Raw genomic sequence first — 72,089 nt, 5'->3', positions numbered from 1 at the left:
CCTTCAGGTTCTGGAGATGTTCCACGCACATAAGAATGCAGGGCATCCGGGGGCATCCAGAACACAAGATTTAGTAGCCAGATGCGCCTGGTGGCCTTCTCTGGCGGCGGATTGCAAGGAATATGTGAAGGAGTGTGTGACATGTGCCAAGAGTAAACCCTCCCGGCTGGCACCTGTCGGTACCTTGCAGTCATTGCCCACCCCGACTGAACCGTGGACCCACCTGTCCATGGATTTTGTAGGCGAACTTCCCAGGTCTGAGGGAATGGCGGTCATTTGGGTCGTGGTCGACCGGTTTAGCAAAATGGCCCATTTTGTACCTTTGAAAGGACTCCCCTCCGCTCCAGAACTGGCCGAGTTGTTCATTACGCATGTTTTTCGTTTGCACGGTATTCCCGAAAACATAGTCTCAGACAGGGGAGTTCAATTCGTCTCACGTTTTTGGAAAGCTTTTTGCCAGCTCATGGACATAAAACTGTCTTTCTCGTCTGGATATCACCCTCAGACCAACGGCCAGACTGAGAGAATAAATCAATCGTTAGAGCAGTTCTTAAGGTGTTATGTAGCTGAAGCACAGGACGATTGGGTCAGATTTCTGCCGTTTGCAGAATTTGCCCAAAATAATTTAAAAAACTCGTCCTCCGGTTTTTCGCCTTTTCAAGTAGTGACGGGAAGATCACCCAAATTTTCCCCATTGCCTATAGCCTCCACTCCGTTTCCAGCCCTGGAGGTCTGGCAAAGGTCATTCAAGGACCTGTGGGGGACAGTAAGAAATAACCTGGAGAAGGCCTTCTTGAGTCAGAAGGGTCAAGCCGACAAGAGACGGTCGGTGGAGTGGAGATTCCAACCAGGAGACCCGGTTTGGGTGTCCACACGTCACTTGGCCCTAAAACAACCGTCTAATAAGCTTGGTCCCAGGTTTGTGGGTCCATTTCCGATAACCAAAAAGATCAACAATGTTACTTATACTGTCGAACTTCCCACTAGCATGCGGGGGGTAAGGTCTTTTCATGTTTCCCTGCTTAAACCAGCAGTCCATGTGGGTCCCACTCCTCCTCCTCCTGTGGTGGTAGACGACCAACCTGAGTACGAGGTAGAAAAGATATTGGATTCACGCATGGTACAGAATTCGGTACAGTACCTCGTACATTGGAAAGGGTACGGCATTGAGGAGAGACAGTGGGTACCGGGTTCACGCATGCATGCAGACGAGTTAAGGAGGGAGTTTCATGCCTTACATCCCGAGAAACCTGGTAGGAGTTGTCCGGAGTCCACTCCTCGGGGGGGGGGGTACTGTAAGGAAACGCGGAAATGCCGCCGTCTCTCAAGGTGAGGCGGCTGTTTCCGCGTCCAGCATGGCGTCACAACGCGGAAAAAACGCTGCATGCCGCATAGGCAGTGCGGCGGAATCCGCATTGGGAACGGCGGAATCCGCATCAGAGGCGGCCCCCGCACTAGATACATTGCATGACAGTACTGGTGTGGCTGGGACTGATAGTCCACCAAGATTCAGACTTACACGCGCGCGAGCAGAGAGGCAGAGTTTAAATAGCAGTTAGAAGGGTGTCGGCTGACCAGCTGGGTCAGCTGACAAATTCCACTGCTCTCATTGGACCAGCAATTAGGGAGGTCCTGGAAAGGTCCTAGAGTATATATACTGCTGGTTGTTCACTTGCTCTTTGTCTGGCGTGCGATCACATATGTGGGAGCACCCAGATCCGTAGTCAGATCCTTAAGTGTGCCGGGACCAGCTGGAGCTGTAATCCTACACTTAGCTAGATTATTGATAGCTAAAGTACTAGTTTGATTGTGATTATCTGTTATGACTTTTGCCTGCCTCGACTATCCTCCTGAACTCTGATTTTGTACCCCGATATTTCTGATACTCTGTTGCCGAACCTCGGCTCGTTCCTAGACTCTCTTTCTGCCTCCTGATTTTGTACCCCGATATATCTGATACCCCGTTGCCGAACCCTGCCTGTACTTTGACTCCGCCTTTGCCTGCTGTATTTGTACTTTATCTGTCCGTGTGTGTACGACCTGGCTTGTCCGACCTCGAGAACCGACCTCACGATTGGAGGCGGTTCCCAGTCCTGTTAGTGACACTTCTTCCTGAGTGTCACTCTCGGACTTTCCTTCCTACTGTCTGTCTGACTCCTCCCGTCTTGGAGAGCTCAGGTCTGCGGAAGGAATCCGTGCAGTTCTCTTTGCTGCACTGAGGCCTAGGCCTCCTAGTGTTACTGTTACACCAAAACACTACACTCTACTCAGGCGAACAGAGGTTAGTTTGTATATCGGATTATCGGTGAGACTGCAGATCACTTATAATCTGGTATATATCTGTATTTCCGGTGATACTGCAGATCACTGGTAATCAGATACTCTCTGCGCCCACCGATCGTTACAGATAAACAGCTTGGGATCAGTCGCTGGCAATCAGTAGGCGGTATATTTTTTTGTCCAATGGTGTATCACAGTCACAAAGGGTGCCTGGGGGAAGGAATGTAGCACTAAGATTTCTTAGAAACTTGAGCAGTTTTTCCCATGTTAAAGTGGATCCAAGATAAACTTTTACTAATTGCATAATTGTGTTCCTTTAATATAGTTTATAGGGCATTCCTCAAGCCAAATACTTTTTTCTGTTTTGTTTTAATACTCTTATTCCCTATAAACTAAACAAGCCTCGCCCACAGCTTTTCAGAGAGTTTTGGCACTCAGTCCCAGGCAGCAAGGGCTTATGGGAGTTCAGTCTGGGCAGGAGGAGAAGGTTATTAGCCAGATATTTCAGAGGCAGAAGGGAGGAGGAGAAGTGAAATTTTCCACAGGCTGAGAGCTGGAGATGCTGTCAGCTTGCCTCAGTGTAGTCTGACAAACAGAACATGGCTGCCCTCATTGTATCACAGCAACAAATAAGCATAAACTTTTGAAGCTGTTTGCAGCTAGATATGTTGTGTAAACTATCTAAACTTTAGATAAGATATATAGACAAGTTACTTGTGGACCCGATGGGCATGGCCGCGGCGGCAGCCCCAGGACCGCCTAACGCCGATTGACGTAAAGTCCTGGGGCTCTGTTTTGCAGGAGATCTTGCGCAGGCTGCGCGCGCATCTACTGCTTGGTGGGCGGGAGACAGTTAGACGGCGACATGTATAGCGCTGCGATCTGCAGCAGAGCTGTACAGGGGACAGAAGCCTATCACAGCCGATCGCTGTGATAGGCACTAGTTACGCGACCCCCGGCTGAACTTCGCCTGACCGTCCCCCGCATCACCCAGTCCCATGCACGATTCCAGATCTTCTCAAGAGCCGCTCCAACACTATGGAACTCCCTACCTCCACCCATTAGGGCAGCCCTCCTTCAACACCTGCAAAAAGGCCCTCAAAACTCACCATTTCACTCTGGCCTACCACCCCTCACAATTACTCTAAACCCACAGCTGAACTCTGGTCCCCTACCTCTCGTCCCTACCTCTCCCTCTAGATTGTAAGCCTTTGGGCAGGGTCCTCCTCCTTTTGTGTCCTACCTGATCATGCACCTCCATTACTGTAAACCCATGCTATGCATTTGAGTGAACCTAACTTGCCTAATCTCCATGCTCCCATTCAAAGACTGACAAAGCATTACCTGGTACTCATACTGAGCTGCGTAATCTGGTTTTCTTGTATTCCTGTATTGTCATATTGCTGTATGTGACCCCTAAATATTGTCTGTAACCTAAATTAATGTCCAGCGCTGCGTAATATGTTGTCGCTTTATAAATACAATAAATAAAAATAATAAAAATAAGCAGATGGTGAAGGCAGGGAGGGTAATTTGCATAATAAAAAATTCATTAAAAAAGAGACAGCAAATATTTATAAAAAAACAAACCTGGGGGTGAGCAGAACCCACCAACAGAGAGCTCTGTTGGGGGGAAAAGGAGGGGGGGGAATCACTTGTGTGCTGTGTCGTGCGGCCCTGCAGCTTGGCCTTAAAGAAAACCTGAACTGAAAATTGAAAGTCAAAATAAGCATACACAAGTCATACTTACCTCCCATGTAGTCTACTCCTCAATCTCTTCTTCCTCCCCTGCGTCCTGTTTGTCCACTGTGATCAAGGGAATTCTCCATCCTCCATTTTGAAAATGGCCATTACCCCATAACAGCTTTCTGGTCAGCACACTGTTAAACTGTAACATCCTCCACTTGAGCCATAGGGAAACGTAGACATTACTGGGCACATCAGTTGTCCACTCAGCTATAACTGACAGCAACTGATATATTTCATTTCTGACAAAATGTTGTCAGAACTGGAAGGGATCATTGTCAGAAGAAAATGGTGAGCTTCTGAGAGGAACTGATGGCAAGGTAACTATTTAATGTTCATTTAAAGTTACCTCATGTGTTTATTGTAAATAATTTTACTCAGTTCAGGTTCCCTTTAAAGAGAAACTCCGACCAAGAATTGAACTTTATCCCAATCAGTAGCTGATGCCCCCTTTTACATGAGAAATCTATTCCTTTTCACAAACAGACCATCAGGGGGCGCTGTATGACTGATATTGTGGTGAAACCCCTCTCACAAGAAACAAGCAAAGTATGTACTCTCGGCAGTTTCCTGTCTGTGAACCTTGCTGCATTTTGGAAATAGCTGCTTACAGCTGTTTCCAACTGCCACAAAATCATGCAGCAGCTACATCACCTGCCAACAGTAAAAATGTCACCATGTAATAAATGTCAGAATGGAAATCAGGGATTTAAAAGATTTTACAATGGGCAAACACTGACTAAATCATTTATACATAATTATTGTAGAAATAAAGCACTTTTTTATTACATTATTTTCACTGGAGTTCCTCTTTAAAGCTGCAGTGGCCTATTTCACACAAAATGGCCTGGTCTTTAGGGGGGGGGGGGGGTAAAGCCTGTGGTCCTGAAGAGGTTAAAGGACGCCTGTACTGAGAGGGATATGGAGCCTGCCATATTTATTTCCATTTTTTTTACCAGTTGCTACCAACTTTCTAGTCAGTAGTGTCTGAATCACACCCCTGAAACAAGCATGCGACTAATCTAGTCTGACTCCAGTCAAACATCTGATCTTTATGCTTGTTCAAGGTCTATGACTAAAAGTATTAGAGGCAGAGGATCAACAGGACAGCCAGGGAATGTGCATTGTTTAAAAGGAAATAAATATTGTCGGCCACCAAATCCCCCTCACTTTAGGTGTGCTTTTCTGATTGACATAGTTGCATTCCGTATGAAACATTTTTTCTCCGAGTAAAAATGCTGCAATCGATGGATGGAAAGATATGTAAAGAAAGATTCATTCTCAAAATTATATTATTCATATTATCTGTGGAAGAGAATAGTACTTCAGATCATGAGCAATGAATAATAATCTGATATTTATGCGTGGAGATTGATCTGATGACATTACTGTAACATAAATGCCATTGCAGGCTCACTATACAACGCTTTACCTTGACACACGATTTACATTGCTAGTATTTTACATCAGTGTTGTTATATGCGCTGGCCTGAGCATCGCAGGAGAAGAGCCAGTCAAAATCATGAATTAGCTATATTACATGCATTCAGGATGCTTTCATAACCGCAACAGAAAAATCTACTTTTCAGTAAAAATGCCCAATGTGTCCGACATGTCAATCAGTTCTCCCTCCAGCAAAGGCTGCATTTTGGTGGATGCACAGTAACAGATGTCATTGTGTATTTAACGCAATCTTCGCCATGTGCAACCGCAACCCTGTTGCAATACCTTATTTCAGGGCCAGTTCTAGCTGCTATGGGGCTTCTGGTAAAAGTAACTTGGGGCCCTACATACATCCCCCCCCCCCCCCCCCCCCCACACACACACACACACACACAGCAAATCCACCCCCAGGGCCCCAAAACTGGCTGCCAGGCCCCATCCTACCTTACTTGTCACACAATATCATCAGGTGTCCATCTCATTGCCTCAAAAGCATTTTTGGGTCCCTATTATTTCCCTCCACAGCGGAGTCTTACCTAATCATGGCAGGACACAGGAGGCAGCACCACACTCTATGCTATAGACTTTGGCTGCGTATTAACCCTGGAAAATGAGCCTGGTACCCATAGGTCACCATAGCTCGTGGGGGGGGGGGGGGTAGGGAGGAGACACCTTGGGGGCCTCTAGAAGCTCTGGGGCTCCGGGGCAATTGCCCCCTTTGCCTCTATGAAAGTGCTGGCCCTGTCTTATTTATAAATTTGGCCACACCCTATTAGAGATTTTTTTTAAAAATAGACATTCAAATCTAACAAAAATCTATATAAAGTTAGTTCACTGTCAATTTATTTGTGGGTTGCAAAAGTATTCGGCCCCCTTGAAGTTTTCCACATTTTGTCACATTACTGCCACAAACATGCATCAATTTTATTGGAATTCCATGTGAAAGACCAATACAAAGTGGTGTACATGTGAGAAGTGGATCGAAAATCATACATCATTCCAAACATTTTTTACAAATAAATAACTGCAAAGTGGGGTGTGCGTAATTATTCAGCCCCCTGAGTCAATACTTTGTAGAACCACCTTTTGCTGCAATTACAGCTGCCAGTCTTTTAGGTTATGTCTCTACCAGCTTTGCACATCTAGGGACTGAAATCCTTGCCCATTCTTCTTTGCAAAACAGCTCAAGCTCAGTCAGATTAGATGTACAGCGTTTGTGAACAGCAGTTTTCAGATCTTGCCACAGAATCTGTATTGGATTTAGATCTGGACTTTGACTGGGCCATTCTAATACATAGATATGTTTTGTTTTAAACCATTCCATTGTTGCCCTGGCTTTATGTTTAGGGTCATTGTCCTGCTGGCAGGTGAACCTCCGCCCCAGTCTCAAGTCTTTTGCAGTCTCCAAGAGGTTTACTTCCAAGTTTGTCCTGTATTTGGCTCCATCCATCTTCCCATCAACTCTGACCAGCTTCCCTGTCCCTGCTGAAGAGATGCACCCCCCGAGCATGATGCTGCCACCACCATATTTGACAGTGGGGATGGTGTGTTCAGAGTGATGTGCATTGTTAGTTTTCCGCCACACATAGCGTTTTGCATTTTGGCCAAAAAGTTCCATTTTGGTCTCATCTGACCAGAGCACCTTCTTCCACATGGTTGCTGTGTCCCCCACATGGCTTGTGGCAAACTGCAAACGGGACTTTTTATGCTTTCTGTTAACAATGCCTTTCTTCTTGCCACTGTTCCATAAAGGCCAACTTAGTACAGTGCATGACTAATAGTTGTCCTATGGACAGAGTCTCCCACCTGAGCTGTAGATCTCTGCAGCTCGTCCAGAGTCACCATGGGCCTCTTGACTGCATTTCTAATCAGTGCTCTCCTTGTTCGGCCTGTGAGTTTAGGTGGATGGCCTTGTCTTGGTAGGTTTACAGTTGTGTGCCATACTCCTTCCATTTCTGAATGATCGCTTGAACAGTGCTCCGTGGGATGTTCAAGGCTTTGGAAATCTTTTTGTAGCCTAAGCCTGCTTTAAATTTCTCAATAACTTGATCCCTGACCTGTCTGGTGTGTTCTTTGGACTTCATGGTGTTGTTGCTCCCAAGATTCTCTTAGACAACCTCTGAGGCCCTCACAGAGCAGCTGTATTTGTACTGACATTAGATTACACACAGGTGTACTCTATTTAGTCATTAGCACTCATCAGGCAATGTCTATGGGCAACTGACTGCACTCAGATCAAAGGGGGCCGAATAATTATGCACACACCACTTTGCAGTTATTTATTTGTAAAGAATGTTTGGAATCATGAATGATTTTCGTTCCACTTCTCACGTGTACACTGCTTTGTATTGGTCTGTCATGTGGAATTCCAATAACATTGATTCATGTTTGTAGCAGTAATGTGACAAAATGTGGAAAACTTCAAGGGGGCCGAATACTTTTGCAACCCACTGTAAAATGTAAATAAATGAAGGATGCATGTTCTTTTACATCTTTTACAATGTTTTACAGATTGACAAAAAACAAAAGCATGGGGGGGGGGGGGGGTGATCATTTGTTGCTTATTGCATTGAGAGATTCAAAGGTGTCGAGTGTTGTATGGTTGTCAACATTAAAGTGCACCAGAGACCAACGATACTTACCTTTTTAAAAATACCTGGGACTTCCTCTCATGGGCATGGATCACTCCCACGCCAACGTCCTCCACTGTCTGCACTCTGCAGCTCTGATATCAGTTCCTGTTACTTCAGCCAGTCACGGCCAGTCTGCGCAAGTAAAGTGAGCTCTCTATGTATCTCTCAAGCAGCCGCTTTGTATTTGACTTTAATTAATACAAATCCGGCATGCAGGGAGTTAGAATAACCCATTCCTCTACAAAAGCAGTACTGTGTATAGGCACATACAGGGGCGTAACTAGGCCCCACCGGGCCCCCCTGCAGATTTTCTGAGCGGGCCCCCCCCGGGGCCCGCTCGCGGCCGTTTTGTGGGTGCTGGAGGGGTGGCAGCATAAGGGGAAAGCCTTGCCCACAGTCGGCGGGGAGAGGGGTAGTTCCCCCCTCTCTCTCACCTCGGGGCTCTCCCCTCTGCGCTCCCCTCCAGCTCGTAAGTGTCTGTGGGGCTGTGGTGGGCAGCGAGCGGCGGGCAGATACATACCTGCTTCCGTGCGTTCCATCGGAGACTTCTCCCTCTAGCGGCTGACGTCACTTCCGGAAGTGACATCAGCCGCTAGAGGGAGAAGTCTCCGATGGAACGCACGGAAGCAGGTATGTATCTGCCCGCCGCTCGCTGCCCACCACAGCCCCACAGACACTTACGAGCTGGAGGGGAGCGCAGAGGGGAGAGCCCCGAGGTGAGGGAGAGGGGGGAACTACCCCTCTCCCCGCCAACTGTGGGCAAGGCTTTCCCCTTATGCTGCCACCCCTCCAGCACCCACAAAACGGCCCCAAGCGGGCCCCAGGGGGGGGGGCGGGCCCCCCCCCCCCCCCCCCCCGTGGGCGCAGGGGCTGCAGGGCCTATTCCTACGCCCCTGGGCACATAGAATTGTATGGGTTGTGAGCTGACATGCAAAATTATTCTGTAACGCAACTAAGCACTGTGAACTAGCCCTTAAAGAAGCAGGACTTTCCTCAGAACTCTGGAGCCCTTGTTCAGATCACTTTTTCTCCAAGTTTTCTCCTAGGAGATCATTTTTCCATTTATGTTTTCAAATAACTTTTCAGCAATCTGCAATTGAAAAGTATCAGTAGGTGAAAGTAGCCAATTTCTTGTTAGTATTTTGTATGCTTGATGGTGGCTTAAAAGGCATTTTGTTGATAAAGTGTGCACATATCACATAAAATGCCTTTTAAGCCACCAGAAAGCAACAAAATACTTTACTTTTTGGTATTTTCTCGATTACAGAGTGTAAAAGTTATTTTAAACAGAAGATGAAAATTATCTCCTATGAGGAAACCTAGGAGAAAAAGAGATTTTGATTGGGCCCCAAAAAATAGAGTATGGGCTTGATTCACTAAGACAAATAGCATGCCTTATCCAACTTAACACGCCTTATCAGAGATAACACGCCTTATCAAAGTTAACATGCCTTATCAGAGTAGCATAGGGAGCACTACAAACTCATGCCTGCTAATTGGCAATGACGAGAGCTCCACTACTCCTGCCCTGAGCCCCTGCGGGTTCGTAGTGCTCGCTATGCTACTCTGATAAGGCGTGTTAACTTTGATAAGGCGTATTGTCTCTGATAAGATGTGTTAACTCGGATGAGGCATGCTATTTGTCTTAGTGAATAAAGCCTTATATCTATATTTGTCAAATCATAATAATAACGAGGAGAAAAGGGAACATACAGTAGATTTCTGTAATATATTTATGTTATGAATTTGTGCTTACATTTTTTTTTATCCAGGATTAGATAAAATATTACAAGGACGTTACACTTTTTTGTAGTTCCATCTACTGGTTTGACTGCCAAGCTGTGTAGACAGAGTATTTTGCATATTAAGCTACAGTAAAACCTAATCACTTGTGAGAATTAAGTCAAGCTGTTCACTCTGTACTTTTCTTCTCTATAGAAAGCTGGCCATACACATATAGATTTCCACCCAATGTGCCAAATCAATTGATTCCTTTCTGAAAGGAATCGATTTAGAAAGAATCGATTACAGCTGTACCCAACACAATGATTCTAGCAGAAAAACTTTGTATGTATGTGCACCGTTAGGCCCCTTTCACTCTAAAGGTAGCCATACACAGGGCCGGTTCTAGACTTTCTGCTGCCTGAGGCAAACGTGCAAGGATGCCCCCCCCCCCCAATTGGAATAATCGCAACAGCACCCAACAATTTGCACCGCACATTATGGCTGCAGTAAGCCCTCCAGAAAACACCCTCAGTATAGGTAGGTGGCCAGGTATAGGTGCCCCCAGTATTGGTAGCTAGGTACAGTTGCCCCAGTATAGGTTAGCCAGGTACAGTTGCCCCCAGTGTAGGTTGGCCAGGCACTCTCTTCACTTCCTGTTTCTGCCTGGTGCTGCCCCCAGACTTCTGCCGCCTGAGGAAGTCGCCTCACTTGGCATTATGGGTGAACCGGGCCTGGCCATACATCTAGGGGATTTGCTTCAATTGATTAAGCGATCGACTTTATTGGGCAATCAGCTTCAGTGTGGTTTATCAAAAGCTTGACTAGTGGCCCACACACTACAAGCAATATCTTATACAATTCACCTTCACTAACCAATCTGACCAATGTTGTGCCTCCATGCGGTGAATGCAAAAAACAATTCAGTGTTGATCGAATTATATGTGAACAGTAGCGGATTTCTGCACAATCGATCAATATCTTCCATCTTGTTTGATCGACGAAGTTGGTTAACAGACAACTGAAGCGAAAGGGGTATGGAGGCTGCCATATATTTATTTCCTTTTAAGCAATACCAGTTGCCTGGCTGCCCTGCTGATCCTCTGCCATTAATACTTTTAACCATAGACCCTGAACAAGCATGCAGCAGATCAGGTGTTTCTGACATCATTGTCACATCTGACAAGGTTAGCTGCATGCTTGTTTCTGGTGTAATGTAGACACTACTGCAGCCAAATAGACCAGCAGGGATGCCAGGTAACTGGTATTGTGTAAAAGGAAATAAATATGGCAGCCTCCATATTCTTCTCACTCCAGTTGTCATTTAATTAAATAGGCCACTTTTTACATTGCATTACAATGGACATTACCATCGCAACACAATGCAATGATATTCCTATGGTGCGTTCACATGGAGTGTGGTACAGTGGGTACTGATGCATCAATGCACCACATGCTGTGCATTAACCCAGTTACATGTGCATTTACAGTGGCAGTGAAGCATACATTTTTTGTACTGCATGCTTTATTGTGCTTCACTGCATAGTCACACTGCGCGTTACAGCATTGTGCTGCAATCATAATGCAACACAACCAACGCTACCAACTGAACCGAGTGTGAAATGAGCCTCGGGCCTATGACCCACTAGTAGCACTTTTCTGACCGGTTGTGATTTGATAAGCTCTTGCTAATACAATGCTGTGTGTGTGATCCCACTTGAGGGATGGGATTTTCTAAAAATCCCCCATAGAATTACATTAGCAAGAGCTTTACATATTACAAGCCCTTAGAGGTGCACTGCTAATGGGTTCCAGGCCTTAGGGCTCAAACCCACTGGAAGCCTTTTCTAAGCGCTGGTGATTTGGAACAGCTCTTGCTAATGCAATGCTATGGGGGACTTTTATAAAATCACATCGCTCAAGTGGAATCATTCCCATAGCATTACATTAGCAAGAGTTTTCAAATCACAAAGCGCTCAGAAAAGCACTCCTAGTGGGTTCCAGGCCTCAGACAGCATACTAGCCAAACCAGCAGGTGAAGCTCTACACAACAGCACAATTGTATTTATTTATGTAACTTTATCCTCCTTTTTTGTTTAAAGTTTAGTTGTTAACCTAGTGAATAAAGGATTAACAAATGTACAAATGTAAATAATCATTGCATGTTCTATTCAGCAAGAACAAATTGCTCTATAAAATATATTGAATTATAAAATATAAGGACTTTTACAATTTGTTGAGACTTTGTACAGATCCTGGTAATCCATTATATACTCTGATGTCTATTTCACTTCAAAATGAAGAGCTTCCACCCTGCAGAATTTCATGACCAGATATATTATACTTTTGTTGATAAGAATTGCATTTATAAACTAATAAAAATGAATGGACACCCTGCCTGCTCAGCTTTATGGATCCAGAATTAGCAGATGGACTTTAAAGAGGGCTACAGGGATTAACGCATAGGCAAACGCAGGGGGGGGGGGGGGGGGGAGGGGGGGATTACAGCTGCCCAGAATCCCCCCTCAGACCAGGGCCCGTGCAGTGTCTGGGGACAGGCACAAGTTGAGACACCAGAATACCTGCAGGTATCCTGCAACTCACAGCACTGACCCCTTTCTTTCCCTGCTACAGTTGTCTTTGGATGTAGCAGCAGTGTGTGTACAGAGCATGGAGCAGCAGCGTGTGTACAGAGCTTGAAGCAGCAGAGTGTGTACACAGCATGGAGCAGCAGCGTGTGTACAGAGCATGGAGCAGCAGCGTATGTACAGAGCATGGAGAAACTCTGGGGAACTTAACAGAGTCAGATATGAGCACAGCCCTGTGCCCTGCTGCGTGAATGCTTCACTTTCCCCTTCATTACCAAATGTCAGCTGTCCTCATTATTATCTGTATCCAAATTGCTCCTGATCGATCCCGTTGTCAATCGGACATTTAGGAAATAATTGTCAGAGCCTGTCAGTTGGATGGGAATTTGCATTATGTGTACCCAGCATGATGTCCTACCATGTTATTATACTGTTTTGTGCGTGACTGAGTGAGACCTTTCAGGAATCCCCCCCTTGAAAATCCTGGGTTTGCCCTGCTGACAAGGTAGTCAAACCAGCTCACAGATATCAAGTTCTAGAACTTGGGGGTTCTTGGTTCAGGATTCATGTGCAAGTCCTGTCCACTGCTCTTTATTCATTTATTTTGTGTTAAGGGTGGGAATGGCCATTACTCATGTGATTTTGCTCACCTGTATTTTCTCCAGATTCTATTTGGTATCACCACATTTCTTCCATAACTGACAAAGGGCCATATGCAATTCACTTTTTTTTCAAGGTAATATTTTCACACCTTATCATAAAATACATTTAAAACCACCATCAAGCAAGAAAATACTCAAACTTATTTTGATAATACTTTTTCACCAACTTTTAGGTACTTTTTCAACTGTAAAATGCTTAAAAGTTATTTTAAATAAAATATAAATATGATCTCCTAGGAGATAACTCGGGAGAAAAAGTTAATTGCATTTGTGACCAAGTCACATTCGGGTTCATGCTCAGAAATGTGTAATCTGAGTGCTCTGTACATTTGTTGAAAATGTATCTGGGGACAAACATCTTAAATGTTCCTTCCTCCACCAGACTATATTGAAATATATGGAGATTATCATAAAATAGCCTGGCATGTCAAGTCCTTTGGTTTCCTCCCATACCTCAAACACATATTGTTACAGAGAACCCAGCAAGCTCATGGTGAACCAGAACTGGAGTGTGTAAGGGGCTACAATGGACCAAAAAGCCCTCTTACTAAAATGCTATGGAAAACAAAAAGTTTGCTTTCTTAAAACAGAAAATATATTTGCAATAATTAAGGTTGGAGTGAGCTCCGAGACGTCTCCCAGTGCATCACTGCTGAAATATGCAAATGATCCATTGTTGTCCCTGCAAGCTAGCCACACCTCCAGATCCACTGACATTCAATGATGTGTCAGCTTTTTAACATTACAGAGCCACAATAATCCAACATGCATACAGACTGTTTTGGATTGGTTTATCCTCATCATGCATGGCATGGATTATTGTGGCTCTAGGACTTGAAACACCCAGAGTTACAGATTGCCCAGCAAGCTCATGGTGAACCAGAACTTCTAGGAGTGTGTAAGGGGCTACAATGGACCAAAAGCCCTCTTACTAAAATGCTTTGGAAAACAAAAATATGCTTTCTTAAAACATAAAGTATCTCTGAGTTTATTCCAACCTGAATTATCGCAAATTCTTTCTGTTTTAAGAAAGCATACTTTTTTGTTTTTCAAACACATGTTGGTAGGTTACTTGGCTTTATTTAACATTTACCAAATGTATTTACCAAATGTAACATTTTAAACTAATATACTAACTAGTATAATCACATGATCAATAACATACTGTAAGCCAGTTAGAAGAATCAAAGGGGAGGGCAATAATGGATAATCAAGCCTACAGATCAATCACTGTTACCATGGTTCTACGGCAGTAAATTTTAATATTTGATAGTTATGGTAAAAAATACAAATAGATTTAAATGAAAAGGGTAATTACATTTGCTTATAAAATAGAGTTAAAAAAATGACTTTTGCTACCATTGTATGTATTGTATATATATATATATATATATATATATATATATATATATATATATATATATATATATATATATATATATATATATATATACATATATATATATATATATATATATATATATATATTTTTTTTTTTTTTAACAAAAGGTAGGTTTTAAGGAAAATAGACTTAAATAGGAGGCAAGTTAGATGTCCATTGTGTGGGCTGAAGGACTTGCTTGCAGGAACTGAAATGATAAAAATTGTGTAAGATTGCAGGGTGGCTCTACTGAGATTGCCCATTCATATTTTCCACGTTACAAAGTTTGAAGTTGCTGTCATCTCAGGTCAAACCGCTGCTTCACGTATGTTGTAAATATATCATGGAATATAGTGGCGTAATATCTGTGCTGTCTTCATAGGAAATAACGCGGCAACCAAGGACTCTCTAATGCAGTTGAGCAATTTCACCAGTGCTATTTGTAATGAAAAATTAAAAGCCAATGTAATGGGGAAACGGTAGAGTACAACTCAGCCTAAAATCTTGGCTCTGCCTGCACACTTGTCACTCCATGGCTTTTATCCACCGTAATAAGTGCTATAAAATGCCTGCTCACAAAGTAGACATCTCGTCTGCATTGTGGGGAGACCTGGAGACCTGAAAGGCATTTTGGCTGTCATTAACGAATCTCAGATAATGCCGATTAGGGAACCATCAGGAGAGAACTCTCTGATTCAAAGCCTTTATAGGTACTAACATACCTAGAATGAATATCGTTTGTCAACAGGGGATGCGTTTTACTGGTTTTATTTTACTTAGGTCAGTCGCTGTTCGCTGTAGCCTTCTATTCTCATATAAGTGTTAATAATGGAAGACGTGTCTTTCAGCAATATGGCTGGACATGATGAAATCATAAAAATAAAACAATTGTGCAGTGTAATATTTACTTTAGCATTGCTATATCTGTTATTTTTGTTTTCTATTTTTTTCCCGTCTTTGTTGCTTTTAGCTTTCTATTTCTGTAACCGGTACATTAACATCAGAAAGCTGAGGGATAATAAATTCTAATGAGGCCCAGTCTGTGAGCTCTGCTGCTAGAGAAAGAATGTAGATGATTCATTTGTATTCTGCAAAGCATCCAGACATCCATGAGCCTCCCTATGGTGTTAGCTTGTGGTGCTGATCATCTGTTCTTACATCAGGGGGTCTTCATTGCTCTGAACAGCATCTGAGCTGGAAGAAATCAGCTAAGCAGTTTCTTCCCAGCTCTTGTCCTCTTAGTGATAACTTTCAGTTCTTTTTTGTTATTTGCTGTAACTTATAGCTCTGCAAATAGGAAGAAGCGGTTTAAAATATTTAAACACGTTACATAGAATTTATAAAATCATATTTTAGCAAAAGAAAAAAAACCAAAAACAAATAGCTAGGATATTATCAAGACGTTAATAAATTAGAAAGCTGAATTTACAGGCAATGTTATGCATATATTGGGTGCATTTTCTCTAAAAATTGTGTTTTGCATTCCCAATTCTCACTCGCCAAAGAACTCTCAGCTAAATAAACCGCTCCTTCAACACTTGTTCAAAATTTCTGATAAATGTGATATACTAGAAGGGCTGGTGCACACCGAGCGGCTTTTTCAGCGTTTCTGCAGCCGCATGCGGCTGCGGATACGCTTGGTCAATGTATCTCAATGGGGTGGTTCACACCAGAGCGGGAGGCGTTTTGCAGAAACGCATACTCCCGGGGTGAGGCATTTTTTGGATTGCGGATGCGTTTCTGCCTCAATGTTAAGTATAGGAAAAATGCAAACCGCTCTGAAAAACGCCTGTTCAGAGCGGTTTTGCCGGCGTTTTTGTTACAGAAGCTGTTCAGTAACAGCTTTACTGAAACAATATATGAAATCTACTACACCAAAACCGCTACACAAAACCGCGAAACGCTACAGAAAAATAAGAAAAAGCGTTTCAAAATCTGCTAGGATTTTGCGGATCTGCTAGCGGTTTTTGGTGTGCACCAGGCCTAATTCACTACACACCAGCAGTTGCGGATGGGCAGCCTTGCTGTCAGAGGCATAAAGGGATGATTCGCATATTCAGGAGTGAGGCATCATGGGAAACGGCAATTGCTCACTTAAAGCTGAATTATCACAAATACCTTCTGTTTTAAAAAAAGGCAATATTACATTTAGCTTTGATTTTTAATAGAGGGTTTTTTTGGTCTTTTAAGCCCTTTATATTTTCCTGGTGGTTCTGGGTCACCGTGAGCGACCTGGGTATTCCTCAAAATTTGTAGCAATGCACTTTAGTGATGGGTGCATTTATTTAAAGAACCATGAGTTACTCAGCTGTTTATATTTATCAGTTTTTAACTCTTTACACTTACTTTACCACTATTGGATATGTAAATGAGTATATCTCCTTTGATGCCAAAAAACAGGAATGAAAATCCTTTCCAAAAATGTTACTTAGGCGTTCATTTACTAGAGCAATTTTTCTGATGCCCCGGCTAGCATGAAACAATATTATAGGGGTTTTTTTTTTGGGGGGGGGGGGGGGGGATTAATTTCCTATAAAATATTGGCAACTGCTGCAAAATCTGGTTTCCTGAACCACCATAAAGGAACTGCTTTACTATGACCAATCCATAATTCATAGGCATACTGTTTTATTATGGCAGCAAATACCTCTTTCTCAAAAATGAGAAAAGAGGAGGACTTAAAATGAAACAAACAAAAACACCCGCATTAACAATGGCCTTCCATGCCTGCAAGTTAGCCAATCTGGTAATCACGTAACACTTTTTACCAATAAAGACATTATTTCTCGGTGAGTTGCCCTTTTCCAAACATTATTATCATCATTTATTTATATGGCACCAGCATATTCTATGGAGCAATAGATTATGAGAGACAAAGAGGAGCAGCATGCATAATGAAACATGCATATTTAATTGCTTAGCGTGGTAGCAGCAATATACACTGAAGTCAAAGCACAGACTGGTTCAGAGCCATCTTCTGTTTGCTGTAAAAAAAAAAAAATCAACATATATTACCAGTTATCTCTTATTCGGTAAATTATATCTCCACGTGTATTTCAGAGCTCCGGAAGAAATATACTTTGAAAATTTGTGGCTGTGTTTTCTTGAATCTCGCTCTCATTATCTTGCGTAAAGCAAAGCTATATTTCTCTATAAAAACGAGGGCTAAAAAGATTTTTAGCAAACTGCCACGTCTGAATTATCTGCGCAAAAAGGCATTGGGGAAAGGGAGCGCAACTTGTGCCAAACAGATGGCACACCCTGCTGTGTTTTTGATTGAAAAAGAAAGGTAACATTTGCAGCCATGTCAAAGAGACAGTGATCAGCTAAACAAATTGGTCTCTGAAGTGCTTGGTTGCTGGAACAAGCCTTGCTTCAGGCTGTGACATAGAGGCTGTAATTCACACTAATGCTACGTTTGCCTCTGCAAGCAAAACCTTTCTTTTTACCAGACAGGAAGGAAAAAGGCTGAACCAGTGTCTGGTTTATGATGTGAGATGCTCTTGTTAATTCACGTGGCCATAGAGAAGTGTGGAAGTGGGGAGGTGGATGATGGTGACAGTCTTGCATTAGCAGTATTGGACTGGGAATAAGAAATACCCATATAAAGAGCTAAGTCCATTTTTAAGCACGTCACCATGTTGTTTGGGTCAGAGACGTGCAATCATACTCAGGTGTTGCCAGCACTGCTACTGTAGACAGGCTGTAGGGAATTTTATTGTGCTGGACTGATTGACGCCAAGGAACCCACAGGAGGTCATACAAATACAGAAATCCTCTCAGACACTGAAGACGTTCTAGGTGACCGCATTAAAGTTTATTGCTGATTTGCTGTGTTTAAAGAATAACTGTATTAAGCACATGTTATGTATCTAGACAATATTTTGAAGAAATAATAAAAATGCCAGTGACTTATATACCTTTAAAAATATTACAGTTTTAACATCCTGCCGCCTGTAGCCGTAAGCATCCTGTCATCTGTTTCCTGCAGTAACTACTTCCAGCTTTCACTAGAGGGTGCTCTTGGGAGACCAGTTGCACATTTAGCCAAGTTCAAAGCTTTTTTACCAAGTAACGCCCTAGCACCCTCTAGTGGTGGTTTAGAATAACTTCTGTACAAGACAAGGTGCAGAATTATGACTGATGATGGCAGAAGTAAGAGAGGTAGCATTAAAAGTGCAGATATGTTGCAAACCTCATGCTTAAAGCGAAAATTTTAAAATTTAAAACACATACACATAAGTACATTTCTTCCTGAGTAAAATGAGACATAAATTACTTTTCTCCTATGTTGCTGTCACTTACAGTAGGTAGTAGAAATCTAACATTACCGACAGATTTTGGACTAGCCCATCTTCTCTCAGGGTTTTCTTTATTTTTAAAAGCACTTAGTGAATGGCAGTTGCTCCGTCCAACTGCCAAAATAGTGTGTAGCGAGCAGGGAGGCTGGCCAGCATCTTTGTATAAAGATTTTTCAGGGAATGTCTTTATAAAGAATAAAGGCGATGCTGAGAATCCCCTATGGAGAGATGGGCTAGCCCAAAATCTGTCGGTAATGCCAGATTTTTACTACCTACTGTAAGTGACAGCAACATAGGAGAACAGTAATTTATGGGTCATTTTACTCTGGAAGAGAACTTCTTATTTGTATGTGTTTTAAGATTTAAATAAAGTTTACCCATCCCTCACAAATGCTATATTCGGTACTGCGTAATATGTTGGCGATTTATAAATATAATAAACAAAGAAATACTTATAATCTATTTATGTGTTGTTGGGCTACAATTCCATGAATAAATACGTCACAAAGAAAAAAACAAGTTCAGAAGTAATGCGTAATACAAAAAGATGATAGGTGTGATAGTGGTCATTATCATCGCCATATCTACTCTAACAAAGTAGCTATATAATACAAGTACATAGGGATATTAGAAGTCCATACCTCCCTTCTAAGGACAGCATTTTAGGCAAATACCTGACCTTTGTTTGTTGTTGTTTTTTTTATTAACCCCCCTGGCGGTATGAAAAATTCCGCCAGGGGGCAGCGCAGAAGTTTTTTTTTTTTTTTTTTTAAATCATGTAGCGAGCCCAGGGCTCGCTACATGATAGCCGCTGCTCAGCGGCATCCCCCCGCCCGTTTCGATCGCCTTCGGCGATCTCCGATCAGGAAATCTCGTTCAAAGAACGGGATTTCCTGGAGGGCTTCCCCCGTCGCCATGGGGCGGGATGACGTCACCGACGTCAGCGACGTCGGGGCGTCATTGGGAGTCCCGATTCACCCCTCGGCGCTGCCTGGCACTGATTGGCCAGGCAGCGCACGGGGTCTGGGGTGGGGCCCGTGCGCCGCAACGGATAGCGGCGATTGGGCGCAGGCCGGCGGCGATCAGTGTGCTGGCGCAGCTAGCAAAGTGCTAGCTGCGTCCAGCAAAAAAAAAATTATGTAAATCGGCCCAGCAGGGCCTGAGCGGCACCCTCCGGCGGCTTACCCCGTGTCACACACGGGGTTACCGCTAAGGAGGTTAAATATCTTTGCAACCATGGCAGTAATAGAGTATCATACCATTATAGCCATCAATTAAGGCAGAAATAATTAAATCTCCAATGATATTATTCATTGGCTAGCTTTAAAGAATCTAAGTCCCTGATTCCTCAGTGGGAGTGATATTTTCACACCTTGTCAATAAAAGCGGATCGCTCAAGTCCAGTCTTATCAGCTGAACGACAGACTGTACACATGCCCGGTTTGACGTCCAAACGACGTAGTTTGCGAAAATCCGCTGTGTGTATGTACCTTTAAAAAACTTTGTTGTTGTTATCTATGCAAAAGAGCTTGCCTGATAGCTTGTCTAATCAGTGAATAGAAGCCAGAAGAGCTGAGAAACAATGAGATAAGGATTTCAATGAGGTTTTACTGCAGGATAGTTCAAAGGGTCATTTGTTCTGTATCCTTTCCAGCTAAACAAAGCAGGTAGTAGTGACAGTCTAAGGCAATCTTAAAAATAAAAATATGAGACTCTTCTATACTACTAATGTTCTGTTTATCATACGTCTATTTTTACTTCAGGTTCCCTTTAACCACTTGAGGACCGCAGTGTTAAACCCACCTAAAGACCAGGCCATTTTTCATGAGATAGGCCACTGCAGCTTTAAGGCCTCGCTGCAGGGCTGTGCATGTCAGCACACAAGTGATTCCCCCCCCCCCCTTTTCTCCCCACCAACAGAGCTTTCTGTTGATGGGGTCTGATCGCTCCCCCAATGTTTATATATTTTTTTTATAAATATTTATTTATTTATTTTTCTATTAAATTTGTGTATTTTTTTTTACAATTTTTCCCCTTCCCCTCCCTCCCTCCCTCCCCCCATCAGCCAATTACAGCGATCGGCTGCAATAGGATTCAGCCTATCACAGTGGATCGCTTCTGTGTGCCCCAGGAAGACAGCCGTGTCACACTAAGTAAATAGATGTCGGTTTCTCTGTCTAACAGTCTCCTAGCAGCGATCGCCGCTGGGAGACTGAAGGCAGAGCTCTGCTCCGCCTCCCAAGCGGAGATGCGCATGCAGCAGCACGCGCAATCTCCAGCAAAACAGGCTCGCAGGACCTTACGCAGATCGGCGTCAGGCGGTCCTGGGGCTGCCGCCGCGACCACGCCCGTCAGCGTGACGTGGTCGGCTAGTGGTTAAATTACTAAATGTCTTGCATACCACTGATATGCTTACAGAAGTTTCTTTAACAAATACAATTTAACTTAAACATTGTTGGTTATATTTGGTACTTTTGTATGAGTGAATATAAATGTTATCTATTATTACCAGAATTTCAACTTTAAGGCTGCTTACACACCAAGACGTTACAGGCGCACGTTAGTGCGCCTGTAACGCTCCCCCAACGCACAGCAATGTAACACAAGTGGGCTGTTCACACAGCCCACGTTGCGTTACATGTAACGCTGCACGTTCTGTGCAAAGTGCAGCATGCTACGGCGTTGGAGCGGCTATAGCCGCGTTAGACTGTTTGCACATGCGCAGTGGGGGGCGGAGAGGAGGCGGGGAGAGCCAGCTACAGTAGCCGCGCACATGGCTACTTAATATTCACTGCACTGGCGGGCGCTGATTGGCCGGTGGGACCACGTGATGCGGAGTGTCTCGCTCCGCATCACGTGGTCCCGCTGGCCAATCAGCGCCACTCTGGGAGACATTATAGGACTCGAGCCGCCTAACGCGGCTCACTCTACCGTCGGCTCTTGCAGCACCATACGTTGTGTTAGGTGCACGTTATGCGACCTTAACGTGCCACCTAATGCAACGTCTTGGTGTGCAAGAAGCCTAAGAGAAACTGTAACCAAGAATTGAACTTCATCCTAATCAGTAGCTGATACCCCCTTTCCCGTGAGAAATCTTTTCCTTTTCTCAAACAGATCATCAGGGGGCGCTGTATGGCTGATATTGTGATGAAACCCCTTCCACAGTGTGATGTCAAGACCATGGTCCTGACAGTTTCCTGTCTGTAAACCTCATTGCCTTGTGGGAAATAACAGCTGTTTACAGCTGTTTCCAGTGCCAAAAAAAGTAAGCAGCATCTCCTTCCACTGAAATCATCTGCCAGCAGTAAAATGTCAGCATGTGATAAAAATGACAGAATGTAAATCAGGGGAAGGAAAGATTTTACTTGGGCAAACACTGACTAACTGATTTATACATAATTATTGTAAAAATGAAGCACTTTTTTATTACATTATTTTCACTAGAGTTCCTCTTTAAGGCCTGCTGTGAAATCTGATTACCCAGTGATAGGGACCAATTGCCAGTGATTCAGATGAACAAATAAAGACATTTTTACAAGAGCTGTGTGACCTGTGTGAGCTACATCTAAACTGTTGCAGGAGATTTTGAACTAGGATCTGGGGGAGGGTAAAGTCTCAATATGTAGACAAGATAAGGCAAAAAGACAGTGGGAGCCTAACATTACTGGGGTGGAGAGGGGGTGGGGGCAGTGTAAAGACTAGAGTAAAGAGGTTGGTAAAACTTCAAGTATCCCATTTCATGTAACCAAAATTGGAAAATGTGGTGGTAAAAATATAAAGTGCATAGTAGCCAAAGCTAAAAGCCTTGCAAATAAAATGGACAAGCTAGAGTTCATTCTGATTGACAAAGGCTATGACATTGTGGGAATAACAGAGACATGGATGGATGAAAGCCATGACTGGATAGCAAATTTAGAGGGATACAATGTGTTTAGGAAGGATAGAGCAGAGAAAAAAGGTGGAGAGGTTTCTCTTTGTTAAGAACTCTTTTACAAATGTCATGAACGATTAGATGGATGAAGATTGTGAAGATGTGGAGTCCGTTTGGGTAAATATTCATGGTGGAAATAACTGTTGCCAATTGCTTATGGGGTATGCTACAGGCCACCACATATTCATGAAGCTGCAGAACTGCAATTACTACAGCAGATTGAAAAAGCTGCAAGTAAAAATGTAGTCATAGTTATGGGTGACTTTAACTTTCCAGACATTGACTGGAGTATTGAGGCTACCCATTTTGGTAAAAGCGGCAGATTTCTGGCAACACTACAGGACAGTTACCTAACTCAAATGGTAACTGAACCAATTAGGGGGAATGCATTACTGGATTTGATCGTTACAAATAGACTATATAATGAATCAAGTGTGCGGGTTAAAGGACATTTGGGAAATAATGATCACAACTAGAGATGGCTCAAACCTCCGACTTTCGGCTCCTCGTGCACCTCGAACGTGAACCTCCGCAAAAAGTTTGGTTCGCGCGAACTTTCGCAAACCGCAATAGACTTCAATGTGGCTGCGAACTTTGGAAACATTTATGCTGGCCAGAAAAGTGATGGAAAAGATGTTTCAAGGGGTCTAACATCTGAGCTTTTGCATGGAGGAGTGGGATACACACCAAAAGTCCCGGGGAAAAATCTGGATTTGACGCACAGCAGCGTTTTAAGGGCAGAAATCACATTGCATGCTAAACTGGAGGCCTAAAGTGGTTTAAAACATCTTGCATGTGTATACATCAATCAGGGAGTGTAATTAGAGTACTGCTTCACACTAACAGACCAAACTCACTGTGTAACGCACCGCACACAGCTGTTTGTGTAGTGACAACCGTGCTGGACTGGTGCGCACCATGGCGAAAGTGCAAGCCATGGCGGTTTTCAAGCTCATATGGTCACCGGGCTGAGGTAGCTCAATGACAGAACAACAGTGACTGTCCAGCTGATCGAATTTGGTCTGTCCACAATGAAGCAATAACCTTATTATCTTGGGTGTAACTATTGTGTAACTATTTGTGATTAAAAAGCTGCAAACACCCGCCGACTTTAGCAGTTAGTAGCAAAGCCCCCTTACATGGTAGGAACATCTTTGAATTTTGGCTCCATGTCTAACCATTGGTCTATTAACAGACCAACGGGAGTCAGGAGGATCCCCATTGATCTGTTAATAGACCAATGGGAAGACTTGGAGCCAAAATTCAAAGATGCGTTCAGCCCTAGCTATACAGAGTATAGCTAGAGCTGTGTCCTCTGCAGTGCTGTGTGTCGGCGGGGGCGTGTCTTTGATCTTCATTCAAGATGAAGCTCGCAAGATAGAGGATATTGGCGTGGGACTTTTCTGAGGATAAATGGATGGCGTGGGAACTTTTTCTTAAAGGTACAGGTAAGTACTGTATTTATGTTAATTAAGATTAATAAAGGAATTTTCTTTACAGTTAAAAAAAAAAAACAGTTGAGATTTGGCAGTTAAAAATTACAGTTGGAAAACGGCAGTTGCAAAATGGCAGTTAGAAAATGATAGTTGGAAAATGAAGGTTGAAAATGGCAGATGCAAAATAGCAGTTTGAAAAAGGCTGTTGAAAAAGGCTGTTGAAAAATGACAGTTGAAAAACAACAGTTGAAAAGTAGCAGTTGGAAAATGGCAGTTGAAAAATGACAGTTGGAAAATGGCAGTTGGTAAATGACATTTGGAAAATGGCAGTTGAGAATAACGGCAGTTGGAAAATGACAGTTGAAAAATGGCAGTTGGAAAGTGGCAGTTGGAAAATGGCAGTTGAAAAATGTCAGTTGGAAAACAGCAGTTGGAAAACGGCAGTTGGAAAGTGACAGTTTAAAAATGACAGTTGTAAAATGGCGTTTGGAAAATGGCAGTTGAAAAATGACAGTTGGAAAACGGCAGTTGGAAAGTGACAGTTGAAAAATGGCAGTTGGAAAGTGGCAGTTTAAAAATGACAGTTGAAAAATGACAGTTGGAAAATGACCGTTGAAAGTGACAGTTGAAAATGACAGTTGAAAATTGGCAGTTGCAAAAAAATGGCAGTTGGAAAATGGCAGTTGGTAAATGTCATTTGGAAAAAAGCAGTTAAAAAAGGCAGTTGAAAAATGGCAGTTGGAAAATGGCAGTTGAGAATAACGGCAGTTGTAAAATGACAGTTGAAAAATGGCAGTTGGAAAGTGGCAGTTGGAAAATGACAGTTGAAAAATGACAGTTGGAAAACAGCAGTTGGAGAACGGCAGTTGGGAAGTGACAGTTTAAAAATGACAGTTGGAAAATGGCGTTTGGAAAATGGCAGTTGAAAAATGACAGTTGGAAAACAGCAGTTGGAAAACGGCAGTTGGAAAGTGACAGTTGAAAAATGGCAGTTGGAAAGTGGCAGTTGGAAAATGGCAGTTTAAAAATTACAGTTGGAAAATGACCGTTGAAAATGACAGTTGAAAATGACAGTTGAAAATTGGCAGTTGAAAAATATGGCAGTTGGAAAATGGCAGTTGGAAAATGGCAGTTTGAAAATGACAGTTGGAAAATGAGAGTTCAACTGTTGTTTTCCAACTGCCAAATTTAAACTGTTGTTTTTCAACTGTCATTTTTCAACTGCCAAATTTCAAGTGTCATTTTTCAACTGCCAAATTTCAACTGTCATTTTTCAACTGCCAAATTACAACTGTTTTCCAACTGCTATTTTCTGACTGTCTTTTTTAAACTGTCATTTTCCATTTGCGAAATGTCAACTGTTTAAAGGACCACTACAGTGAAAAAAAGTGAGCAGTTAAATGAGAATTGAATTGAGAGGGATATGGAGGCTGCCATATTTATTACTTTTTAAGCAATGCCAGTTACCTGGCTATTATGCTGATCCTCTGCCTGTAATACTCTTAGCCACAGCCCCTGAACATGCACATGCAGATCAGGTGTTTCTGACATTATTGTCAGATCTGACAAGATTAGCTGCATGCTTGTTTCTGGTGTGATTCAGACACTACTGCAGAGACATAGATCAGCAGGACTGCCAGTCGTATAGTTTAAAAGGAAATAAATATGGCAGCCTCCATATTCTTCTCACTTCAGTTGCTCTTTAAAGAGAAACTCCGATCAAGAATTTAACTTTATCCCAATCAGTAGCTGATACCCCCTTTTACATGAGAAATCTATTCCTTATAACAAACAGACCACCAGGGGGCGCTGTATGGCTGATATTGTGGTGAAACCCCTCCCACAAAGAAATTCTGAGTACGTGCTCTTGGCAGTTTCCTGTCTGTGAACCCTGTTGCATTGTGGGAAATAGCTTTTTCACAGCTTTTTCCAACTGCCAAAACAGCAAGCAGCAGCTACATCACTTGCCAGCAGTAAAAATGTCACCATGTAATAAATGTCAGAATATAAATCAGGGATTTAAAAGATTTTACAATGGGCAAACACTGACTAAATCATTTATACATAATTATTGTAAAAATGAAGCACTTTTTTTATTACATTATTTTCACTGGAGTTCCTCTTTAAAGAAGACCTAAACTCAAGCACTGCACACAAGGAAAGTTGTTGCTGAGAATGTGTGCGTGTGTGTGTGTGTGTGTATATATGTGTGTGAGTGTGTGTGTGTGTGTGTGTGTGTGTGTGTGTGTGTGTGCGCGCGCGCGTGTGGTGTATATATATATATACATATATATATATATATATATATATATATATGTGTGTGTGTGTGTGTGTGTGTGTAGAGTGTGTGTCTCTAGAGCAGGGCTTTGCAACCTGTACACTAATTCGACCACTTTTATCACTTAAAAAGTACCACCGGTGTGCCTGTAGATTGGATGCAATCAGGCTTGGCTGTTTCTGCTGGAGCCTGAACGGTGAGCAGCTGCTGCGCATGTGCACACACCAACGAGGAGAACCTTGGGGCTCCCAGCGCTGGATCCCCTCTACTGAGGTGGAAGGGGGAAACCTCTTTAGGATACAGAGACCTGCCCCTCCTTGAGGTAAGTGCCCTCTGGGGCACTTTTTTTTCTTACAGGTACACTTTAAGAAAAGAGGGCATATGGGAGGGGAAAGGTAGGAGGCATTGGTGGGAAAAAAGAGCCTACAGAACGTCAGTATTGGCAATCTGGAGGTAGATTACCAATATACAGGGCAGTTTCTTGGGCAGTGCGGGCAGGGCGACCGCACTGGGCGCAGACCAGAAAGTAGATGAAGGGGGGCGCAGGCAGAAGGACATTATCGCTAGTGACGAGCTAGTGACGAGCAGTGCAGCCAAATGGAAGAAGAAAGAAGATTACCAGCGCGATCACCTTCCTTGACTCATCCTAGGCTGCCTGCGTCAGACTTAAAGGCATCATCATGTCACCACCACGTGATGACACCTGATGTCTTGTAGCGGTACTGCAGGCTGTGAGTGCGCGGCACCCATGGAGGAGTCGGCTTTCCGGGCTCTAGTCCTCGCCTGGGTGTTTTCTTGCTTCCTCCTGGATGAGCGGCTGGTCACTAGAAAGTAGGCAGATCTACTTGTGACCTGTGGCTGTGTTTCTGTTCCTAAAGAGTAAGGGTTCCCGAGTCCACAGGGGTGGGGGGGGGGGCACAATTTTTACACCTTTGCCCTGGGTGCAATTTAGCCTAGAAACTGCCCTGCCAATATAGGTAGCCTTGCAAGTTCCTCTCCCCCACTCCTGCTTAATTATAGGTAGCCTGGTCCCACCACTAGAAAGCTGAGAGCTGGGCAGTGATTCACCACAAAGTTCGGCTCCCCCTTGCTCACTCCTTGCTGTGCTGCCCTGCAATATAGTTCACACCTCAGATCATCGGTAAGCCAGCCGCAGTGAAGAGACAGCCAGGCAAACGGTGCATGGTGACGGCGTTTATACTTCAAATACAAGAAGTGAGCAGTGATTTCACTTTCTGTATCTGCGCCATCACTGTGCACCGTTGGCCTGGCTGTCTCTTCCCCACTGATCTGAGGTCTTAAGTATGCTGCAGAGCAGCACAGCAAGGAGCGAGGGAGGGGGAGCCAAACTTTGCGGAGGCAGGACAGGACCAGGACAAGTGGTAAGAGCACAAAAAAAGTGGCAGGCAAACCTGGTGTACCACCTGGCCAACAGCAAAGTGCCACCGGTGGTACGCGTACCACAGGTTGAAAAGCCTTGATGCAGAGGGTCAAAGTTGATCCTAATGATGTAGTATAGGGGGCGGGTCGAACTCGCATAAAGTTTGCGTTCGAACGCGAACCACCGGGGTTCGCGCGAATAAGTTCGCATGCAAATCGTTCGGGCCATCTCTAATCACAACATGATAACATTTGATCTGGTTACTGATAGGCCGCGGGGCAGTGGGACAACTAAAACTATGAATTTTAGAAAAGCAAAGTTCAATAAACTCAGGCAGGCACTAAGTTTGGTGAACTGGGATAATGTGCAACAAGAGAAGGACACTGAAGGAAAATGGAAAGCTTTTAAAATTATTCTCAATCAATATTGCAGTAAATATATCCCATATGGAAACAAAACGTCTAGGAATAAAAAAAAAGGCCTCTATGGATGAATGGAAAGGTTAGAGATAAAATGAAGTGGAAAAATAATGCCTCTAAGGTACTAAAACAGGAGGGAACCAAGGCTGCATTAAACAATTATGAGGAGTCCAATAAAAGTTGTAAAAAAGAAATTAGGCTGGCAAAGATTAAAGCTGAAAATAAAATCGCTAGGGATATCAAATCTAACCCAAAAGAAGTTTCACAAGTACACCAACTCTAAAAAAAGAATGGTTGACTGTATTGGACTCCTAAAGGATGTGGGTGGATGACCAAGGTAAGGCGGACTTATTAAATGCTTCCTTTGCTTCTGTCTTCACAAGGGAAACATCACTGTTGCAAATTACAGATGCAGAAGAGTCTCAATCTTCCAATTGTAATATTAAATACTTAACGCAGGAAGAAGGGAAGGCAAGACTAAATAAATTAAAAATAGACAAGGCAACTGGCCCAGATGGCATGCATCCTCGGTTCCTAAGGGAATTAAGTTCAGTTATCCATAAACCCCTTTATCTTATCTGTTGTGACTCTCTTTCAACTGGCAGAGTTCCAGGAGATTGGCGTACAGCCCACGTTTTCCCATTATTTTAGAAGGGCAAAAAATCAGATCCAGGAAATTATAGACCTGTAAGCTTAACATCAGTTGTATGCAAACTATTTGAGGGGTTACTAAGAGATACTATACAAGACTTCATAGTAGAAAATAATCGTATTTCTCAGCATCAGCAAGGATTTACTAAAGACAGGTCATGTTTGACTAACATGCTCAGCTTTTATGAGATAGTGAAGGCTTATGTGGATATTGGGAATGCTGTAGATATGATATACTTGGACTTTGCAAAGGCCTTCGACACTGTTTCCCACAAAAGTCTGGTGCAAAAGTTGAGGATGCAAGAACTGGGGAAGAGTCTGAGTGCATGGATAGGGAACTGGCTAATGGACAGAAAACAAAGAGTTGTGGTCAATGGATTTTATTCAAAATGGGTGACTGTTAGCAGTGGTATTCCACAGGGGTCAGTACTGGGTCCAGTGCTCTTCAATTTATTTATTAATGATCTAGTAGATGCAGTAGAAAGCAATGTTGCTATTTGTGCAGGTGATACAAAATTGTGCAGAATCATCAACTCTCAGGAAGATAGTGACATACTGCAACAGGATCTGGATAGGATGGCTATGTGGGCACATAAATGGCAGATGAAATTCAATATTGAAAAATGTAAACTAATGCAATTTGGTCGTACCAATGGTATAGCACCATACAAAATAAAAGGGATACAGATGGAGACATCAAACTTGGAGAAGGACTTAGGAGTACTCATCGACAACAAGTTAAATTCAATGCCAAGCCGCTGCAGCTAAAGGTAATAAAATTTTGAGATGCATTAAAAGCGAAATAAAAACTCGAGATGCTAGCATAATATTGCCCCTGTTTAACTCTCTAGTAAGGCCGCATCTGGAATAAGGAATTCAGTTCTGGGCACCACATTACAGGAAAGATATTGCAGTTTTATAGCCCATACTCACGGGCTACATTTGTGACCTGTCGCTAGCACACGGGAGCGTGTGTGCGACAGGCCGGCGACAGCTCGTCGCCAGGTCCCTCCCCGCATACACACGGCGGAGGGACCTGGCAACTGATGCGGCGGAAGCTGTCGCTGTTGTTCCTTCCCCCGCCGGAAGCTCAAGGTATTCCCTGCTTGTTGCTGTCGCTAGTCCGCATACCCACGCAGACTAGCGACAGTTGCGGCGGAGTTGCAGCGGCAACTGTCACAAGGCGATTGACCGCGCCAATCGCCTGGTGACAGCAGCGACGAGCGACGGTTCGGGGTGCGTGCCCGTGTTGCGCCTCATACTCACGGGCGACAATTGTAGCCCGTGAGTATGGGCCATTAGAGCTAGTGCAGAGACGGCCAACAAAATTGATTAGAAGGATGAAAGGTCTCACTTACCAAGAAAGGTTAGATAAACTGGGTTTATTTAGTCTAGAGAAAAGACGCCTTAGAAGGGATCTAAATAACATGTATAAATACATCAGAGGGCAATATAAAAGCTTGGCAGTTGAGCTTTTTGTCCCTAGGCCTTCACAAAGGACTAGAGGACATGATCTGCCCATGGAGGAAAAATGTTTTAGCCGTTTATTTAGGAAAGGGTTCTTTACAGTTAGAGTGATTAAGATGTGGAATGCATTGCCATAGGAAGTAATTATGGCAAATTCTATAACTGCATTTAAAGGAGGCTTAGATGCTTTCCTTGCGTTGAAAGACATCCATGGATATAATTTTTTTCCCTTTTGGGGCTAATTGGACCATGCCTTGTAAGGGTACTTTGCCTTTCTCAGGATCAAAAGAGATACTTGAGGGAGCAGGCTGGTGTTGTACTTTGTTTTCTGGTTGAACTCGATGGACGTATGCAGGGCCGGCCCTAGACTTTTTGCCGCCTGAGGCAAATTTTAAAAAAAAATTGCCACCGCCGCCCCTCCCCCCCCTCGGGGGGGGGGGGGCCGCTCTGGGGGGCCGCCGAGCTGGAGGGGTAGCTGGCAGGACGGGGGTATTGGGCCAGCGGCGGGGAGGGGGGTCGGACCCCCCCCTCCCTCGCCTGGGTCCCCCGTCCTCCGCTCCCCTCCAGCCTAAATAGACGCAGCCGTATATGTAAGAGGCACGGGCGGGGAGGACACTCACCTCTTCCCAGCATGCGCTCCACTGACATCACTTCCTGCAGCGTTGCAGGAAGTGATGTCAGTGGAGCGCACGCTGGAGCGAGGAGGAGGTGAGTGTCTCCCCGCCCGTGCCTCTTACATAAACGACTGCGTCTATTTAGGCTGGAGGGGAGCGGAGGACAGGGGACCCAGGCGAGGGGTCCAATACCCCCGTCCTGCCAGCTACCTCTCCAGCTCGGCGGGCTGGCTCCCCGCACCCACGGACGGGCGGGTGCCGCCCCTGGAAATTTGCCGCCTGAGGCAAAAGTTTCACCCCGCCTCATGAGCGGGCCGGCCCTGGACGTATGTCTTTTTTCAACCCAAATAACTATGTAACTATGTAACCCCAAGACACTCAACTACTGCTGTGCTTTGCTATATTAAAACCTTTAACACAAACATGAACTGAAAATAAACCTATGAGATAAATAATTATAGTGAAAAAAAATCTATAGTGAAAATGGTAAATACAAATTTCTTAGTGTCTCATATTCTATTTTCAATTTAAGGGCTTACATTTTAAGTCTGAAGCGACAAGCAGCAGCCAAGTTAGTGTGATGAAAAAACTGCTTCATTCAGCCCCTACACAGAAAAATGGTAAACTATAAAACTTTACAGCACAATCCTGCTATCTCAGGTACTTTAACCGCCACACAAACTTGTTATGGCATGTAACAAATGAAGACAATGGGCCTGAATCACAAAGCGGTGCTAGCAGTTAGAACGCTGGTGAAAAGCCCTTTATCACGCCTAAACTCAGTTTAGGCATGATAAGTTTAGGTGTGATAAGTTTAGGCATGATAAGTTTAGGTGTGATAAGTTTAGGCGTGATAAGTTTAAGCACCAACTGGGCTAGCACCGCAGTGCACAGCTGATCAAAAGTTTTGCGCTAGCAAAGTCTGGTGCACTTCGCATAGAGTTTAATGGCGCTGCTGTGCGTGCAGGACTTTGCGCGCGATCTAAACTTATGTAAACTTATCATGCCTAAACTTATCATGCCTAAACTTATCATGCCTAAACTTATCACGCCTAAACTGGCTTTTCACCAGCGTGGTGCAATGGTTATCACGCCTAAAGTCTATAACTGGGTTAGCACCGCTTTGTGAATTGAGCCCATTGTTACAAGAGCTGTGTGAGCTGCGTGAGCTACCTCAAGATACTAAACTACAGCTATGCTTTGCTATAATAAAACCTTTAACACAAACATGAACTGAAAATAAACCTGTGAGATAAATAATTGTATCTAAAGTGAAAATTGTAAAAATACAACTTTCCTAGTGTCTCATAATCTATTTTCAATGTAAGGGCTGAAATTTTAAGTCTGAAGCGTAAGCAGCAGCCAAGTTAGGGGGATATAAAATCAGCTTCATTCAGTTCCTACACAGAAAAATGGTAAACTTTTCAGCACAATCCTGCTATCTCAGGTACTTTCACCACCACACAGACTTTTTATGACATGTAATTAGTGTTGAGGAGAGCTCCTACTAATTCCGCTAATCTGTTTGCTTCAGCTGCAGCAATAAGGTACTGTTTTGTTAGCTCTTACAATAGAAAAAAATAAATAAAAGGGAAACACACACAATTTGTTAGTATGATTGGTCTTATCTGATATATACCTGTGCTTATTTATCTTGTCACTTGAAGGGAATTGAAGCTAGTGGTATATGGAAGCCGCCATATTTATTTCCTTTTAAGCAATATCAGTTGCCTGGCTATCCTGCTGATTCCCCATCCTCCAATTATTTTAGCCATAGAAACTGAACAAACATGCAGCAGATCAGTTGTTTCTTTAACCTTTTGGGGACCACGGACGTTGAATCAACGTCCAGCAGGTGGTGCTACCGTTTTGACCGGACGTTAATTCAACGTCCGCGCTAAAGAACCGTCCCGACAAGATCGTGCGCACCCAAGAGGGGAGATTAAGCTGTCATATGACAGCTGGCATCACCTCTCAGTGATCAGCAGCCATCGCGTATGGCTGCTGATCACGTGATCACTACGATCGCCGTCGAATCGTAGTGATCACTTTGACAACGGCGGCGACGGCAGGGGGGAAAAGAAGAGGATCCACTCACCTCCCTGCTGTTCAAGCGATGATCGGCGCCCTCCTCTGCTCTGGCTGGCATCTCTGCTCCGTCTGACGTCAGCGATGGGTCCCGGCTTGATGACGTCATCAAGCCGCGACCCGACCTGAGCGTCATTTGGAGCGGAGATGCCGGCTGGAGAAGAAGGGGGCTACTGCGGCTCATCGCTGGAGCCTGGAAGGTGAGTGATGGCTGCTGGCGTAAGGGGGGACACTTGCTCCATGGGGGGGACACTGCCCAGCCAGTCACAGACAGGATCCGGCCACCTGACCCCCCCAAACGCGTGCACCCCCCTCCACCGCAAAATGCCTGGTCCTTAAAGGGGGTTAGGCGGCCGGTCCCGAAGTGGTTAATTTTTGTCAAATCTGACAAGATTAGCTGCATGCTTTTTCTGGTGTGATTCAGACACTACTACAGCCAAATAGATCAGGAGGACTGCCAGGTAACTGGTCTTGTTTAAAATGAAATAAATATGCATCTTTCATATTCATCTTGCTTCAGGTCCCCTTTAAAGTACACCTGACCTCGCTTGAAAATAGCATACTTTAAATGTTTTTTTTATTAGCTGTGCTGTGACATAAATTTACAGCACCTTCTTCCCACTTTAGCGCCCCCTATCCCGAATTTTGCTCAGCTGAAATATTTGACTAGAGCAGAACGTTGATGATGGGCAGGGAGGTAGTGCCACTACTTCCTCCTCTTTGCCCGTCATCAGGAACGCCCCTTCCACTCGCCGTTATTAGTTCCTATCTGCTCAGAGCACTGGGGAGCTGCTCTGTGTGCAGTCCTGAGGTAATTCAGCTCAGAACGTTCTGAGCTAAATTACCTGAGGACCGCACACAGCACAGCTCCCCAGTGCGCTATGCAAATAGGAACTAGTAGCAGCGAGTGGAGGGGTGTTCCTGATGACGGGCAGAGAGGAGGAAGTACTGACAATTCCACCCCACCCATCATCGAGCTCTGCATTACGGATGAGCAGAGCAGGGGATGGGGGGTTGCTAAATGGGGGGGGGGGGGATGGTGCTGTGTCTTTTATCTCACAGCACAGCTAATAAAAAAAAAACAAAAAACATTAAAATCATTTTATTGAAAAACGAGGTCAGGGGTACTTTAAGGTCAGAACTGGTACATCCAGAAGGCAACTTAGGCTTGTGCCTAGCACTTGGAGAGAGTCTAGGGGCCTGATTTATACTAGCCCCCCAAAAAGCTTACCACAAGTGCCAACTGGCCATCAAGGGTGGTCCCTAAGGCACAATTCCATCTCAATAACATGGTTGCACTGCAAATAAAACTGTAATGTAAACTTTCAACATTTGCAACATTTTGTAAACTTGCTAACATTCAAACAATGTTTTAAATTAAATTGCCAGGATATCAATAATCGATGGTCCCCATATACTGGTGAAAGGTAATGCTTGAACCGTTTTTTGTCTTGCTTTGTTGTTGGTGGTATACTTTGCATTGACCAGAAAGGAGATGTCAAAAGCCAGGAGAAAAGAGTTCTTTAAAAACGACTCAGCCTCCAGCAGTGGCAGAGAGCGGATGTTTGCTGTACATCATCTCGCTATCATATTATGTATGAGCACACGCAGCAGCGAGTAAGGCGGTATTTGCGCGCCTCATCTTCACGTATGTCAGCTCTAAAGAGCATGTTACAGAAAGAAAGACAAGGCCACATCATTGGAATACGATCTTAGCCATACAGGCTGATTTTCAACTAAGAAAAAAATAAAAGGCACGCTCTCATCCCATGGCTGCATTCTGCATGCAGTACAAACATCAGATGTGGCAGAGGGAAATCGTAGGGGGGAGTAAAGGGGTGGACAAGCTTGTCTCAGCTGGCAGGCCTATTCCGCTTCAGTAAAGACAAGGTACAGAAATGTCCTTTGGGTGACATTCAAAACTCGATATAAATCCTCTGCTTTATGAGACTGCAGTGCAATAAATTACTTAGCCTAATTGTAGATGTAATGAATTACCATAATTAGTCATGGGCTACATTAAATTAATCAGCATGGTACATTATTTTGCTAAATTACATCTTTGCCTTCCGAAGCCACCAGTGCAGCAATCAGTGTTTCTTGCAAGAAGAGAATGATGCTGTAATGAGAAGCCTCTCTGCTCTCGATCGGTGACAGGATATGAATTTTGATGGCAGACAGGAAGGGTGGGAGACAGTGAGGCCGCTCCAGTTTGCGCCTCCAGTCTCTCTGATTGTTAATGATGCTGGAGCCTTCCTGCGGGGATCGGTGGGCTGCGCTATGTGAAGGTTGTGGAAACGTCTTTGGATTGAGCAGGAAAGCACTTAGATGGTGCTCCCAGGCAAACAATCTAGGTGATCACAACAAGTTAGAAAGCAGCAGGGAGGCAACTTCTGTAATGTTGTGAGATGTTTGGCATGTTATTCCACTGTGACTGATGAAACACGTTAATGTCTATTTCATCTTTTTTAATATTAATGTTAATCCATACTGTCTGCTTCCTATCAAGGGCATCACTCTTGCAAATTAATGTCTTTCTTAAAGAGAAACTTAAGTTTTTCCAATAAGTTTTTTTTAAAGAGGAGCTGTCAGCCATACTATCTCAGAAAAAAAACCACATATTTAAGTAGATAAATACTTGCTCTACTTACATAACATATGTATTGCACTGTTCTTTTGATTTTAGTGATTTTTTTATAGTAAAAAAAAAAGAAAATCCTTCTTAGTATTCTCATTTTAACTGTATCTATTTTGAAGCCAATCCTGATGTCTTTTCCTCCCTTACTCTCCTCTGCCTGATTGTGTATGCTTTGCCGCCCTCCTCCCAGTCTTCAGGGACTCCCACCAAGCTCTGCAATAGAAAGTGCCTTGTCTTGAGAAATATTGGCCAATCAGAGAGGAACAGAGGTGTGGAAGGGGAAAACAGGAGGGAAAGAGGCTTCAGCCAATCAGGCTGCATTAGTTAAGTCTGAGGGGAAAGTAGGGAAGCAAAAAAGTACAACCCAGCATGCCCTGCAACTTCCTTTGTGCGGCATTGTTTTAATAAGAGTCAGGTAAACTGGGGAATGATCATTTATCAACAGGAAAAGTAATAGTAATAGTGATTTTTAAGTTTTGGATTGCCTGGTTAGCATCCTTATTACTTGTTTAAAAATAAAGAATTGATTTTTGATTTTTATGCAGTTACACTTTAAAAGCTTTTAAATGACCTTATAGGTGTTTCTTACAGTTTTTATATGGTTTACTGTATGATCCGCACATAAATTGCCTCAAATCCAGGTTGGGCTTCTGCTTAAAGTGACAATGAAGGGGAAAAAAACACCTTATGATTATAATGAATTGTATGTGAAGTAGGGATAATTAATAGAACATTAGTAGCACAGAAAATAGTCTCATATTTTTATTTTTAGTTATATAGCCTTTTTTATAACATTGCATCCTTCTCTAATATTTGCAGTTTGCAAACTACCCTCTGCATTTTAAACTATGAAACAGAGCAGAGCTAATGACCCTTTGAACTTTCCTGCAGTAAAATCTTATCTGAAGTTGTATTTCACTGTTTCTTTGATGTAAAAATGCTTCAGAAAATAGCACTGTAGCCACGGACATTTTTCCCTTACCTCAGGCTGGGGACTCAACCTATGATATCAACACTGTATAATGAACAAGAACAATGCTGTAATCCTGTTAATTGTTTTAGAAAATAATAAAAACAAAGTTTAAAAAAAAAGAAAATAGCACTGTAGCCGATTAAGGCTGCTTACACACCAAGACGTTACAGGCGCACGTTAGTGCGCCTGTAACGCTCCCCCAACGCACAGCAATGTAACACAAGTGGGCTGTTCAAACAGCCCACGTTGCGTTACATGTAACGCTGCACGTTCTGTGCAAAGTGCAGCATGCTACGGCGTTGGAGCGGCTATAGCCGCGTTAGACTGTTTGCACATGCGCAGTGGGGGGCGGAGAGGAGGCGGGGAGAGCCAGCTACAGTAGCCGCGCACATGGCTACTTAATATTCACTGCACTGGCGGGCGCTGATTGGCCGGCGGGACCACGTGATGCGGAGTGTCTCGCTCCGCATCACGTGGTCCCGCTGGCCAATCAGCGCCACTCTGGGAGACATTATAGGATTCGAGCCGCCTAAAGCGGCTCACTCTACCGTCGGCTCTTGCAGCACCATACGTTGTGTTAGGTGCACGTTATGCGACCTTAACGTGGCACCTAATGCAACGTCTTGGTGTGCAAGAAGCCTAAATGACTAAATTAGTAGTACAGCGCAATAGTAGTACAGAGGCGCCAACAGGGTAAAAACAATATTTATTTAAAATGGATAAAATGAAGTAGGTAGCGGTGGACTTACCCCTCCAAAACAGACACAAAAAAATTGCCGTTTTAAGCAAAAATCTATTTAACCTCCTTGGTGGTAACCCCGAACGTAGTTCGGGGTAAGCCGCGCAGGAGGTTTTCTCAGGCCCTACTGGGCCGATTTGCTTAATATTTTTTTTGCTGCACGCAGCTAGCACTTTGCTAGCTGCGTCAGCACACCGATTGCCGCCTCCCCGTGCTCGATCGCCGCTATCCGTCGCACCGCGCCGCCCCCCAGACCCCGTGCGCTGCCTGGCCAATCAGTGCCAGGCAGCGCTGAGGGGTGGATCGGGACTCCCAATGACGTCCCGACGTCGGTGACGTCATCCCGCCCTGCCGCCATGGCGACGGGGGAAGCCCTCCAGGAAATCCCGTTCTTTGAACGGGATTTCCTGATCGGAGATCGCCGAAGGCGATCGAAGAGAGCTCTGGGCTCGCTACATGATTTAAAAAAAAACAACAACAAAAAAAAACTGCTGCGCTGCCTCCTGGCGGAATTTTTTAGACCGCCAGGGGGGTTAAAGGGACTCCGAGCAGTGCAGAAACTATGGAAAGATGCATATCATTTTAAAGTCAGCAGCTGCATTCAGCAGAATGGAGCTGCTGACTTTAGGAAAAAGTCGCCCTGTGTAATACAATGTAACTATGGAAAGATGGATATAATTTTAAAGCTCTCTTTCTCCTCTTTCTAACGACACATAAACCGCCGACCTACGCCTTTTAGTTTTCTCTATTTTCGCGATCAAAATCGCGGTCGTGGCAGTTAGAGTTGGGCCGAACGGTTCGCCTGCGAACGGTTCCATGCGAACTTCAGTGGTTCGCGTTCGCGTCCCGCAGGCGAACTTTTGCGGAAGTTCGGTTCGCCCCATAATGCACCATGAGGGTCAACTTTGACCCTCTACATCACAGTCAGCAGGCCCAGTGTAGCCAATTAGGCTACACTAGCCCCTGGAGCCACTCCCCCCCTTATAAAAGGCATGCAGCAGCGGCCATTATGCTCACTCGTGTGCCTGCGTTAGTGAGAGTAGGGCGAGCTGCTGCAGACTGTCTCTCATAGGGAAAGATTAGTTAGGCTTAGCTTGTTCCTGGCTGCATACCTGTTCTGTTAAGTGAACCTGCCACTGCATACCTGTTCTGTGAACCCACCACTGCATACCTGTTCTGTGAACCCACCACTGCATACCTGTTCTGTGAACCCACCACTGCATACCTGTTCTGTGAACCCACCACTGCATACCTGTTCTGTGAACCCACCACTGCATACCTGTACTGTGAACCCACCACTGCATACCTGTTCTGTGAACCCACCACTGCATACCTGTTCACCTGCCACCATTCTGGCACCATTATATGAATTATTAAACTGTATATTGGCTAACTTTTACTACAGGGATCCACAATGGGCCTATCAGGGCTCCTATTGAAGAAGACTAAGTTAATTAATGTTTATGAAGTGTACTTCTTTTTTTTGTTTTACATCATATCTGTTTGAGCACAAAAATTAGATTTTGAATCTGACCATCTTGTAAGCGGTTTAGGGCTTTTGTGAAAGTGAGGGTCACATTGTGTTCAGCCCCACTATAGCCTGTATTTTCTAACCCAATACATTCATTTATCCTTTTTGGACTAGTCCATCTCATTATAGGGAATTCTCAGCAAGGCTTTTATTCTTTATAAAGATATTCCCTAAAAAGGATTTAAACAATGATGCTGGCCAGCTTTCCTGCTGGCGACACAGTTTTTTGGCAGTTGGACAGAGCAACTGCCATTCACTAGTAGAGATGGCTCGAACCTCCGTTTTTCGGTTCCCGAACCTCGAACGCGAACCTCCGCAAAAAGTTTGGTTCGTGTGTACTTCCGCAAACCGCAATAGACTTCAATGGGGAGGCGAACTTCAAAAATTAGAAACATTTATGCTGGCCACAAAAGTGATGGAAAAGATGTTTCAAGGGGTCTAACATCTGAGTTTTTGCATGGCGGAGTGGGATACATGCCAAAAGTCCCGGGGAAAATCTGGATTTGACGCAAAGCAGCATTTTAAGGGCAGAAATCAGATTGTATGCTAAATTTGAGACATAAAGTGCTTTAAAACATCTTGCATGTGTATACATCAATCAGGGAGTGTAATTAGAGTACTGCTTTACACTGACAGACCAAACTCACTGTGTAATGTTACAAGATAAAGCTGGCACAACATCAATTGTTTCCGGGTGCTTGGTAAAGTGGCATAGGCAGTGCCACCAATTAGTACAGTTCACAGATATTACCAGATACACTAAGGATTATGAAACGCACTTTATTGTGCCAGTCTCCACAAGAAATCCAACAATTGTTTCGGGGCCGCACAGGGTCCCCCTTTATCAAGGCATGTGGTTACATGGCATGTTAAAATCCAAATGCATATAAACCTTAATAATCCCCAATACCACACCCCAATCAACTAGTGACCTCATAATCACATCACAATGATTGACAGTAGTAAACAAACTAGACGATCTGCAAGAAATAGCAATCTATAGTACTATAAAATAGTGTAATATCAACAGTGCACCCTGTGCTACTGTAATTTATGATCATACCTTATGGAGATGCCCGCACTGTGCCAGGTTGTGCCTGTTGCCATTGCTCAAGTTACGTTTCATAATCCTTGGTGTGCTGGTAATATCTGTGAACCAAACTCACTGTGTAACGCACCGCACACAGCTGTTTGTGTAGTGACGGCCGTGCTGGACTGGTGTGCACCATGGCGAGAGTGCAGGCCATGGCGGTTTTCAAGCCCATATGGTCGCTGGACAGAGGTAGCTCAATGACAGAACAACAGTGACTGTCCAGCTGATCAAATTTAGTCTGTCCACAATGAAGCAACAACCTTATTATCCTGGAGACACACATATAGCCAGCGGTCATTGCTTTATTGTGATACGCAAGCCCCTTCACCGCGGCAAGGTAACGATCACGAAGGGGAATTGACACATGTACATGCCTTTTGTTTTCTTGTTGCAGCCGCAGTGCAGTCAGAAAAATTAGGCAGGCATGTACACGCACCAGAAAAATTATTATAGTGGCCGCTGCTAGCATCAGCCTTAAAAATTCAGGAATCCGCCTGGAGTCCTGGACCCTGTTGGTGGTGGCGGAGAAGGCAGTCAAGCGGCCTGCAGGCAGAGATGCTGTGCGGGGACCGACTTAGTCATGGGACAGGCAGTCACATGCAGGGTCGGACTGGGACACCAAGGGCCCACCAAGGAAGTTTCAGCCTGGGGCCCACCCCCCTCTCCTCTTCCTCCCCCCCCCCCCCCCCCATTTTGGGCTCACATACACATGTACTCTAGAAATTTTGCATGACTTTATGGTAGGGAATAGATTGTGAGCAATTCTGAGGACAGTCTCCAATAGGGATATGTAAAAAAAGGAACATGCGCTTCTAAAATATCAACTACTTTTTAATCAGATAATTGTATGAGTCAACAAATCAATATAATTTAAAAAGGATCCTATACTTATAAAAGCAATCCACAATCACCCCACCATCACATTCACACAATCATACACTATGCGTGACCTGCCGCATATAGCCTTCACTTTGGAGACGATTGATGAGATCGGTGAGGACACAGAGGTATCAAGTGGTAAGTATTCATTACTACAGGAGTACATAGACATCAGTGATGTTGAAATCACTGATGAGTCAGATACAGATGAAGGAAATAGAGAATGGACAAAAACACACAATTCATCTGGTTGGGAGGTTAGTTCACATCCCACCCAGAGGAGGAAAGAAAAAATAGACATTGAAAGACAAATGAATATATCAAAGCGAGCAGATCCTAGCCCCATAATATCAAACATCCCTATATCAAATAGATTTGCACCACTTTCAGAGAGTTTTGGAGGAACTAAGAATTATGTAGGAAAAAGAACACCTCGGATGGTAAACCCAGGTGTTAGCCATGGCCCTGTAGTGAGGAATAAAACCCCAAGGGGGACTACAGGTTCCGTGGAGAGAAATAGAACTCCCAGTGGCCCACCCCTAGTAAGACAGGGAGGGTTTAGAAAAAACAACAACATAATAAGACAGACACCACCCACGCAGTTTAATTCTCAAAAATTCAATAGGAATAAGAAACAATTTAAATCAAGAAACAATATTGTGGTAGAGCCCCCACGACAATCAATTAGTCAATATTTTTTACGGACACCAAGGCCATACACAGGAAAAGAGGGTGTAGAGGGGGGAGGAGCAAACATAAAAAGGTAACAACTTTAGAGAATAATAATCGAGGGGTGGGAGAAAGTGGGAAGAGAGGAGGGGTGTTCAATCTTAGTAAACGTGAATTGACAAGCGACGAAGTGAATCTTTTACAAAAGGGTTTGAAATTTGCACCCTGTAATAAGATGAATAAATTTGACACATATATAGATATAAAAAAATTCATGCGTAAAATGTGCTTGAAAAAATATTTTCTGAAAAGACCTATAACGGAAGATCCCCAACAGAGGATCTTCCAACATACGACCTTAAAGAAACCCTCCTCTTTTTTTCCGTTAAGTGAATACAGTGACGCTATGACTGCATTTGAAAATCTAGTCGAGCGAGATATAAGACGGGTAAAACCAAAAAATCTGTATAATGATAATTTAACAAAAGGTGAAAGAGCAGCCATGAGGAAAATCCGTGAAGACCCAGAAATCATTGTGAGACCAGCAGATAAAGGTGGTGGCATTGTGATACAGGATGCCAGTGCTTATAACCAGGAGGCCATGAGATTATTAGGAGATAATAAAACCTATTGTGTTATAAAGAATGACCCTAGCACCCAATTTGGGAAGGAACTAGAAATTCTATTGAATAAGGGGAAGGAACTTGATATTTTATCATTAAAGGAATACGATTATCTGAATGTAAAATTCCCTAAAAAACCATTGTTTTACCATCTGCCAAAAGTCCACAAATGTACCCAAACCCCCCCGGGGAGACCAATTGTGTCAGGGATAGGGTCCCTCACCTCAAATCTCTCCAGATATGTAGATACTTTTTTGCAGAAATACACTAAGAGGACTGAAGCTTATCTGGAAGACACTAAACATGCCTTAAAGATTTTGGAACATTTGGAATGGGAAGAAGATTGGCTGCTGTGTACTTTAGATGTTACATCACTTTACACCATAATTGACCATCAGAAGGGACTGGAAGCAGTTAAATACTTTTTGGATGGTGATGATACAATGAACCCAGTACAGGCAGATTTTATTTTGGATGCGATTAGATTCATTCTTGAACATAATTATTTCCTGTATGGTGAGGGGTGGTACCTGCAGACCAGCGGAACTGCGATGGGGACCCGGTTCGCACCTGCCTATGCAAATTTATTTATGTCTTATTGGGAGACTCAGCACGTCTATGGAGATCTGGGTCTCGGTGCGGGCTGGGTCCTATGGCGTCGTTTTATAGACGACATTCTGCTGGTCTGGCATGGATGGAGATCGGAACTCATTAGAGAAGTCTATAGAAACCATTAACACTAATAATTGGAATATAAAATTAACTGCGAATATTAGTGACCACAGTGTCAATTTCCTTGATCTAGAGATATACGTTGAGTCAGGAAGATTGAAAACCAGAACATTCCAAAAAGCTGTTGATGTAAATAGCTATATTCTTTATAGCAGCTGTCATTTACCCCGCTGGCTAAATAGTGTACCGGGGGGACAGTTCACGAGACTCCGACGCAATTGTACAGATAAAGTGGAATATGACATTGAAGCGCGGGGTCTCGTGGACTGCCTCCTAGAAAAGGGGTACCCTGAAAATATGATTATGAAGTAAAAAAATATGGTAGATAGAAAGGGACGGAAAGATCTACTGGCATCAAAGAGTAGGATTGAAAACAATAACGTGGATTTTTCCATGATCTTTCAATACACTTCCCAATCTAGATTGGTTGCAAAAATAGTAGAAAAACACTGGAGTGTATTGAGGGAAGATAAAATTCTAGGCGATTTACTGCCAAACACACCTAAATTAATTTTTAGGAGGGCACCAAATATAGGGCTATCAATTGCCACAGCTGCCAATGAGAAAAAGCAGAATTTTCCAGAAGAGGCAAATGGGAAAAAGGGCTTCAAGAGATGTGGAATATGTACTGGGTGTAGAGTCACTCATAACCCTGGCAGGATATTAGAGGTTATTACAGAAGCCGGAATAACATATAAAATTAAGGACTCAATAACCTGTAACACAAAGGGAGTTATTTATTGTATCCAGTGTCCCTGTGATAAAATATATGTAGGTAGAACCAAGAGGGCCCTGCATACACGTATAGGTGAGCACTGCAAAAATATCATGAAGAAAAACATGAAACACCCATTATCTAACCATTTCAAAGAAAAACATGGGGGATCTCTGAGGGGAACGACTTTTTGGGGCCTAGAAATTATTAAAAAAGATCCAAGGGGAGGAGACTACATCCGTAAAATGTCAAGAAATGAATCAAAGTGGATCTTCCAATTGGACACTTTGATTCCTAAAGGTTTAAACAATGAAATGGAAACATTTGCATTTTTTAATGAATAAATTAATTTTTTATTGTATGACAATCCCTTGATGTAATTTGGGTGAATGTGAGAGAGAATGTGGGTATGGAAAGGGTTAATAGCCAGGGGGAATGGAGAAATTTGCATATGAAATTATGGGAGGAAACTCCCCTGCAGAGGTGGTTACTTGAATCAGATGGTCTATATAACATGAGAGGTCCCAAATGGCAACTGTTCCTCCTGAAGAAGGCTAACGTTATTTAGCTGAAACGCGTAGAGGTGAAGATATTGACTCTGTCTTCTATGTGTCAAGATATCTAAGAGCTGTGAGCCGTAGAAGCGCTTAGCGGCTGCACTTCGAAAAAGAGCTCCTATATCTTTAAGGTGACGTCACCGACTACAAAGACACTACAAGCGAAGATCCCGGAAGAGCGAGCGTCACCACTGGGATTGCCAGAAGGAAGTGACGTGGGCCGCCGGGTATCCCCGCAATCTAGACGGAGAGTTGTGGAGTTCTTAGCTACGCAGGACCTGATCATCTAACTTAAGGTACCTTGAGTGGATCAATGATATGAGCAATTTTATATATAACTAAGAAGCGCATTATAGACCACATCACAACCTTGGGAGGATTAATCCTGGAGTTTTTCTATAACGGTGGAGAGTATATGAAATTTTTCTACCTGCCATTGTGGACACACTGGGTCTTTTTTTGAAGGACTCGCAAGTTTTATTCGTTGTAACGCTGCAACCTGAGCTTCCTTTTTTTGCAAAAGTGAACTGCATCCTGGAAACTAAACAAATTTTTCTTGGTGCTGGAAGGCTATATGCGGCAGGTCACGCATAGTGTATGATTGTGTGAATGTGATGGTGGGGTGATTGTGGATTGCTTTTATAAGTATAGGATCCTTTTTAAATTATATTGATTTGTTGACTCATACAATTATCTGATTAAAAAGTAGTTGATATTTTAGAAGCGCATGTTCCTTTTTTTACATTTATTCAATTGAAAGGTTTGTGGAATCCCCTTTTGGAATAGTGCAGCTGAGAAAGCCCACTAGCGCCGCTTCCCACTGAGTTTTTGGAGTTTTTTCCCTCCAATAGGGATATGTCTAAATGCGGCGCGCTCAGCACGCCACAGCGAAGCTAAATGGGTGTCACCACGCACTGGAACATTGGCGTGGTCATGATAAGTCATGGGCAGACTTAAAAAAAAAAATACAAAACACAAAATAAGTAGTGGTGTTATTCACAGAGATTAGGTCTGACCAGATACATTTTAGATAAAATATTCAAGTAGTTACATGCCTCATGATAATTCATCAAGTAGTCAAATGGCAGCAGATACCCCCACAAAATGCAATCAGGTTGACAGCAGATACCCCCACACAATGCAATCAGGTTGGTGGCAGTTACCCCCACACAATGCAATCAGGTTGACGGCAGATACCCCCACACAATGCAATCAGGTTGATGGCAGATACCCCCACAAAATGCAATCAGGTTGACGGCAGATACCCCCACAAAATGCAATCGGTTTGGCTGCAGATACCCCCACACAATGCAATCAGGTTGGCTGCAGATACCCCCACAAAATGCAATCAGGTTGGCTGCAGATACCCCCACAAAATGCAATCAGGTTGGCTGCAGATACCCCCACAAAATGCAATCAGGTTGGCTGCAGATACCCCCACACAATGCAATCAGGTTGGTGGCAGATACCCCCACAAAATGCAATCAGGTTGGCTGCAGATACCCCCACAAAATGCAAACAGGTTGGCGGCAGATACCCCCACAAAATGCAAACAGGTTGGCTGCAGATACCCCCACACAATGCAATCAGGTTGGCTGCAGATACCCCACACAATGCAATCAGGTTGGCTGCAGATACCCCCACACAATGCAATCAGGTTGGCTGCAGATACCCCCACAAAATGCAATCAGGTTGGCTGAAGATACCCCACACAATGCAATCAGGTTGGCGGCAGATACCCCCACACAATGCAATCAGGTTGGCTGCAGATACCCCCACACAATGCAATCAGGTTGGCTGCAGATACCCCCACACAATGCAATCAGGTTGGCTGCAGATACCCCAACACAATGCAATCAGGTTGGCTGCAGATACCCCCACACAATGCAATCAGGTTGGCTGCAGATACCCCCACACAATGCAATCAGGTTGGCTGCAGATACCCCCACACAATGCAATCATGTTGGTGGCAGAGATACCCCCACACAATGCAATCAAGTTGGTGGTAGAGATACCCCCACACAATGCAATCAGGTTGGTGGCAGAGATACCCCCACACAATGCAAGCCCCCCCCCAAGCTTGGAAGGGTGGGCAGAGGGCACAGATCAGCGGGCACAGATCAGCGGGGAAGCCTCCCCCCCTCCCCTTCCCTCACCTAAGGGCCCCCCCCTTCCGCGCACCCCCCTCCTCCAGAAGTGCAGCGAGCGGAGAATAGCTTACCGAGCTTCAGATGATGCTATCTCCGCTCCGCGTGGACTCTGTCTCCTGTAGTGACGCTGTCCAATCACGCTCTCGCAGGAAGTACTGCGAGAGCGTGATTGGACAGCGTCACTACAGCAGACAGTGACCAGCAGGGCAGCGGCATGCGGACTCGGAGCGGAGCTAGCATCATCTCTGTAGCTATTCTCCGCTCGCTGCTGGCTGCACTTCTGGAGGAGGAGGGTGCGCGGAAGGGGGGGCCCCTAGGTGAGGGAGGGGGGGACGCTTCCCCCCCTCCCCGCCGCTCTGTGCCCAATTCCCCCCCTTCCAAGCTGTGCCCCTCTCCCTCTTAGCTCTGGGGCCCCCAGGAGGAGGGGCAGTCGGGGCCCACCGATGGGACCATCGGTGGTTCGGTGGCTCAGTCCGAGCCTGGTCACATGGCGTGCAGGCAGAGATGCTGTGTGCGGGGACTGACTTAGTCTTCGGGCGGGCAGTAGCCCTCTGGGATCCATGCCTCATTCATTTTGATAAAGGTGAGGTACTGAACACTTTTATGACTTCTCTTCTCAGTGACAATGCCTCCAGCTGCAAGACAGAAGTTGGATGGCAAATTGGGACAGCTCTGGCCGCAGGTCAAGCCTGCGCACCCAGTAGTCCAAGGGTTCATCGCTGCTCACAGTGTCTAGATCCACAAGTTGGTGGAGGGTGGATCCGGAAGTGCTAAGGCGAGGTGTTGGCCCAACAACAGACAAAAGAATGTCCGCATGTCCAACATCACCATGAGATCGCTAGAGCGTCCTGTCCTTGCCTGCGTGGACATTGGAGAAGGATTACTGGCAGTGGTACCTTTATTCCGTTGTGCTGTGACATCACCCTTAAATGCACTGCTGTAAAGCATAGTTGCCAGCTTGTTCTGCAAGTGCTGCATCCTTTCTGCCTTCTCTTGATTTGGAAACATCTCCGCCAATTTGTGCCTATACCAAGGGTCTAGTAGCGTGGCCACCCTGTACAGCTCATTCCCCTTGAGTTTTTATATACGGGGGTCCCTCAACAGGCTGGACAGCATGTATATAGAGAATATAATATAATGATAGAGAAGAAGAGGAGGAAGAAGAAGAATAAAGAAGAAGAAGATATAGAAGGAGAAGATATAGAAGAAGAAGATGAAGAAGAAGAAGAAGAAGATGTAGAAGAAGAAGAAGATATAGAAGAAGAAGATGAAGAAGAAGAAGATGACGAAGAAGAAGAAGAAGATATAGAAGAAGAAGAAGAAGAAGAAGACGAAGAAGAAGAAGATATAGAAGAAGAAGATGAAGAAGAAGAAGATATAGAAGAAGAAGAAGAAGATACAGAAGAAGAAGAAGAAGATATAGAAGAAGAAGAAGATATAGAAGAAGAAAAAGATAATTGAAGAAGATACAAGATGTAGAAGATGAAGAAGATTCGAGTAGAAGAAGATATAGAAGAAGAAGAAGAAGAATATATAGAAGAAGAAGATGAAGACGACGTAAATGAAGACTTACAACTTACAACCATTTTGGACACACCTTCTCATGCAAACACTTTTCATGAAGTTAATTTACTATTTTTGATACCTTTTTTATAACTACTACATCACCACATAATCACTTGATGTTTTTCTTCATAATAAAGGTGGTTTCATGCATCATTGACCTCCAATACAAGTTTTAAAAGCTATTTAAGGCCAGCTCGAATATTTTACTTGAATACAGACTCGGATAGTGACGCCGGATATCCGAGTTTGAATCGGATATTCGAATAACTTGAATATTGAACTTCGAGTGAATTCAGATAGTTTACTATCCGAATTCGACCAAACTCGAACAGGATAATGAGGTATCCGATCAACACTGGACGTGCCTTCTTCTGACTCTGAGCACTGTACTTTGGGCCAGGGCACTGTACTTTGGGCATGCAATAACGTCAGCACAACCTCGAACAGACCTGCCAGGTGGCCTGCCTCTGGGTCTGCCCCTGCCTCTGCCTCTACCTGTTTTGTCCATATCGGGGGGGGGGGGGGGGGATGAAGTGAAATATGCACTGACTTGACTAATACAATGTGTAGTGAAAGGTATGCAATGACTGGTATTACAATACAATGTGCAGCTGTCACACAGGCGCAGTTAACAGGTATGCACAGAGTGGTATATTACACAGCGTACGGTCGCACAGGTACTGTGAACAATTATGCAATGACTGGTATTGCAAATTTGCAGCTGTCACACACACAGGTACCGTGAACAGGTGCAGTGACACTGCGTGCGCTCACGTAGGTAGGTGAGTGCACTGAACAACAGATAAGTATATGCAGTGACGGGTATTACAAATGTGCAGCTGTCACACACACACACACACAGGTACCGTGAACAGGTGCGTGCGGTCACATAGGTAGGTGGGTGGGTGCACTGAACAACAGGTAGGTATATGCAGTGATGGGTATTACAAATGTGCACCTGTCACACACACAGGTAGTCACTGAATGTGCTGGGCCTGGCAGTGGCACAATAGGAATTACCAAGGGGCCAAGCTAAGACGGACTGACAGGGCTGTATATGCAACACAAATGTCTGTGGGACACACACACAAAAATAGATCACAAGAACAACATTAGCTCTCAAAAGAGCTGTTGAGGATGAGGAGTGCTTTTTAGCAATAATTATCAACAAGAAAGAGCAACCTAACAAGCCTAACTGTAGCCTGACTAAGTTTTCCCTAATGTCTCTGCAGCACCTCTCCCTTCTCTAATTACTGCAGCCACACGAGTGAGTGAAATGCCTGATGCTGCTTGCCTTTTATAAGGGGGGGTGGGGCTCCAGGAGGGAGTGTAGCCTGATTGGCTACCCTGTGCCTGCTGACTGTGATGTAGAGGGTCAAAGTTGACCCTAATGATGTAGTATGGGGGGGCGGATCGAACCGCCATAAAGTTTGCGGTTCACCGCGAACGCGAACTACCGCTGTTCACGCGAAAAAGTTTGCGGTCAAATCGTTCGGGCCATTTCTATTCACTAAGTGCTTTTAAAAATAAATAAATCCCTAAAAATTCAACATGCTACAGTTCCTATGGGATTCAGTCCTCTTGACACCAGGACACTGGTACTGTATGTTCATTTCTACTTTTTGCATGATATTTACTGAACTGCACTGTGTCTATCACCACTAATCCCATGACTGCAACTTGCTGCATACAGTATCTGCTTCCTCTGTGAGCTGTGCATACTTGTGTTTTACACTGCATACCTGCATACCTTCTAACTTTTGGAGATAAGAAAGAAGGACACTTAAGCCATGCCCCTGCCACATTCCTAACCACGCCCCTGGCACACCCCTAATCACACGTGCCATAAAAATGTCATAAGGGAAATGTGTTTTTTTATAATTCAAACCCCACTAGTCCTTTCTATCCTGGTTCATTTTCCTTCATATTAACACATAAAAATAAGAAATATATCAATTTAAAGGATGGGTATAAAGTCTAGAGTCAATTAAACACATTTTTCAGTAGAAAAATACATATATTTACATAAATCTATATATCAGTCCTGAAAGAGGGACAAATGAGGAAGAAAGAGTTACAGTAGTACATGGCTCCTAAAGAGGGACTGTCCCTCCAAAAAAGGGACAGTTGGGAGCTATGTACCTGGTCCTGAGCCTGTGCCTTCTATAAGAGCTCTGAGACTGTGCCTCTAGCAAGAGTCTGTGCTTCGGAGACCGGCAGGAGCTATTTATGTTTGTGCTTTCTTTTATTGGCCATTTCTTGAAATACATTTCAAACCTGTGGACAGAGACTTGCCCATTAATATCACCTAACGCCATAATTACTATACAATATGTGCTTCTCCGCTACAAAGTGAACAGTTACCATTTGCCCCTATTTGGACTATTTGAGGGATTTGCATGAGTGGAGTGAATGAATTGGTGATGTTTGGGTGGCTTGATCAACCACAGTCAATTTTAAATGTATTGGTGCTATCAACTTTTCTATGAAATAAAATGATGATATTTTAGTAATATATCCTTGTTTCTTGTCTGTTGTTTGGAGAATACGCTTTCCTTTATCTCCTCCTAAGGGTTGTTGCCAGCGCCAGGTATTTGTGCGCCTACCAGCAAGACTGTGCCCCCCTCTCCTATCCCCCTGGCCCTGCGTGGCTGCACCCTCTACAAGGCACAAAGCACTATTGCAATCACTAGCCATTTGTGATAGCGCTTTGCCAGCGATTTTGGGAGCGATTACCCTACTCCTATACAATACATTAGAATGGAAATGCTCCCAAAATGCTACATGTCTTGCGAAGGGAAATCGCTAGCTATTTAAAGCAATCCCTAAAAACTCGAAAAAAAACACTCTATGGGGTTTCAGCCCTCATAGCGAAACGGCCGTGCAACCTTGGCTCACCATCTTTCTGCACATTGAAAGAATACACATTGAAAGAATGTTGTCCTTAACAACATTCTTAGTGACTCTGAAATGTTTTCTGGTAAAACTGAAATGTTAAAGGGAGCTAAGCACCAATGTAAATCATTTTTTAAACTGAGCGGGGTTGGGGGAGCACAATAACTTATCTAGGGGATGCTGCTCTTCTGGTCCCTTGGTCAGTCTGGAATGCGCCATGTTTTCTTAAGACTGGCCACACAGACTGCAGTTTGTATCTCCCGAGAGTGTTGTGAGTGTGCACACCGCAATGCATTGCAGCAGATGTAGTCCGTGGATGCAAGTACATTCTTCATACTCGCATCCGTGGACTACATCTCCCAGCAATCATTGCAGTGTGCCCACTCACAACACCCCTGGGAGATACAAACTGTGGTCTGTGCGGCCAATCTGAATAAAAGATAGCTGTAACGATTGTAGAATTCTCTCCGTGATCAGCGCACAAGACGTGCGCTGACACTGCGGAAATCCTGCACAAGCGTATAATTTGAGGGAACCCAGCAAAAGGTGCAACGCACCTGTAGAGGGAAATTCCTGTCGGCAGGTGGAGCTGTGGAGTGCAGAGGAAAAGCTCCTCTGCCCTGCCACAGACGCCAGACAGGAATTGTACGGAGGGAAGAAACGCAGGGCAAGATAGCCCTGAAAGAGAGAGATCAAAGCGACAGAGGGTATGTGTGTCCACCAATCTAGTCGCCACCCTGCGACGATGAACACACAACCATGAAGATCAGGTGAGAAGGCAATCGCAAGAGATGGCGATTGCTAACAGAGACACAAGACTGAACAAGTACAGATGAGGAATGTATGTATGTCCACCAATCTAGCCGCCAACCTGCGACGGTGGACACACAACAGAGGAAACCAAGTGAGAACGCAATCGCAAGAGAAGCGATTGCGAATAAGAATGAGCACAGGGACAGAGTGTATGTGTATGCCCCAATCTAGTCGCCAACCCACGACGGTGCACACACAACAGCAGAAACGAAGTAGGAACGCAATCGCGAGAGAGGCGATTGCCAGAGGTGACACAAGGCTAAAGCAAGACAGGGCACGAGAGTAGCAAAGGCACAGCAAATCATACAATGAGAAGATAAGGAAAATAACAAACGCTAACTAAACGAGAACACCGCACTCATTCGCAACAGCGAACGCGTTTTCTGCGCGGTCTTCGCGTGTTAAGCACAACAGAGACAAGCACGTCTAACTAACCACCGACAGACAAACATGAAACAGAGGACGCGAGCGCTTGCTTAACGGTTACCTCACCGAGCCTCCAGCAAGCGTTCGTATCAGACAAGACAGATACACGAAAACAGGAATAAGTGAGAGATACGATCCACTGCTATTTCCGCCAGAGCAAGTGTGATCCCAGTATAGCAAGAGAGCTTAGCAGGATCCACTGCTCTTTCCGTCAGAGCAAGTGCGATCCAAGTACAGCAAGAGAGTTGAAGATCAGAAGGATCCACAGCCGCTACTGCTAGAGGCTAGTGTGATCCAAGCACGACAGACAGACAGAACAGGCAATACAAATAATACAATCCTGACTGCTCTAGCAAGGATGCCTAGCGCAGTCCCAGGAATACTCTAAGCCAATCTTCAAACAATAAGCATGGCTGACACTCCAGGAGTGTTTCACAGGACAAACCCTTATGACCAGCGAAGTACTGTGGAATCACATAGTATATATAGAGCCAGCCTACAAAGGATGTGGCTAGGCAATTTGCATGACAACTGTATGCAAATTCCTCAGCAGCAGCAAGCTGCAAAACTGACAAAAGGTCTCTTTTCCAGAGACCTGCAGAATGCAGACCTGAACAGTGGTCAAAAAACTGCCTGCCTGCGCAGGCAGCTGAGCGGATCATTACAGTACCCCCCTCTAGGGTCGGATTCCAGACGAGCCTCTAACCTGATATTAGCAAAAGACTCTAACTGAAGACTCATGAAGGTCGGGACAGCCCGACAAGGCCCAATTCCAGAGTCAGCCCACCCGAAACCGACCTCATCGGAAGAAGAAGCCACCGAAACATGCCCATCAGTACCACAAGTCTCAGTGTAACACCAATCAGGACTGTGAATGCCAGAGAAGAAGCCATCGACACCCACCGAGCCATGCCCACCACCTTCCAGGGACCGTCCAAAAATACCAAACCTGCCACAATACCCATTCGAAGTGTCCCTTTCCACAAAGCACCCACTGCTGATCTCATTCAAGGTACCAGAAAAAATTTCTCCCAGGATCTCCCAGAACACTTTGAAGCTCCGCAGAGACCCCAGGAGGGCAGAACGATCACCAGGCTCACACGGAGAACTATCAAGAACCCCTATGGAACCAATGACAATTCTGGATTCAGAATTACCAGGACAAGCATCAAGACCAGGGCCTTCAGGGACCACCTCTGGGCATGCAGGCAGGCAGGCAACATCAGAACAGGTTTCCACTGAGGAGGCATCGGAGCAGGCTGGCAACCGAGAGACACTTGGGCTTTCTGGGTCAAAGAACACATCGGGGTACACTAGCCCAAGGGGAACCTCAGGACACGTCGAGGAACTGCCAACCTCAGAGTCCGTCACGACAAGACCAAAACCAGAACCGGGCAGAGAATCATCATGAGCAGTGGTCTCAAGCACTGGACTTTCAAAAGAAGGCTTGGACTCAAACCTAGAAATCTCTGTGACAATAATATCATCATTGACTACGCATGAGTGAAGCTCCACCAGAGCTGCAAAGGTAGTCAGCTCAACAGCAATGCCCACTGAAGTGGGCAAAACCTCAGATGGATCTGGGAGGCAGGAGGTATCTCCTAGAAGTTCTGCACCCTTTAGGAGGGACTTGGAAACCTCCAAAACATCAACTAAGACCTCTGAAATGTCATTTTCCAAGTTTTCTATGAAGGGTTCTGAACTATCCATGTTACAGGGCTGAAATTAAATACCTCCTGCAGGCAGGGCAGATGTCCCAGGAATGGTTCCACCATAAGCTGAGACTGGATTTCATCATCATGAGTGGGATGTACAGGAATGTTTACTGGAACACACACTGACTGCCTAACTTCAATCTCACTGCACCCAGTAGTACTGTGGAATCACATAGTATATATAGAGCCAGCCTACAAAGGATGTGGCTAGGCAATTTGCATGACAACTGTATGCAAATTCCTCAGCAGCAGCAAGCTGCAAAACTGACAAAAGGTCTCTTTTCCAGAGACGTGCAGAATGCAGACCTGAACAGTGGTCAAAAAACTGCCTGCCTGCGCAGGCAGCTGAGCGGATCATTACAATAGCGCAACCCAAACAGATGGGAGATCCAGAAGAACAGCACTTCATAGGGAAGTACTGATGCTCCACCCCCCAGCCTCGCTACCTCAGTTTAGAAGAACCTCCTTTGTTTGAAACCATTTTTACTGTGGTGCTCAGTTCAATTTAAACACTGTTTGCTTGGTTTCACTGTACATCCCCAACAATTAAAGAGTTACCACCACAAGAACAATTCCAGAGGTTTCAAATGGACATAATAAATGAAACAAAACAATATTCTCATAAGACATCATTTTTACGTCATTATTCAATTTTAAAGATCAACAGTACAGATCTAAGGGCAATGTCATTAGTTTGCACACAGATCCACATGGCGTGTCAGTGTGACTGGCTGATATGCAGCAAGTCTACATCCCTGGTGAGAGCTAAAACAACCCACCTTTCTCATGAGAGATCCTGATGTGGATCTTTAGATGTGAGGAGGGCTATGTGGTTAATCAAACCATGTGCTCCCGGGAATGTAAATGGTGTTACTGACAAGAGTTCTGCCTGTGAGGAAGCAGCCTGCAAGCTGCGAAACGTACGTTAGGCTGTAAAAGACATTGGAAATGTGAGAATCCGCTCAGCTGCCTGCGCAGGCAGGCAGCCTTTTGACCATTGTTTAGGTTTGCTTGCTGCAGGACTCTGGAAAGGAGACCTTCTGTCAGTTGTGCAGCTTGTGTTGCTGAGGGATTTGCATACATTAGTCATGCAAATCCGTTACCTGCCTTCTTTTGATGACTGGCACTATAAAAGCATTCTGCTCCCAGAATGCTTGGCTGGACATTTCCCTTCCATGGTCTGTTCCTGATGGACACTGCTGGAGTGTCAGCCATTGCTATCTAGTATAGTTAATTCCTGGGGGTTGCTTTAGGCTCCCCTTCTAGTCCAGTCAGGTTGTATTATCTGTTTTGCCTGTTCCGTCTGTCTTGTGTTTGGATCGTACAAGCCCTAGCGTTAGCGGCTGTGGATCCTTCTGATTGAGTCTGGAGTGTAGGTTGGAACAGCGGTTGTTTCTGCCTACCTCATCTGTTCTGTCTGCCGTGTGTTTGGATCGCACTCGCCCTAGCGCTAGTGCTGTGGATCCTTCTGTTCTGTCTTCTGGGATCGCGCTAGCCACTTTTCGCTAGCGCTGGGGATCCTTCTGTTCTGCTACTCTGTACCTGGATCGCGCTAGCCACTTTTCGCTAGTGCTGTGGATCCTTCTGATCTGTCTTCCTGTATCGCACTAACCGCTAGCGGTAGCGGCTGTGGATCGTTCTGATCTGTGTTTCTGCTTGGATCACACTTGCTCTGACGGAAGAGCGGTGGATCCTTTCTGCCTAGTTCCTGTTTCACGTTTGTCTGTCTTGTCTGATTCGAAACGCTTGCTGTAGGCTCGGTGAGGTAACCGTTAAGCAAGCGCTCACGTTCTCTGTTTCGTGTTTGTCTGTCTTTGGTTAGTTAGGCGTGCTTGTCTCTGTTGTGCGTAACACGCGGAGACCGCGCACGAACGCGTGCACTGTTGCGACTGAGTGCGGTGTTCGCGTTCAGCTAGCTTTTGTTATTTTCTTTATCTTTCTCTTTGTATGATTTGCTGTGCCTTTGCTACCCTTGTGCTCTGTCCTGCTCAGTCTTGTGTCGCTATTGGCAATCGCCATTCTTGCGATTGCGTTTCCTACTTCGTTTCCGCCGTTGTGTGTTTGCCGTCGCTGGGTGGCGACTAATTTGGTGGGCACACATTGGTTCTGTCCCTTTGCTCTGTTCCCTGTGGGCTATCCAGCCCTGCCTGATTGTACCTTGTCCCGGATCTGTACAATTCCCATTTGGCATCTGTGGCTGTGCAGCGGCTGTGTTCGCCTGCACTCCACAGCGCCATCTGCCGGTGGGAATTGCCCTCTGCGGGTGCATAGCACCTAGCCTGGGTGTCCGCAATAATACGCTTGTGGAGGAAATCCACCGCGTCAGCGCACGTCTGGTGCGCTGACCACGGAGACGATTCCACAATCGTTACAGGAAAGACATAAGTTCTGAAGCAGAAATTATGTTTTTTATTGTATTTTTGTGAAGTGTCCATGGATCTGTACAGATGATGATTTAAATTGAATAAGGTAAAATTACCGGTATGTCATATGAGAATATTGTTTGCACAATTTTATACGTCCATTTTAAACCTCTGGAATTGTTCTTGTGGTGGTAACACTGAAATGACAAAGATCCTTCAAGTTTTTTTACTTTTATATGTTCTTTTGTGCTTTTTAACATAGAACGTAAACTACATTGGTTTTGTTTCTACAGTTTGTACTTACCAATATGTTTATGTTATGCCGATCAATAAAAATCACATTTGACATGAATCTCTGAGTAGTGAAGGTTGGGCCAGACAAGAAAATGAATAAGTGATATCGAAGGGGTGGTGAGTCTTTGGTAATGCCGGAGCAAGTCTAATGGGCGTGTTCCACAGAGCTGGAGCAACTCAGATCTTGGAATCACTTATGGGGAAGTTATGTAAAGAAATAGGGGAATAACTACAAGGGAGCAGCCCCTAGCCCTGTAAGGGAGCCCCAACTACTACTTCACTCCCTCTGATAAAGGGATTAGTTCTTCAGATCAGGTGTTTTTGTGACTACACTTATGGGGGTGAAGATCACGATGGCCACACTTATTTTAGGACACTTGTGAGATGGGCCCCCAGGTTGTGGGAGTCACCAGGGGTAGGCAAGGGAAAAGTTGTGAACATTAAGTTTATTAAAGTTTTGCTTGGGGGGTCTCATGATTTTTAGTAATGCCCCTATAGAGAAGGTAGTTTAAAGTGTATTTTTAGAGATTAGAAATATAGATGTGTGATGACAGTGAGGTGTGACAACACCAATTACACCAGATCCTTGTGCATCACTGTGGATTGTGTCTTGCACAAAATTATTTAAGATTAAAGTGGATCCGAGATAAACTTTTACTCATTGCATAATTGTGTTCCTTTCATATAGTTTATACGGCATTCCTCAAGCCAAATACTTTTTTGTTTTGTTTTAATACTCTAATTCCCTATAAACTAAACAAGCCTCGCCCACAGCTCCTTTTGCGCCTTAGCACTGTAGCAAGGGCTTATGGGAGCTCATTCTGGGCAAGAGGAGGAGGAGGTTACTAGCCATTGATTTCAGAGGCAGGGGGGAGGAGGAGAAGGGACTGTATTTAGACACAGGCAAGCTAATAGCATCTCCAGCCCTCAGACTGTGACAATGTGACAAACAGAACATGGCTGCCCTCATTGTATCACAGGAAGAAATAATCATAAACTGTTGAAGCTGTTTGCAGCTAGATTTGCTGTGTAAACTATCTAAAATTTAGATAAGCTATATAGACAAGTTACTTGTTATAATTAGTTTTTCATCTCAGATCCGCTTTAAATACCAGTATGTAAGGTACTAGTGAATGTAATCACCTGGCAATGCTTAAGACCTGTACCCACCACACAATTTTTCTGAAGATTTTTTGACCAGTGATTTTCTGAGCCACGAGTGATTGTTTCCATAGTTTTTCTACATGGGAACAGGCACACAATCACACGAACAATGTTTAGCAAAGTGCAAAAACGACCGTCTCGGTGGATGGGATCTTTAAGATCCCCGAAGACTCCACGCAAAGTACCCTGATCGTTTGACTTCCCGTTTGCACCTGTCATGTGCCGTAATGTAATGTAATGTTGCGGGTAGTAAGTGGAATCGCTGTATGCTCATCATCAAGAGGACATCGCTGGATCCATTGGGTGGTGAGTACTCAGGAAGTGAGGAATTGCATGTGAACTATCTGGAGCTTAGTAAACCAGGAGAGAAGATTATCCACAGAGTCTTCAGTACTCTTTTCACACTGCATAAGTTAAAGAGACTATACAGCCACAATTAGACATTACCTAGATCCTCTTCTGTTAAAGCATTATAACGACTTGCGGGAACTTTATCTTTCAAGTCTTCCCCAAAGCCCCGGAGGCTTCTATTTTAAATCAATTCTAAGTCCAACAACACCATGTGTAGTTTTCCTTTACACCCCTAATCCGCAGTTCCTGGTCTGTTTTTTATGCCTGCCTATGCCTGTTTATAAATGCTTGGCATGTTTAAACCTTTGTGGCAGTGTTTACTTACCAAATGAAGAAATATGTACATCTGTGCCCCTATATTTTCAAAAGCAGAGATTTATTCAGCATTGCCTGAGAGCAAACAAGTTTATTTTTCTTAAAATGACAAATAAGTATCTTCTGGAATTTTTTCCCCTCCCAGGCGTCATAGTTAAACTTTCAAACGTACTTTAGAAGCTGCTCCCGCCACATCTGGGAATGTAGGTCAGAAAAACTCCTCAGGAGAACTGGCAGACTGCAGAAGAGTAAAAAGGCGAGACCTGCGGCAAGCAAGAATTTTTTACGGAGAACACAAAATAGAAAAAGTGTGCTTGCCGTAGTTTCTAGTTTAGAAAAATGCAGAGGGATGCAGAAAACCCTCTGTATCGTAATTTGTGATTTTCTCCTGGTGGGATCCCATTTAATTAGTGCAAGAAGGTATTGAATTTTAGCTTATCGTGCATATTGTTCTCCAGATGTATAGAACATTGCCAAGTTTCTAATGACCTGACCCTGTTCTGTAAATCAACAGCAAATTTCTGCATTTAATCCCTGTAAAAAAAAGATAGCTTATTTAGTAGGGGGGGATGTCACATACATCCTAAAAAAACAAAAACAAAAAAAAATTGGGTTGTGGGATTAACGGTCGTATGTTAGACATCTGTCCCAATGCCTTCTGGGGGATGTAAACGCAGGGAGAATCAAATGGAATATTATCCGCAGATCTGATGGGGAACCTTGGTGATCATTTTGATGCTCTGGCATAATAGACACATTGCATCTCTTGTGTTAAAACCCAACAGCACTAAGGGCCCTATAAATAGTCTTCCTGTGACAGCTCTGAGGAGAGGTAAGGTTTCCTCCAGACATTACTCGGGCTAAGAGATTCATCATTACCTGCAGTCACAAAATAAATCTCGGATACTTACAACTGTAATAATCCGTGCTCTACATTTTATTACAGATATAGGTAGACAGTCATTATTTCTGACACTTTCTCGGCATTACAAGGAGGACTCCAGGGGAACAACTGGTGTACAGAGCTCCAGAAATGGATTGCTATAAACAAATGGAAACTAGTTATTTAGCCCCAGCAGTCAATACAATTTCCTGCAAGTGTCTTGCATTCATAAACTTTACAAATGAAGTGCTTACTACCTTTAGAAGAGATTTGTTTTTATCAGTGTTTTTTTTTTCATCCTGTGATTAAAAACAAAATGAAATGATCTATTGCCAACAATTCACATAACACTTTGCTGATTGCTGGATGGCAGGTGGAAATATATTATATATTCACGTGCAATGCTAATGTTATGGCACAGCAAGGAAGGTCTATTGAATGGTGTTCTGTGAATCGATGTTGGCTTATAGGCTGGCTTGATAGACACATCAGAATTACTAAGCACAAAGTAGACTTTCTGAAGGTCTGAAGCTCACTTTCACTGTCCACAATGCTGTCCATAGCAACAAATCAAATCCATACTAAGGGTCAGTTCATACCGATGGTTACTGGGGTCTGTCCTTGTCATTTAGCGCCATGATCCACTGCATCCAACTTTGAGATGAATGGAAGCGTTCACCTCAATGCGTTTACCATTGATTTGCAGTGATCCTGCAAGTTTTGCAGTCCATCGAATTTTCCGAGGCAAAGCTGCCTGTAACTTCTAGCATCGTTTGGGGTTTCCGTTTCTCCCTAGGGGCCCAAAACAGGACGGGACTACGGAATGGCAGGAACCAAGACACCAGCAGCCAACCTGGCCCTAAAGTGGGGTCCTGTTGACAAAAAACATGACAGCTTCATGCGGGTTACCATAGCAACATGCACATTTCCATGGTAATGCATGTGGTGCTAAGCTTTGACGGCCAGTGCTCACCCTACGCTAGTAATGGTAAAATTGCCGTACACTTCCTGCGCATTGCAACTTTACTGGACTTTGTTGCTTCAGGCTCTATATTACCTGAGGATATGTGTTATCACTATCATCACGTTTGTGTTAATAAAGCCCTTAAATCTGAACACGGTATTTGAATGTGAGCTTCAAGAGGTAAGTACTGGGGAGTCAGAAAGAGTTGAGGACATTTGAGTTTGGCAGGACTTTTTAATGAATATTTTGAGTAACAGAGAACAGTAGGGGGTATTTTGTTTATCTCAAATATGTTTTTATTTCAAGTTTAGGTTAAAGGAGAAGGCAACAGAGGCCGGGAAAAACAGTATATTGTTCATACAGGAAAATAGGGACCACTACTCTGTTATAAGGAGGTATTTAGACCATGTCTACATTAAGAAGAGCTCATTCTAATAATGTTTGGAGAATGGGATTTCTGTAAATATCTATTTTTTTATTTCTTGCCTTTTATAAGCATTATGCTCCAGAAGACAGAAAAGAAATACCTTGTAATTGAGAGATGCATGTTTCCATGGTATTATTTGACTGACACCAGAAATAAATGTATCACTTTGCTTCCAGATAGTGACTCTAAATGTCAGCCAGTCAGGAGCACTGGGATAGATGTTTTCTTCTTGTGGTCCATTTCCCCACCACATCCCATTTAGTAGCATGTTACCCCACTAGATAAGCAGCATGGCATGTATAGAAATCTCTATGGCATTTTAAAATGAGCAGCAGGGTCCTAATAGACACTGAGGACACTGCTGGTTATTTGTATCATTGTAAATGGCTGCCATGGGTTTACTTGTGCATTTTTCAAGAGTTAGTTTGGCTGGAAGCAAAAAATAAATAAATAAATAAATATGTTTGTGCATTAACCTTGTAAAATGCAAACTTGAGCAAAAGAGCAGCAACACAAATGTCTCTAAGGAGAAGACATGATTGTGTAGACATTAAAAATCTCAAGTCTGTGCAGAGGAAGAGGAAAGAGGAAGTCTGTCCTATTGAGATGAAAACATGAGCACAAAAAAGAGAGCTGCTAGTGTTTAAAAAGATAAATAATTAGGAAACAAAGTGCCTTTAATGGGAACTCATAGTGAGATGGATATAGAGACTGCCATATGTATTTCTTTGTAAACAATGCCAGTTCCCTGGCAATCCTGTTGATTTTCTGGCATGAGTAAAGTCTTAGTCAACATCCTGAAACAAGCATATGGCTAATCCAGTAAAACCTGAGCCAGCTGAGTCAGAGTACCTGATCTGCTGCCTGCTTGTTCAGGGTCTATGGCTAAAAGTATTAGAGACTAGAAAGAGGATCAGCAGCACTGCCAGGCAATTGGAATTGTTTAAAAGGAAATAAATATGGCAGCCTCCATGTCCCTCTCACTTTGGGTTCACTTAAAACTTTCTGTGAATAAAATATTATGTTAAAAAAAGATAAATGAAATCTGTTCTGTAATATGGAAGGTCACCATTTAAAGTGAAAGTTCATCTTAGTTGAGAAACAGTCATCCACACAGTTTAAATTAGCCTTTGTTTGGTGCTATGCTGGAACTGATCACCTCTATATGTGTTTATCATTAACAATCTGCTACCCTACTTACATCGCACACATGCTAGGTACACACCATACAATTTTCTGGCAGATTTAGCTGCTAGATTGATTATTTCCAACATGTCTGATCTGAATTTTGATCAATGTTCCGATTGATTTCCATAAAAATGAACAGAAATTGATTGGAAAATCAATCGAAATTCAGATCAGACATGTTGGACATAATTGATCTGGCAGGTAAATCTGCCAGAAATTTGTATGGTGTGTACCTAGCATATAGGAAGGAGGCGGCGGGCACCACCCAATGCTGTTGCCACTTTATTCCACAACAACAAGTAGGTGGGCAAGTCCCGGACTTCACATCACCAAGCGTCCTCGTGATGCAAAACAACCATTGTGTACGGTCCGATCCCCATCTTCATCCATCTGCTTTGATCTCACCAAGACCCTTATTCAATTCACCTTTTCTCCCATGTTTTCTGCTAGGTGATATTTTCACACCATATCAAAAAATGCCATTTAAGCCAACAACAAGCAAGAAAATGCTGTCATAATTTTGACAATCCTTTTTTACCTACTTTTTGGTACTTTTTCAGTAGCAGAGTGCTGAAAGTTATTTTAAGGCAGACCTGAACTCAGAATTTCCTCTCTGCTCTAAAAGATAAGCAGCAGCATAATAACCTTTAAAGAAAACATTTCTTTGTTACAGCTGATATAAGTCCTGCAATAAATCTGCAGTGTGTCTACTCCCTGCTTTCATGGAAGCAGACATAGAGTTAACATCATGTGTTTACAAATTAGCTGCTCTGCCAAGGCAGCCAGCTGACACAGCTGAGAGAATTCAGCCGTCCGCCCTGCGTTGCAAACAGCTTGCAGGTGTCCTATGGGTCATGTTGCATGCCACGGCATACTTCCTCCTTAAAGCCGGAAGGTGGTGAGGCTTGCAACGCGACCAATAGGACATGTGCACGCTGTTTGGAATGCAGGGTGGAATTATGGGTAAATAACTCCTTGTAATCTAGCCACTTAGCTGCGGCATTTAAGGTTCATTTGAATCATGAGTAAGCACTCGTGATTACTCGTGAGCCCATTGCTGCTTATGATCCTTATTTGCAGGACTGCATGTGTTGGAATAAAGTTGCAACAGTATATTCCATCCTCTGGAATTAAAGGCACCTGAACACAGAAAATATACAGAATCTGGACTTACCTGGGGCTTCGTCCGGCCCCCCATAGCCCATGCGGTCCCTTAGCATCCTCTGGGTCCCCTCTGTGGTCACGCTGGCGGCTCCGTTAACCTGGCAACTTTAGCTGAAGTCATGCATGCGTGGCCCATCCACGCACCCAGCACGTCACCACACTAGTTGCTGCAAGCGCCCTGCGCATGCGGGGTTCTTCAGCCACAGCCAAAGTCACCAGGTGAGGTTAATGGAGCCACCAGTGGGACCACAGAGGGCACCCAGAGGACACCGAGGGACTGCATGGGCTATGGGGAGCTGGGCCGAGCCCCAGGTAAGTCCAGATTCCATTTAATTTTTGTGTTCAATTAAAAATAGGAAATGTTACCTGAATCAATGACAAACCTTTGTGCCGACTTCAGGTCCGTGTCTGGTATAAAAGTCAGTATAGCAATGAAAACATTCACTTTCCACTTGTGTATATGGAGAAGACCCAAACGAACCATCAAACCAATAGTAAGAAACAAGACCCTCTTTATAATTCATTATATTCACGACATGTGAAAAGAGCTGTTAAAATTCACCATCCGGAATTGTCATTAAAGGACAACGTTCACCCAGCCCCCAGTTTTGTAAATGATCCTCAGCAGTATAGAAGAAAACCTCAGACAGGAACTTGTAATAAACAGAAAATACCCCGAAGCAAATCTATCACAGGAAATACAAAGAATAGAAAAAGTGATTTATATCCATCATATTTCTGTAGTGGGGCAATCATTCGGATTAACTTGTAAGGCGTAATTGATTTAAAGACGGCGTCGGTATTTACTTAGATACCAGGGGTGGCTATGTTGTTACTACGAAGGGAAAAAAATTCAAATGATTCCCATAAATCAATGTAATGTCTTTTTTTAAAAGCAATGTTTCAAGATACTATAAGGAATTAATGCAGAGTTCGGTTTAAGTAAAAACAATTAGAAGGATAATGATGTTTGAGAAGCGTGTTTCCAATCTATTAACTGAATTCCACCTATTTCCCTCATCTGCCACAATGAATACAGCACTGGATGCTTTCAGACTCCTTCTCTCTGGCATCCAAGTTCGCTTGTAGAGGACTTTCAAATAAAGCAGAGGAGGAAAAAAAAAGGTTGTTTGTGGGCTGCAAATCTTACGGAAGGTGTCTGGCAGACAGCCCCATCACCGTTCTTCCCAAGCCGGCTGACAGACCCGCATTAGCTGTACCGTAAGTGACTGGCAGATCCAATCACAATTGTTTAGCTCGTGTGAGCTTGTGGACCTCTTTTTGTTAGACCATGGCCAAAATCTCTTCCTCTATTGGTAGAATTACTGTGCCTTCTCTTTCGTTTACCAACGTCCAGCGGCGATTGCCAGACTCGTCACACGAGGTTTTTTTTACCTTTAGTACGACATGATTGACAATAATTAGGTTTCACCTGTCTCCTGGCTCAGGAACACACAAGGAGCCATGTTCCTATCTCCCACAATCACTCTAGAAGCAGTATTGATTTCCCCTTGCACAATTTACAAAGGTCATGACAATAATTTAATTTTACTTTTATAGAGTGCTAAGTGAAAATAGTTTGGGGGAAATTATACTGACGGTTTTTGGTGGGTTTTCAGCCTTCTCATCATAGTATTACGCAGGGATGACTGTGTTTGTTGTAGTTGCAGCAGGCCAGGTGAAGAGTCTACGGGCCTTATTAATTTCACGTTTTTTCTCCTAAATGTTCTCCTCTGAGATAATTTTTCTTCTTCTGTTTAAAATAACTTTTCAGAGAAACTAAAGGATGTTTCACTTAGGCTTGTGGTGGGAGCGTATCCAAATTTGTGAATTTCATGCATATCCGAATTGAGTAAGAAGTTCAGTAGCCACACAGTTGTAGAGGTCACAAAACTCCAAAGCTGAATCCTAATATCAGAAATAATTTATAGCAGAGGGTACAGAATTCTGTATAAGACATCATAACACTGGCTGACAGACATTGACAAACTTCACACCACAATTCCCCACTCTATTTCTGATGATAGTTTGATTGAACTGAGTGGTGTTTGGGCTTTCAACAAAATAAGCTAACAGGAGTCTACAGCAAAGCTGTCAAAACTCCTCAGCAAATAATGAATACAGAGTGTATGTCTCTTATTAGAATTAATAAAGACATTTGTAAAATAAAAATTTTATTTTTGGGACTTTTAAGGGGAGTTTCATGAAGATTACACAACGGTATAATTAAAAAAATATAACTTTATTAATATTAATGGTAAGAAGGTCATCTCAACATTGTACGTTCATTTTACATATGTTTGACGCGGTCCACGCGGCCGTCACGTGAGTACAAACACTTCCTCCTTCCGGGTTGAAGGACGAAGTGTTTGTAACCACGTGACGCGCATGGAACGCATCGTGTTAGGCGCCGAGGGACGGACCGAAGAAGACGTCAGACAGGTAAGCTTGACACCCCCCCCCCCCCCCCCCCCCGCACAGGTATCTGGGTGAAATCCAGATAGCAACTATCCGGGTTTCACCCGAATTCGGATTTGAGCATAACTAATAAAATCATACACAAATAGCTTAAATATTGTGTCTAGTTTGTTGTGTAGTATAGTTGGAAAAAAAATCAATGACCCCGGAACTTTGTGGATTGTGCCAAGTCACCTAAGGGGGAAGAACAAAAAGTAACAGTAATAAATAGTTATGGTAATAAGACCATAGTTCTACGCATTTCAATGAGACAAATAAAGAGAGGGGAATTCTGTGTATAATTAACAATGTTACAAAAAAAAAGTTTTGTACCTGCAAACAGAAAGATAATTTTTTGGGGTCATTCAGTTACAAAATGACTTCTAAAGTGATATTATATAAAAATATTGTACTAAAGTGGAGTAATCCTTTAACGTGAACCCCAGGAGACAGTTGTATGGAGGTTGCCATATTTATTTCCTTTCGGGCTGGGTTCACAGTGATCAGTTGCATAATGCACGCGTTATTATGACTGTGGACTGCAATGGAGACTGGACATATAGTTAAATACAAAGCCTGCACAAGGCGAGTTAGAATAACACAATCAGTTACAATGCAGTACTGTGAACAGGCCCATAGATTTGTATGGACCGTGAGTTGACATGCAGAATTATTCGGAAACGCAACTGAGAACTGTAACTAGCCCTAAAGCCCTGTTCACAGTGCTCAGTTGCATTGCTCAATAATTCTGCATGTCAATTCACTTAAAGTAAAACAGACTCACCAGACGTATTGGCCACTGTTAGACTGGCCAACCATGCACAAGTCCAGAAAGCCTAGGTACTTCAGGATCCTGGTGTCACCGCTTTCAGATACCAGATCTTTTCCTTATCACTTGCAGACCTCAGGACAAAACCTCACATAGCGTGATACTATTTTTACTAAAATCACTTTTTATTTTAAAATTGCACTCACATTCTGTTGAAGAACATCACACATAGAGTTTTTGTATGGGCTCTCCCCCGTCGCCAAGCTGGGCGCGATGATATGCAGGTTCCCACCACCAGCTGACGGCCGTCCTCCTCGTATAACGTCACTCCGGGGGTCCATTGTGTGTGCAGCCTAGCGGGTCCTCGTCCGCCCAATCGATTTTGTCACTGCCTTGTGACTCATCAGTGGCACGGGGTTGGACACACACTAGGCTAATTGTTATCTATGCCGCGCGGCTTTATGCCGCCGCCCTCCTCCCATCATCCATATCGCTAAAGCGCCCTGATTGGTGCTCAGAATCGTCACTCGTGACGTAACGCTCCCAGCAGGCTTTGCCCGCTACCGTCCTATTGGCCCTGCGTACAGAGCATCCTCATTGGCCCTGTATTGCCAACCCGATAGGAACTATTTTTGGTATAGGGGGGAATTTTACATCCAAATTAAAGGATGTGCTATGGGGGCGCGATTTGCACCTTCACTGGCAAATGTATTTATGGGGAAGTGGGAGGCACGAGCACTAGAAGAGAAGGCACGGGGGAGAGGGGTGTATATTGATGTGGCATCGGTTCATCGATGATTTGTTTATTGTGTGGGAGGTGGATAGAGTGGGGTGGATAGAGTGGGGTTGGAGGAGTTTGTTAAGGAATTAAATAACAATGATTTAAATATTAGATTGGAAATGGCATGTGATCACAAAATTATACATTTTTTGGATATAGAAATTTGTCACTCGCAAGTACAGACAGAAATGGTTATCTGTCCGTGGGTAGTTGTCATCATTCACAATGGCTTAAAGCACTCCCTATGGGGCAATTCACCAGGGTGAGAAGAAATTGCACAAGAGTTGAAGATTACATGGCACAGTCACAAAAGTTGGTGGAGAGGTTTTTGGAAAAGGGATATGTGGAAGAAGAGTTGCACACAGAGGTGATAGAGGTGGGGAAGAAAGATAGGGGTGATTTACTGAAGAGGGGAGGATGAAGGGAATTAATAATCATAACCTACTATTCATATCTGAATTTTTGTGCCAGCATAGGAAGTTGGAAGTGATAGTAGGAAACACTGGCATATTTTGAAGGAGGATAGAGCTTTGCAGAGGATTATACCTGAAAAGCCCAAATTTATATGCAGGAGAGCACCGAGCCTCAAACAAATTCTGGCACCAAGCCTGGTGGAGCGACCGGAGAAAAAAAAAGGGACCCCTAAGGAGGCAAAATGGGTTCTTTCTGTGTAGGGGGTGTCAGGCATGTGAGGAGGCGAATGGAAGTAGGAGGAAAGAGGTGGTGTCCTCCGCTAATCAAGCTAGATTCAACATATTACAGAATATTACATGTAATACTGTTGGGGTAGTGTATCTTTTGTGGTGTGACTGCGGAAAGCAGTATGTGGGGAGGACGACTAGAGCCCTGAAGAAAAGGGTGAAGGAGCACATTAGAAACATAAAGAAGGGCTTTGGTGGACATAGTGTGTCAGAACATTTTAGGGTAATGTAACGATTGGTGTCAGTAAGCACCGCTATTCTGATTATTGGTGATCTGCAGTATCACCAATAATACAGATGCTATACCTGATTATATGGTGATCTGCAGAATCACCAATAATGCAAGTATAGCGTGACACGATACAATCGTACGCAAGAGGGTGCTGGGTAAAATAGAGTATCTCTATAAGGCACAGAGATACAACCTCCAGCAAGCTGGAACAGCAGACAACAATAATAATATACAGTGTAAATTCAAGTCTGTGGAAATATCCACCACACCGTAATTCCTCAGAGGTGTGGTTACCTCTGAATGGGAACCCCGTGTGTAAGATCCTCCAAAGGACGGAGTGGAGGAGTCTCGGCCTCTAGCAGCAAGGGTTTGCTAGTGGCGGTCGTCTCAAAGAGGCAAGCCTCTGATAGAACCCTACAGTGGGAGACGTTCCACTGAAGGGAGAAAGGTCAGACAAAATGAGGTTCGGCAACAGATCAGGCGGCAGCAGTACAGAAACGTGAGACAAGAGAATAGTCGGAAACCAAGCCTATAGTCGATAACGGTACGGGCTGGCGAAGTACAAAATCAGGAAGCAGAGGAGTAGTCAAGACAGGCACAGAATTATACACGATAAATCAAACAGTAATAATATGTGTATATATTGGCGATAAACCAATATATAACACAATATCAGAGACAAGGCTGACTAGGTCTGAGTGCTGACACAGGGTATCGCAAACACAGACGAAGTGTGACTGAAAAGCACTTCCTTATATACTGCCTGGGAGAGAAGTCTCCACCCCAGGCAGCAACCAATCAGAGCAGGCTAAAATGTCAGCTGATCTCCAGGTCAGCTGACACGCTTCCTAATAGTATAAAGGCGTGTCTGTCGGGCGCGCCCGCCCCCTAGAGGCAAGATGGCAGAGTCCTGGTGAGCAGCATGCTGGTGAGCAGCATGCTGGTGAGTTTGGAGCAGAGTGCTCGGATGGGTTTGCGCAGCGGATGCGGACGAATTTCCGCATCCCGCGTTGGAAAGTCCGCTTGCCGGATTGGATGCGACCATATTTCCGCAATCCATCGGATTTTTCGCGGATTTTTCGTTACAGGTAAAGCATGGCTGTGATCCAAAGAGATTGTATTTTTGTGGGCTTGAAAAAGTTGATTACGGGTGGAGGGGATGCCACAGAGTAAGGTATATATCAAGAAGAGAGACCCGTTGGATATATAGTATGGGGTGTCTCAAACCAGGAGTGCTAAATGTAGATTTAGATCTGAACTGCTTTATCGCTGAAAATTGAGATAAATCTGATCCCAGTTTTAAGATAAATCTGGTCCCGGTTTAAAGTAATTCTATCAACCATAAAATAAGATTTGACTATATGGCATTTATATGGAATCAGTGGAAACATGGCAAAGTCTGTATGATAGAGCATGGGGGAGAATAGAACTATGCTGTATAATGTTTTGGTTAATGAAGCTGCATATAAAATTATGAATTTTATTAATACTCATCAATTTTCAATAATTTTATGAAATTGTATTGTTTTTATTAATTGTATTGATCCATTGTTATGGATGAGTAATGAAGTATATTTGATGTTTAATAGCATCTACCATATATAATGTAAACGGGTTTCCCCTCATTGGAAGCATGCCAATATTAATATTAATATGGGCTCCCCTTATAACAGCGCTATGTGCACTCGCGCATTTGTCCAATAAATAGTTGGTTGGCACATAAGGAACCAATGGGAGCTCAGGTTGGCAATACAGGGCCAATGAGGATACTTTATACGCATGTCCAGTAGGACGGTAGCGGGCAAAGCCTGCTGGGAGCGTTACGTCACAAGTGTCGATTCTGAGCACCAATCAGGGCGCTTTAGCGATATGGATGATGGAAGGAGGGCGGCGGCATATAGCCGCGCGGCATAGATACAAATTAGCCTAGTGTGTGTCCAACCTCCGTGCCCCTGATGAGTCACAAGGCAGTGATGAAATCGATTGGGCAGAGGAGGACACGCTAGGCTGTACACACAACGGACCCCGGAGTGGCGTTATACGAGGAGGACGGCCGTCGGCTGGTGGTGGGAACCTGCATATCATCGCGCCCAGCTTGGCGACGGGGGAGAGCCCGTACAAAAACTTTTTGTTTGATGTTCTTCAACAGAATGTGAGTGCAATTTTAAAATAAAAGTGATTTTAGTGAAAACAGTATCACGCTATGTGAGGTTTTGTCCTGAGGTCTGCAAGTGATAAAGAAAAGATCTGGTATCTGAAAGCGGTGACACCAGGATCCTGAAGTACCTAGGCTTTCTGGACTTGTGCATGGTTGGCCAGTCTAACAGTGGCCAATACGTCTGGTGAGTCTGTTTTACTTTGGGTGTCTATGGTGGAGGCCGCAGCTGGAAAATATTGCAAGACCCAGTGATTTGTTTAAAGATTTTATCTGAAAAAGATGTGCGCTGGACTATTTATGTATTAATTTTTGAAAGACTGGCCTGAGTCTGGTGGTAGTGCACTCGCTGGAGAATTGATGTCAACATAAGATGGTTATAGTGCTTTGAAATTTGTATGTCAATTAACTGCCCATACAATTCTATGGGCCCGTTCACAGTAACAGATCACGTTATTCTAACTCACTGCATGCAGGCTTTGTATGAAAATCTATCGCCAGTCTCCATTGCAGTTCACAGGCATTATAACTCATGAGTTATGCAACTGACCACTGCGAACCTAGCCTTACGATAGGTTCACAGTGCTCAGTTGCAATGCAGAATAATTCTGCATATAAACTCACTGCCCATACAATTCTATGGGGCTCTTCACAGTACAGTGTTGTAATTGATCATGTTATTCTAACTTGCTGCATGCAGGCTTTGCATTAAAGGATACCACAACTGACATGTGGCATAATGAGATAGACATGGGTATGTACAGTGCCTAGCACACAAATAACTATGCTGTGTTCCTTTTTTTCTTTCTCTGCCTGAAAGAGGTAAATATCAGGCATGTAAGTGGCTGACTCAGACAGGAAGTGACTACAGTGTGACCTTCACTGATAAGAAATTCCAACTATAAAACACTTTCCTAGCAGAAAATGGCTTCTGAGAGCAAGAAAGAGATAAAAAAGGGGGAATTTCTTATCAGTGAGGGTCACACTGTAGTCACTTCCTGTCTGAGTCAGGACTGAGTCAGCCACTTACATACCTGATATTTACCTATTTCAGGCAGAGAAAGAAAAAAAGGAACGCAGCATAGTTATTTGTGTGCTAGGCACTGTACATACCCATGTCTATCTCATTATGCCACATGTCAGTTGTGGTATCCTTTAAAGTCTATTTCCAGTCTCCACTGCAGTTCACACTCATTTTAACGTATTATAGTGTGTGCGTTATGCAACTGACCACGGTGAATCCAGCCTAAGACTAGTTTCACAGTGCTCAGTTGCATTGCAGAAAAATTCTGCATGTCAACTTACTGCCCATATTCTATGGGCCTGTTCACAGTAATGGATTGCATTATTCTGACTTGCTGCATGCAGACTTTGCATTAAAGTCTATGTCCAGTCTCAATTGCAATTCACACACATTTTAATTCCTGTGTTATGCAACTGATCACTGGGAATCCAGCCTTAGGCTAGGTTCACAGTGCCAACGCGCATTGCGCTGTTACACAACGTGGCAAAAACGCAACGCTAAATAGCAAGTAAAGTGGTAACGTTAGCATGCGATTTAACGGAGGCACAACAATCAAAATAGCATCATAATATGCGACGTTTGTGTCGCACATTTACAGCTATAAATGAGCATTTGTATGTTTGAAAAATCGGAGGTATAGGTGAAGTTGGTTAGTCAGTATGTGCGCTAGCATAGATGAGCAAATGTTTGGTGGTGGTTGTTTATTATTTTTTATGAGCCTTTTACAAAGGCAGAGGAGGAGGAGGAGGAGGTATTGGGTACATCCTCTCCTAGAAGAAAGGGTTGAGAAGGGCTATTTTGGAGTTTTGTACCCTGATCTGATAGCTGATCCTGAGAAGTTTTTTAATTTTACCCGCATGTCAATAGCAAGGTGAGTAGTTATTTTTCTAACAATTGCCAATGTTTGCTGTAATTTAGTGTGTGAGCCCCTATTAAATGTGTTTTTCATTTTCACTTTAGCTTTCAACATCTCTTGGAGCTTATTCGTGTTGATATTACCAAAGAAAATGTCAATTTCAGACCTTCTATCTCAGCAGAGGAGAAACTATTGGTGACATTGAGGTATGATGTTAATAAATCTCTATATTGTAGTCTTGCAAGGCTTCATCAAACAAGACTCAT

Source organism: Hyperolius riggenbachi, chromosome 5 (genome assembly GCF_040937935.1).
Source record: "Hyperolius riggenbachi isolate aHypRig1 chromosome 5, aHypRig1.pri, whole genome shotgun sequence".
NCBI lineage: Eukaryota > Metazoa > Chordata > Amphibia > Anura > Hyperoliidae > Hyperolius > Hyperolius riggenbachi.
This window is presented reverse-complemented; position numbering follows the sequence as displayed.